At 43.8% G+C, this 72,089-nt stretch overlaps 2 protein-coding genes across 3 annotated transcripts in view; both read right to left on the reverse strand.

Moving 5' to 3' along the window:
- Nucleotides 1-26,701: 26,701 nt before the first annotated feature.
- Nucleotides 26,702-57,979, reverse strand: LOC102564137 (retinoic acid-induced protein 3). Of its 2 annotated transcripts, none has more exons than XM_059726276.1 (4): nt 55,987-57,979; nt 32,808-33,770; nt 30,504-30,556; nt 26,702-29,877 (listed from the first exon to the last, which is right to left on the reverse strand). In XM_059726276.1, exons 2-4 carry the CDS (start codon nt 33,721-33,723, stop codon nt 29,785-29,787), a joined length of 1,062 nt encoding a protein of 353 aa, XP_059582259.1. In that variant the 5' UTR covers nt 33,724-33,770; nt 55,987-57,979; the 3' UTR covers nt 26,702-29,784. The 2 variants fall into 2 exon arrangements, with proteins under 2 accessions (XP_059582259.1, XP_006269722.1); XM_006269660.4 differs by lacking the exon at nt 55,987-57,979 and adding an exon at nt 37,874-38,003.
- Nucleotides 57,980-66,281: 8,302 nt separating this feature from the next.
- The window catches only part of DDX47 (DEAD-box helicase 47), a 16,268-nt gene continuing 10,460 nt past the window's right edge, over nt 66,282-72,089 (reverse strand). Inside the window, exons 9-12 of the mRNA XM_014610918.3 lie at nt 71,886-72,023; nt 68,599-68,669; nt 68,262-68,391; nt 66,282-68,159 (exon numbers count right to left, since the gene is read on the reverse strand). Coding sequence (XP_014466404.2) covers nt 68,028-68,159; nt 68,262-68,391; nt 68,599-68,669; nt 71,886-72,023 — 471 coding nt within the window. The 3' untranslated portion in view covers nt 66,282-68,027. The remainder of the gene's footprint in view (nt 68,160-68,261; nt 68,392-68,598; nt 68,670-71,885; nt 72,024-72,089) is intronic.

Raw genomic sequence — 72,089 nt, forward strand, 5'->3', positions numbered from 1 at the left:
ACTACTACTACTGTTAGTTTCTCAAGATAAATGAATCTGGCAAACATTCTAGCCAAGTGATTCAAGTTCTGAGCTGTTGATAAGCCAGATGGCTAAACAGATTGATTGTCATCTCACTGGCTAACAGCTGTCAGTGTCATAGCCAAAAAGATGAAAGGCCAAATTAAAAAATGTTATATAGATAGGAAACACTTCCCAGTCCTGTCACGTTGGCTTGGCTATGCTGGATTGAGCCTACAGCTGGATCACTAGTCTAGTCTTGCAGATGTATGTTAGTAACCTAACTGACAAGAGTATTCCTGCTGGCTGCTATACTAAGGAAGCAATTTCTTTTGAAAGCATGACTAAATCTATCCAATAGTGGGTTAATAAGAGAACGGCTGGAGTGGATAAGCCTTACATAAGTCTGGATAGCCTTACATAATTCTATTTGCTTTGAGGTGATAGGTGATTTTTATTTGAACAGGCAAGCAGCATGCCATTACTTGTTTCTTTTTTTACCTTATCAATCATTGTAGTAAAGGGCAAGCAAGCAGACATGCTTAGAGTAGCACATTTTCATGGCAGCTTTGTAAGGCTGTCCCAAGGCTAGGGAGGGGGAAAAAGTGAGTTCTACCATGTAACCTTGCTGCAGTTATAGTTACAGTAATTCTTCTTTTGTAATAATAGGATTATTATCTGTAACATCTTGCTCTTCAATAAGAGTATGTTTCAAGTACATTTATCTAAAAGCACATTACTTAACTGGACTGAAAGTAGCCGTAGGTGTATAACACCACTATAAAACTGTTCATCAACCTGATTTATTGTAGTGGGATCATTGGTAATAGCACCACCCTTGACAGTAATAGATGAAACGCTGCAAGCATTGCTACTCTGTCTCTGCCGAAAACCCAAAGCAGCAGCTTACTATTTTGGTCAGCCCATTCATAATCTTTCTGCTTAGCTCTAAATAAAATAAATTGCATAGAATCAGGCTACATTTTTGTCTTTTGTGCCCTAAGAGATCAGTCTGTGCAAATAATTATTTGAGGGGGGGGTTTCTGCCTAGGAGGTAGAATTTTAGGGAGAGATGTTTGAGAATGGTACAATCGACTGTGCCTTTGCACATTTCTCCTTTGTTCTGTATTTTCCCTATTTGAATCTGATTGCTATAAGAAGTAAATCCCACATATACTTTAAATAAACTTGCTGTTTTATTCCAGGATTGGTAATGCCACTATTATTAATTTTAAACTCATTCCTGATTTGACTATGAACAAATCATTGAAACATCATTTGACAACAGAATAAAGATTGTTTTTTTCCAGTTTTTTTATTGAAATGCCAAGTCAGCAAAACTAATTTAGTTAGTAAAAGCAGAGAAAAGACTTGAAATAAAATGTATCTAAAACTCTAAAATAAATTACAAAGCCACAAAAACATCAGTACTTTACTTAAGACAGTGGGTTGGAAGGTCATATGCTCCTTCAGAAATGTAGCCCAAACTACGTACTGAGCTGGGTCCTGTGTCCATCATATTGCCCCCCTGAGGTCCACCTTGCCAGGACTCCCCTGCCCTCTAGAGTGATAAATTTTGTAAGTCCTTAGCGGAGCTTAATGTTTCTAGTCCGCCCTTTCTCCAAGTTGCTGCCCAGTCCCTCACACCAGCAGCCTCCTCATACTCACCTCTAACCTTTTGGGTGTGGCATGTCCTTTAACCTTGTATTTTCTCATTTAAGAGTTTTAAACTGACTAGAAACCAATGGCGAAGCTAGAGTGGGGCAAACAGGGCAAGCGCCCAAGACACCGACTTGAGCGGGAGGGTGAAAACAAGTAGTGGCTGCTGTCAGCCATGTGATTGCAACTGCACAGCAACCAGAAGTCACTGCTATCTGTGCGCCTCAGGCTCCCGGTTGCGTCCCTACATGGCTACTAGAAACCCTTTTACTTTGTCCTTCTTTATGTTGCAACCTGGTGCAAGCATTTAGAACCTGCCATTCTAACAAGCTGAACTCTTCCTTTAAGAATGTTTGCAATGAGGCTTTTGCAGAGAGGCTGTGGATCCCACATTCTTACTGAGATTAATATTGAGTGACTAAGGCAGCAGGGGACACATTTTGTGGCAGGAGTGCCAGGAGGTTTTCTTTCCACTTTTTCTGGGTACCACTCCAATCCCCTTCCCCTCCCTGATCCACTGCTGTGCTATATCTGTCAATGTGTTTTCTCCTCTCTCCCTGATCTGCCACGTGCCACACACAGATACTACCCACGCCATTTGTGGCAGGTGTACCATTGGCTGGCTCCTTCTGGACTAAGGAATGCTCAGACTTGAGGGATGGCTTGAGCCTTAAGTATATTTAAAAAAATGAAAGCTGGCTTTCTGAAATGCTGTCCCTTGGAAAACTATTGTTCAGTTTGAGCTTTATCCCAGCGCAGCAAAACAAATTTCAGGATGCTCAATTAAGCATGTGCTTTTCAGAGAGCTTTGAAAAGTTGTCCTTTAAGTAGTGTCCCTCAACCTCTATAATAGCAGAGTGGGTGCTCTGCTACCATTATCTTCATTTTACAGATGGGGAATCAACTCACAGAAACGCACATGATTTTGCCCAATGCTACACAGAAAGTCCATGGCAGCTCCTGGTATTAAATCCAAATCTCTTGCATCTCAGTCTAACACCTCAACCACTCAACAGTATTTCTCCAATCATTCAACTGAAGACAGTTTTTTGCAAAGGTGAATTAACAATAAGAGGCAGTGAATTATCTGTTCACACTAAGCTAGCACTATCTTGGCAACAGAAATGGAAAGAGAGATCTAAGCTCTTTTTGTGTGTATGTATATACATACGTGTATATATTTTTACACTTGTACAAATATATATATATATTGGTGTGTGAAAGCCTGGAATTTGCAGAATTCAGCAAAAACTGCAAAATGCCCCCCCCCAAATCATGCAATTTGCTACGCCCAGGTTTCCCGCCCAGATTTTCTCCAGTTCCCATACAGTTGGCAAGGGGTTGCTTTGTGTATCTCAAGCATGTCCATGCTTACTGTTAGGGGTGAAGTTTGGTTACCCTCAAGCCTAAACGTACTGATCATCCATATTATAAATGCTTTTCCTCAGTCCCCACTGATGCTTCCACCCAGCTCTGACAGCTTTGCTGAACTTCAGTGCCTAAATTCAGGTCCACCACCATTTTCCACTAAATGTGGAAAACACCCATGTACCACATGCTTTGAGCACAGGAAGTCCACCAATCTTACAATTCCTTGCTCTCATTTTTTGGCCCTTCCACCTCATCCTTCTGCCGTCTACTTCCTGGAAGCAAGATTGTGCCAGTTAAGCCGCAATTTGCTGGCCAACCCCTCATTTTGTAGAAGACTTGACCCTCCACTGTTTATGAAGGGGAAAGTCTTAAGAACAAAAATTCACATGACGAATGCTGACTGTCTCTGGGGATATCCGTGTTCAGAAAAACTTTATTTAAAAACAGCAAAGTATACTAGAGAGATGGATGCATTTCTTCCCATGTCTTTATAAAGAAAAATGCTTCTAACCTATCTAGGTATTTATAGTGCACTCTCAAGTAGGGTTATTATTATGATTCCACATCCTTCAATAATTACTGTAGAGATTACAAGGGTGTTTCTCTGAGTATTCTGAAGCCAAAATAACAAAAAAATTACCCTGGTCCTCTTACTCGTGCTCTTCATTCTCATATGCAAGATCAAAGATGGCAACAAAAAGAAACTTGTCCCCATCCATTTCCTTTTCCTGCTGGGTGTCCTGGGAGTCTTTAGCCTCACTCTTCCTCATCCAGCTCAACAAGAGCACTGGCCCCACCCACTTCTTCCTCTTTGGGTCCTGTTTGCTTTCTACATCTCCCATCTTCTGACCCACGTGCATGACATCTTCAAGCTAGAGAGAGGAAAGACCCCAATTTCAGACCCAGGAATGCTGCTTTGTACTGTTGGTCTCATGTTGGTATAGGTTATCATAGCTATTAATTATATGGTCATCATTGTATATAGAGATGGCATTGACTTTGCTAAAATTTCTGAAATGGGCTCCCAAGGGAGGTGGTGCTCTCCCCTACCGTGGGGGTCTTCAAGAGGAGGTTAGATAGGCATCTAGCTGGGGTCATCTAAACCCAGCACTCTTTCCTGCCTATGCAGGGGGTCGGACTGGATGATCTATTGAGGTCCCTTCCGACCCTAACATCTATGAATCTATGACTCTATGAAAATGGAAGCAGTACAACGTAATAAGGACTTTGCCATGCTTTTGATCTATGTTCTTTTCCAAATGGCCTTTGCCTTCATGATCTCAGTGTTCACCTTCTTTGGTCCATACCGAGGCTGGAAAAGGCACAGGATATACATCTGTATCACTGTCCTCTTTTCCATAGTCATCTGGGCTATGTGGCTCAGACGCCTCATGAGAGATAACTTGAACTGGGGTAATCATCGGTGCTGCTTTGGTAGCCAATGGGTGGGTCTTCCTGATAATGTATTTGCTTCCTGAGATAAACCTTCTCACAATCCCGTGCAACAGTGAGGACTACCCTACACAAAAGAATCTATATCAGCTCAAAATTAAGAAGCAGAAGAACGGGATGGGAGAGAGCACACAAGGTATGAGTCATATGACACTACACTGAAGTAAGACATTACCTAGGTTTAGCGTTTGCAGAGGTTTGGAATAAATTTCACAGGTAGATGACTGTACACAGCATCATGAGTAGAGTGAACAGAATAGGTTTAAAGCAAGATTCAGTGGCTCCGAAGGAAGAAGTGAAACAGACTTCTAGAGGGAAGCACAAGTCCGGAGAGTGATGCCCTAAGTCTCACAGGAAAAAAAGTGATTCAGAATGGCAAGGGATAGCATCCTGCTGTGCCCACTGAGAGTATGCAACACAGTGCTACCTGGCAACATGGGAATGATATTCTACTGATTCCAGTTCTGGAGGTTTACACAGACAACTTCCTGAACTGGCAATAGTACTGCCTCGTTCATATGGTGCTGTGTCCAGGCTAATTAGCTCTGCCTCTTAGCACTGTGTGACATGGCTGTATGAATTAGCTGAATAGGGCGGCAGTGTAATTAGCCTACATACAATAATACACTATGCCAGTTAAAATAAGCAGAATTGAAAGTAGTGTGAGCTACCTCTGGTTCCAGAGATCTGTGGGATGTATGGGACTGTTTCCTGGATTTTCTTCCCTGAAAGTTTGCTTGTGGTCCTGCTCTGTGCTTGGTGTGTTAACTGCAGCTTCCAAGAAAAACGGGAAGTCTGTTATCTATAGAACTATGATGAAAAGCCATTTCTGATGAGTGGGCTGACAAGGAAGTTATCTCGTGATCTCCCTGGAGATGGAATGAGCATATCTGTTTTCATAGTAGGCTCTGCTGGTCCATTGTATCATAACGGGGATACAGTATCTGTGTAATCAGCTCTATGCAGGAAAGGAACTTTGTGTTTATGAATTAATCCACTAGCACACATCAGAAATTGATTTTCTATCCTATAAAAAACTGTCAAGATTTCAAACATTTCGTTTCAGGTGGCATTTTGTGAAAGATTGTTCTATTTTTTTTTTCAGTCCCAAAATGTTTCAAGTCAACAGACTTGTTTAACTAGGTTTTCATTTTTTTCCAGCAGAATGTCTTCAAAAGTGAGTCACTGTATTTACTTGAACCCAAGACAACCCTGAGTGTAAGATGACCCCCCCCATAATTAGATTCTATACATGGAAAATTGATAAATGTGTTATCATTTTCCATGTATAGAATCTAATTATTGGAGAGTTGTCTTTAAATCATCTCCACCCACAGATGCAGGAGGACAGGCATTGGGGGAGTGGGGGGGCAGGCAGGTGGGGAGGTCAAGTAGCTTTCCCCCTGCTTATGCCTGCTTCCTCTCACCTGCCTGCCCCCTCGCCCCCCAGCCTTAGGCCACTCTCTGCCTCTGCTCCCCCTCCTGCTTCCCAGCCTCTGCTTTCTCCTTTCCTCCTCCTCCTTCAGTCTCTGCTCCCCACTTTCCTACCCCTCCAGCCTCTCCACTCCCCTTATCCTTGCTCCTCACTGGCAGGCTCCATCCCCATTCTAGCCTGAAGCATTGAGAATGGCCCCCATCCCAGTCCCCATAGCAAACCTGCAAGCTGCAGGCTGCACACTGCTGCTATGGGCTAAGTTGGGGCTATGCTCAGTACCCCAGGCTGCAGCATGGATGGAGCCTGCCAGCATGGAGCAAGGGTAAAGGGTCAGGGAGAGAAGCAGGCAGGAAAGCAGAGGCTGCCTGGGTGTGGGGGGGGAAGGGGGCAGTTTTGGGAAGAGACTACAGGGAGGAGATGGCAGGGTGCAGAGGCGATGGGGGGAGAGGGGGTGTGCAGGCAGCAGCTGAGGCTATGGCCCCAACCCTGGTAGGGGCTTCAGCTAGAGCCAGAGCCGGAGCCACAACAGCCACCTGCCCCCACCACTGCTCTTGTATGTGAGTCTAAGACCAAGGGCTTTCCCCCCTATGTTAGACAGGAAAAATCCTCATCTTGGAATCAAGTGAATATAGTATAGATTTTTTCTAAAAAAATAATCTCCTCAGTTTTGTTGAAATGTTGTCACATAACAGAAAATGTCTAGTGTCCACATACACATTCACTGAGGGGCAGGAACTACGCCAGACAAACTGGGAGACTAAAAAGAATGCCAGGGCTATGGTTTTTCAGCTTTGTGCCATTCGGGGCAATAGGCAGTATCACTGATTTAGTTGCAGACACATGACACATTAACATCAGTGCAACTTACATAATTTTTCTATACCAGTGTAATCAACTGGTATCCCAAGTGAACAAAGGACCAGCTCTCCAGATCTGTTACAGCACCTCCTCTTCAGGTGGAGGAGAAGCTGCTGATAGCTTATTTGCATTGCGAAAAGGTTTAACCTGGGATGAAACTGATGAGAGCTGCAGACCTATGGCCCCTATCCCTATGTAATTTATGCCAGTGGATACAGTTACTACTGACTTTCTGAAGAGTAACTTTACCCTGGAGTCCAGTGACTTAAAGACTTACATCAGTGTATATTGTGAGCATGTTTTACATTTATATTGCTGTAGATTACACCAGTGTAAATATGCCATGGGCCCACATCTTCTGTCAGGTAAAAAGTGGGTAAAATTGTTATGGAGCTCATTCCCTCCTGGATAAACAGACAGTGATTTCTCATGGTGCACTTGGTCCCCTGGAAAGCTTGACATGGTATTTTCATGGCAAATGGAAATAACACTCCATACAATGCTTACTAACTCTGATGTCCCTTTTTGCCCTTTATTTTAATCCCAGACAGTGATGGAACAGAGGAAGATATTTTGTTCCCACCCTTTAATAGCCACTTTTGGCAGAAGGCAAATTTACCCTTTCCTTCATTTCATGATGAAGTAGACAGGTGTGACGTGTTTACACTATTAAGAAGAATTCATTAGCAATCATTTGTAAAGAACTGTGATAGGAAGCTCACAGCTAAAATTGTAGTGGATTCTCAAGTACCCTATTACTCTATACAGCTCTGCTTGATACAGACTAATCTGTTTATCCATCCTGGCTTCACTGTATGTTTCCTTTCCTTTGATGCAGTTATATCCTTAACCCCGATTTGCTCAGCAAGCTGCTCATATACTTATCCAGTCCCTGTCCTCCTTCCCTACCCCTTGGGGTTTTAATGCTTTCAGTGTCTGCAAAATGTTTCAGATCAACAAGGATGTATTGCACTGAATTATCTTACATCCTTCTCCGGAGGACATCTCTGAGAAGATTTAGGGGCTTTCATGAGGACACAGGGTTCCGGGCATTACCTATCACCCTGGGGTCTGAATGGACCAAAGTCCTCCACTGCTTGGAACCAAGACAGGGAAAGAAGAGTGGGGGTGATGTGGGGTGGGGGGGTGTTATAAAGAGGGGAATGATCAAAAACTGAGGCAAAATCTGTTCAGCATCCATGAAACCATAAAAAATGTGATGAGATTTATCCTGTTTTCCAGGCAGTGGTAGAACGTTTTTCCTGCTCATCTGTTCCTGTTGCTGCTTCTCTCTTCCAGGGTTTGACTGCACTTTCACCTCCTTTTCAACATCTTGCATTTAAGCAGGGCCTATCCACCCCACAGCCAGCATTCTAGCATGTAGCCAAGTAGGAAGTTACCGTGCGCTGGGAAGCAAAGAGACTTGCAAGAGCATGTGTAGAGAAGTGCTTCAGCAATCCATCTGCAAGGAGAGGGAGGTTGCTATGGCTGACCTATGCGGAGCCACCCTGCCTCCCCACATGTAGCATACTGGCCTTCCTTACAAGATACTGTGATGGACTAGCTGGTAGTGATTTAGCCCAAGGGTTTTGAAAGGGTAAAAGTTGATTGAAGGGCTTGGGATTCCCTTTCCTCACCAATCAAGCCCCAGGGACTCACCCTCCATGTCCCCTGATTGGCCCCTTGGGTAATATGGAGGGGGATAAAAGGGGCAGCGTGGCTGACTCAGGAGAGACCAGTGAGGGACCACAAAGAAGGAGTTTTAAAGAGCTAGGCCAGCAGGGTGGGAGCAGTTGCCCCAGAAGCACCTGAAGGAGCGGGACCCTCAGCAGGATGACATATGGCTGGCAGGAGGGGTTCTAGGATCCCCTTTGAGAGGCTGTGGCCAGCAGGAGAGGTTCCCCAGCTCCAGTAAGGATCTGAGCAGCAACCTGATCCCAGCTCTGCTTCCAGCTCCTCCAGTCAGAGGCCAGGAAGCTTGCTGTGAGGCTGGTGCTCCTGGAAGGTCAAGACCCCTAGCAGCTTGGAGCAGCCCTACCACTGGTGGCTGTGTGGTAGAGTGTGTGGTAGCTGCCTTCCACATTGGAGAGTTGTGTTCAAGTCCCAGCTGGGAGGAATTGGGGTAAGTGAAATGACAGGGAGAAATTCTTGTTGCAATGGAAAAAGGTCATTGTGTTTTCCTTCTTTCCCCCATCTCCTTCCAGGCACCTAGGCCCTATATTCCTTGTTATTTAATGTTTTGTATTTTGTGCCTCTTATATTTTGCCAACTGGTACTGTTTGCTCTGCTGTTTGTGTTTTTTATATTTTGTTAACCCTGCCTTTTTGTCAACTGGATGAATATGTCTATGATTGTAAGTGTCTAAACTTTATTGAATTCTGCCCCCTCAGGGTGTTGTAGTGTTCCCTATACCCCATGGTCTATGCTGGTTATGTTCCCAGTACTGTTCTCTCATTAAAAGGTATATGATTAAGTCCCCATTAGTGATCTGGCTCTGCTCTATAGGGGGAGGAGGGTCCCTACACCTCCCACAGCGCTTGTGCACCTGCTCTGATCCCTTCAATTGGAGATAGAGTACACCTTGGAGTACCACCTGGGTTACAATACTTCAATAAACGTCATTCAAAACTGATTTGTTACCCTCCCCAGCCTTGTTTGCTAAATTCCTTTTGGTCACATCCAGGAAATCTGCAGAAACTACTCCACTCATTGTACCTTGCAGACAGGCCTGAAAGCCAGGACAATACTTAACTGAAAATTCATGTAATTTGACAGTGCCCATTCTGAAAGACATCCTAATTTAGGAGTACATCTTAAGTCTTATTGACTTAAGTCATGTTTAATGTTAAGCACTCTTTCTAACTGAGGATACCTTCTGGAATTGGGTCAATAACAGCCTTTTGGTTTGTGAAGCTAGATCTTTTTCACTGTGTGCTCTGTGACTAGACTATTCCCCAGAAGCATACCTCACAACAGATGAAAGCAGCTGGAGAGTTTTAAGGGCAGAGCCTCACCAGCTTCCATGCTTGGTGCCCACTGTGCAATTCAGTTCTTCTCATGCAGGTTGTTTAATAAAGATGTGAACGTAACAAAAACAGGCCTCTTCCATAAAGAACTGTGGAGAAGCAGACATTGTTTCCTCAGGGAGAGCAATCATAATTAGCTGGTTTGACATAAACTTCCCAGTTTAAGAAAAAATTCAGCACCATGACACCTCGAAGTAATGACTCTGCTCCAGCCCTTTGTTCAAGCCTAATTTGCATACTTGCAGAGCAGCTTCTCCACAACTGAACCTCCCTACCCAGGAAAACCATTCCATCAACCAATTCTTCTGTACAATATAAAATAACAAGAAAAAAGAAAAATTCAACATCCTGCTTGCCATCAGAAACCTTTGAGGTAAATAGATTGCCAACTTTTATTCAAGCCTAATTTCTATAAAATGAACTTTCCCACCCAAGAGAATGTATGCTACCCTTCAGTTCTGTGCAATATGAAGCTTTGTTTCCACCTAGGAGACATTTGACAGTCTTCGCATTTTCCTTTGGCTGAGGAAGGGTGTGTGAGCCCAAAAGCTTGCAAATAAAAAGATTGTTTTGCAACGATCTACTTGGTCTAATAAAAGATATCGCCTCTACCACAAGAGTTCTGACTGAAGATGGTGTAAATCACGTTGGATTTTCTTCTTTGACTGCTTCAGAGAGACAGGACAATCCAGTATGATTACATTGCCCGGCCTGGGTCCAGGCCAGAGAGCTGAGTTCTTGCATGCTTTATATTTGTGCATAGGCTGAAACAGTTGCAGGCCCAAGATCTTGAACCATTTACTGTGCACAATAAATTTGGAATGCAATAGTTATCCCGTGGGGAATGAAGGAGAAGGAGCTAATTAATCAATACCTTGATTATTACCCCAGGGCAGACAACCCATTTGCAGGTCAAAACTAGCACATCTAACTCTGTTAGTTTCCACTGGAGTTACTGAATAAGAAATTAATAAACCACTGACTAGGCCACACAGTAAGTCTGCTTCCCTGTGAGTAAGTGTGTATTTGCAAAAGCCAGTGTGTCTTGGTTCCATGTTCACCTGGGGGCATAAGAGAACAGAAGGGTGACTTTTCATATAGTCTAAGGATTTTATCCATGCATTACTGACATCAGTGAAAGAGGGAGGATGATTCAGTGCTTAGCACACTGGCCTAGAAGCCAAGAAACATGGGTCTAATTCTCACAAACTGCCTTCAAAAGTCATAAAATTCATGAGATTTTAAGCGTCTAAGAGGACAGTAGAGGACTAAGAATATGGGCCTAACTCATAGGGAATCATGAGGATTATGAAGTGCTCGAACATTGGTACAAGAGGCCTTATCAGCACAGAAGACAGATTAAAATAGTGAAAGATCTAAAGTTTATAATGCCAGAATTAACTGTCCAGACAACTTCAATTCAATTCCCTTATGCATATGTAGTATGTTGCCTTTAGATACAGAATCATACTCAATACCATCCTCCTACCAACTACATCAGTCAGTCAACCAGTCAGTGGGTGTGCAATTGCTGAGCCATGCAATAGCATCCTCAGTGGCCATATGCACATGGAACTGCACATGGCCAACTACGTAAAAAATGGTCAAAGGTCTGCCCAAGCTTACCTGACTCATTGGATTAATTTGAATGAGGCACAGCAGTTTCTGTAGCCAATAGCACACAGAGAAAGTGATGTGGCTAACATGATAGCTGGCTAATTTTTCATTCCTTAGCCTGAATCACCAGCTACCTGTTTCCAGTTGGGCCAGTTGGTGGGTAGCCTTCGTCATTGATTTGAAGTAAGGCTTGAGTTTACACCTCTGGATCTATAGTGAGATGCCCAAAGTGGCCAAATATATGCTCAGCAGTAACTGTGCCATCAAGTTAGGCTAAGATGATGCGTCTCTAAGCATCTTTCACAAATCTTAACAAAAAGATTAACGCTTTTATTTCTATGGAATTTACTAAGAATGTCAAGTATCATTAAATATTTAGAAGTGTTTCAAAAGTTGAATAGAGACACATATAATGCAAGACATGAAACCAAGGGGAGTTTTGCCACTGCAAACCTCTTTGGCAAAAACCTGACTTTTATCCCACTTCCTAAACCTAAAAAACTTCATTCTGTTCCTACTAACTTAAATGTGAGAATCACATAGAGAGCTGAAGGCAATATTTAATTTTACTTTTTCAGGCACATTCTAAGTGTGTATTCTGAATGAGAAATTAGGAGAGAAATCATGGATTGTTGCAACTCTTTTAGATCTTTAAAGGAACACCCACCTGTTTTCAACAACTATTCTCTTCTTCAATACAGCAGCCATTTTCAGTATCAAGGACTAGCACCAAAAACAGTGATAACATATTAAACCTTAAAGACAGTCAAGACTCATAAGCAGCTTATGTTGTATTAGAGAAATAAAAGATTTTTAAAAAATTATTATTATATTTGGAAAAAATGACCTATATCCAGCAGAATACAATCAAGCTTTGTTTCTGGTTTCACCTTTTTTTTTAGGCAAAATAGCTTATTGTAGTTTAATGACTATAGACCTCCCTTTAGGAAAGGGTGCAGGGAGAGCAGGAGAAAAGGAAATACCTAACAAGGAGGCTTTATGGGTCCTGTGCTGCCCGGGGCTTGAACAGGGGCCAAGAGAAGCCCAATTTAGTAACACATTAGACCATACTAAGGGCACCTAAAATACAAAGGTCTTCATGTTAAAGCTCATTAACTTGCTCTAAGTGCACTCTGAACTCTCAAAGTTACACCACTTCATGTGAGAGTTAACTCTGGGGTAACTTCAGTCTGTGTTCCATAGAGATAAAATGAACAATTTGCAGTCCTCCAGCATGCCAGGCTGCACTACTTCCAGCCTCCTCTCCTTTTTCTGAGCAGGGATAAAACTCAGGTATCCTGGCTCTTAGCCACACCCCTGCTTGCCAGCCTTCACAAGTCACAGCTGTGCAGGCAATAAACTATTAACCTTTAATGTATGACTGCTTACAGCACATCCTAACTTTTAACGCCACTTAACATTGCACAGAGGTTAGTATGGTCTAAGTGTAATATGTAACTTCACCTTTATAGTAGCCCCTGACAGCCTCAACTAAGATGAATTCCATATAGAACCATTCCAGTCGTTGAAGAGCTTCTAATCTAAGGGTACATCTACCCTACTGTTATCACAGCATGTATAGACATACCTGCTGGTGGTACTGCTAGTGGTATTAGTTATGGCAACATGGAGCTTGAGGACTGCAAAAGTCATTACAAAAATCTGCAATGAGGCCTGTACTACTATAGCTACACTGTACTACAACTGACTACACCAGTTAGGACCTGAGGTAACTGATTTAATGTTTGTCTGGCTAGGCTGTAACTGCATTGCACCATAGACATGTCTTTAGGACACAAAACAAAGGAAGTATCAGCCCCATTTTAAAGGTCAGATATGAATACACAGAGTAGTTATGCAACTTGGCCAAAGTCAGACAGGGAGTTTGTAGCAGATCCAGAAACTGGACTCCAAACTTGCATATGTTAGTCTGCCAGAGGGCCAGACTTCTAAGTCTGAGCCTCTAGACTCTAGGTACTGCTTAAATGCAAATAGTCAGAGAGTTGAATTGGGAGAGACCTTGCAGATCATCTAGGCTAGTGACAGACATTACACATAAACCAGTTGAAGTGATCAGAATCCAAGCACCAAGCCCTGCAGGACCCCACTGCCCACACCCTTCCAGGTCGAAACCGACCCATCCACCACGACTCTCTGGGTGTGATCCTCTAGCCAATTTGCCACCCACCAGACTGTGTAGTCATCCAAGTCACAGCCTCTTAAATTGTTCACCAGTATGGGGTGGGATACCGTAACGAAGGCCTTCCTGAAGTCTAAGTATTCAACATCCACCCCTACTCCTGTGTCCAGTCATTTCATAACCCGGTCATAAAAAGAGACTAGATTAATCAGGCATGATCTGCCTGCTACGAACCCATGCTGGTTTCCCCTCAGCATAATTTTTCCTGCCGGGCTCTCCCAAATGTGAGCCTTGATCATTTTTTCAAATCCTTTGCCAAGGATGGAGGTGAGACTGACTGGCCTATAGTTGCCCAGGTCCTCCTTCCTCCCCTTCTTGAAAATGGGGACCACATTGGCCCTTTTCCAGTCCTCTGGGACTTGGCCCATGCGCCACGAGCGTTCAAATATTCCCGCCAGTGGCTGTGCAATGATGTCGGCCAGTGCCTTCAGCACCCTCAGATGGAGCTCATCCAGGCCTGCCGACTTAAAGGCATCCAGTTCCTCCAAGTGACTCTGCACCATCTCAGGGTCTACGCATGGTAGTCTGGCGCCTTGCTGCTGGCTCTCTACAACCCCAGTGAGAGACTTGTCATGTCCCTCACTTAGGAACACTGAGGCAAAGAACTTGTTGAGGAGTTCAGCCTTGGCCCCCCTGTCCGTCACCAATTGCTTCTGCCCATTTAGCAGGGGTCCTATTCCTCCCTGGGCCTTCCTTTTACTCCCTATATATCTAAAAAACAATTTCTTGTTGTCCTTTACTTGGGATGTCATCCTCAGCTCCATGGTAGCTTTGGCCCGTCTAACTGCCTCCCTACAAGCACGAGCAGAGGAGGTATACTCCTCTTTGGTGATCTCTCCCTGTTTCCACTTTTTATGTGCCCCCCCTTTTGGCCCGTAGGCTGCCTTGGATTTCTCTGGTCAGCCAAGGAAGCCTCTTGGCCCCTTTCCCTCTTTTTCCTCGCATCGGGATTGTCTCCCTCTGTGCCCGAAGGATCATTTCCTTAAGGCGCAGCCAACCTTCCTGGGCTCCCATCACTTCAAAACTCCTACTCTGCAGTGCATCCTTGACTAAACGCCTGAGTTCATTTAAATCAGCTTTCCTAAAGTCTAGCACTTTCACCCTACTAGTTACCTTACCCACTCGACGTCTTATGGTGAATTCTATTATTAGGTGATCACTGTTCCCCAGATGGCCACCGATCTGTAGGTCCCCTACCATATCATCCCCCGTTGCCAATACCAGATCCAGTATGGCATTCCCTCTAGTGGGACCATGTACCTCCTGTGTCAGGTGGAGGTCCTGTACACAGGATAGGAACCTGCGTGAACAGTGGGACTTTGCTGTCTGCGTCTCCCAGCAGATGTCCGGGTAGTTTAGGTCTCCCATGACTACCGCCTCCTTAGCTTTTATGGTCTCCGAGAGCTGCCTCAGGAGCCCTGAATCTAGTTCTTCCCCTTGGTGTGGGGGTCTGTAGCAGACCCCTGCCACCAAATCCCTTTCTCCTTGCCCCCCATGTAACCTAACCCACAATCCTTCTACTTCCTTATCCTTCGATTCCGTCTTGATGAGGGTCAATGTATATTGCTCATTGACATAGAGCGCAACCCCTCCCCCTTTCTTCCCCACCCTGTCGTTTCTGTACAGCCTATAACCCTCAATATGTACCGCCCAGTCGTGGGATGAATCCCACCAGGTTTCTGTTAGCCCTACTAAGTCATAGGTGTTTTCTGCAAGCAGGAGCGCTAGCAGCATAGTCTAGTCTCAGCATAGTCTTCCCAAGATCTGTGGCATTAGAACACTCTATTGCAGCCCATATTGTTACAGGTTCTGGGACAGAACAGAGATCACTTGATACCTATTACACTGATCTACCACATCAGTTAAGCTTGCAGAAGTAAAGGAAATGAAGGTGGGTAATCAGGGGGTGGCTAGCTCATGTATATGGTCACCTGTACAAACAAGAAAAAACAATATAATTATCAGGCATATGCCAACAGTTGAAGAGAGGAAGGAAGAATGTATTAGCAATGGGAATGCTGAAACAGGATTATGCTTATCCTCAGTAATTTGCACTGAAGAGCCAAAGATTATATTCATCCCTCCCAGAAACCCTCCAAGAACATTGCTGAAAGTACAGGTCCCACTCAGAGTCTGAGCTATCTTGATGGTCTGTCATCCACACTCTCCACTGCCTTGTTCTTTCACAGATCCATCCTACCTCTCAGTGGTGGTTCCCCTGCCTTTTTTTTTTTAGCATTTGCTCTTGACAGTCAGTCCTCCACTTTCGTAGCAGGTCAGAAAGTGGCAGCTGGGAGTTTCTGATAGCAAGCCGGACAGTCACGTTAAACCTAGACCAGGCTCACCTTCCAGTAACAAGCCTCACCCCTTGATACACTTCCAGATACCATGAGTTGGCCACCTACCATCTGGAACTCCCCAGTGTTTCATGGCTAATGTTTCCAGGAAACAAACTTCTCACTAAGTAAAAGCTGTCTTCATGCCAAACTCCTCCTCATCTAAAGTTAAAATAGGCTTCTGTTCATGACAAAGCAGTTCTGTGCCATCTCAAGGATGTGATGGCACAAGATTAGACAATGTAGTTAATAAGCTGGAGGCTTGGATGGAAATACATTTTTTCATAATCACCAGTGATGATACGTAAGAAGCTGAAGGGGGGCAAAGTAATTCAGAGTAAGTCTGAGAGTACTGGAGACTTTTTCTAAGTTATCTCATGTGGTGGCAATGAGTCTTTTCTAGTCATTCCAGTGTATTATGCCTTTGACTGATCTCTGCTATGGTGCTGTCAGCTCCCTGTTCCCAAGTTCAGAAAATTAGAGAGAGAAAATAGATTGGACTTTATTTATTTCCTGATTTTGAGCCTTTGGGGTTCATGTTTTCAGGCTTCTACATAAACATGAGGGCTATAAACTAAGAGCTTGACAACAGGTGAATGTTGTACTGATAGCATTTAAAGGTGTTTGTGTTAGACATAATAAGGTTAGCTCAATGCAAAAAAGCATTTGGGAAGTAATTTCTGTCAAAGAGGTAGTTATTTCAGTGGAGCTCCAACAGCTCAGAAGCAAGTTTAATTAAAATATGTCAGTCTTATCCCAGAATTGTTGTCTCCAATTGATCCTTTTGCATTGTCTTATAAACAGATTTAAAGCCAGACCGGTGCATCTTTATTTTGTAGACAAAACTGGAGCTATTAGGAAAAAATCCAGTTTTTGAATTGGTCAATGAAACAGCCATTTTACTTCAGGGCAACAAATTTGTTAAATCTGATTAGAAGCTATTGAGCCATGCTTTTATGTTCAATATAAACATCCAAAATGATTTAAAAATTGGTTTGGGAGAAGTTTAAACTATTTTGTTCCAATTTGAGAGAGAGAAAATTTTAAAAATATCAGAATTCCTCATGGAACAGAAATTCCAAGATGTCAATAGCTTTTGACAAAAGAAAAAAGAGAAGAAAAGAAAAGATACACTGTTAAGAAGTTGAGATCGCAGGTAGTTGCAAGACTCCAGGAACTGGAGCTTTAAGGAATACCCCATCTGAAAACAAAGACAATAACACAACCACCCAAATAATGTAAGAATCATAAAAGTGTGGTGATTGTGTTGCTGCCTCATTCTCAACATGGTAACTTCAGACTCATTGAGAATGAGAGAATTAATTCAGGACAGTAATTCTCAATCCTCGGATGCTGTGGGATCCTATGAAAGGTGCCACAAGGTCTGAGGACATAAGCAGGTTAAGTGCAGGCTCAGGCTTGCCCCTGCTTGGCTGACTCTCCTTGCTCTCCACTGCATGACACCTCTGTCAGATGGTAAGCACTGTAATATATAAATTCGTTTTTGAAATCGGGTGCCACTCAATTCACAAAAGTTATGCAAGGGTGCCTTGAGTTCACTGAGGGGTGCCTAGAGTCCAAAAAGGTTGAGAACTACTGGTTTAGGATTTAGTGGGACTGAAAGTATATTTTAAGGCAATGTGAAGGCCAGGCTTTCACATAGACCAGGGGTTTTTAACCTTTTAAAATAAGTGTACCCCTGGCAGCCCCCTTTTTAGTAAGTATACCCGCCTGGGGGGGGGGGTGGTAAGTGTCTGGACTCAGTGTTGGGGCATGGTATGCAGTGGCAGCGCAGCATCGGTGCAGCCCTGCTCTTGTCCTGACCCTGCTCTGCTCCTCTGAGGCAGTGGCATGGGGTGGCAGCGCTCCATCCCCGCCTGCCCCTGAGACCTTTCAAAGTACCCCCAGGGGTATGTGTACTCCCAGTTGACAACCCCTGACATAGACAATGAAGAAGAAGATATCAGCAACTGGGCTGTATGTGACTAATGAAGCAGATTTCCAACTCCCTGGTCTCCTGAAAGTTCTCTCCTCTCGGAATCAGTGTTTTAGAGACACCTTGTACACAGCTTCCTGGGGGGCGGAAAAAGAGCTGGGTTTCCTTGATACAAGAGTGCCGCCCAGAGGAAAATTACAAAATGACACAAAAGAACAATAAGCTTAAGGACACCTCCCATTAACATTCACACTGTCTACAGGCAGCTGAGATTTTATTCCAGTGTTACCTGTGCCATTAATAAAGTTGGCACTTGTGACAAGCCACCCATTTACAAATACATACACTGTTTTCACTTGAGTTATAAACAAAATTGGTGCTTTTAATACTTAATTACTGAGACAATGACTAATACCTACAGGCAACTATTAATTGGAAAAACTGAAAAAATCAGACCTATTTCGATAAACTAATGAATTTGCATTACTGTTTCTTTCTTTAAAATATTGAAATACATCCAAAAACTAAATCTCAGTATTCTTTGCCAGGGTATCAGTGGGATCTGATCCAGTGAGGTATTCAGCTCTTCCCCTGACACACCAACTACAGCGGTGGTAACAGATGAGTGCAAACATCTTAGCTGGATGAAGTCCTGTGTGTCTCAGATTTGACCTCTCTACCCAACCTGGCATACACATACAGTGACAGAGCAAAGAGAATCACTCACAGAAGGGATTGGATTTCTTCCAACATGGAGTAAGACTTATTAGAAAGAGGAAGGCCATACTGGGATGGTATAGCAGAATAAGGATGTTCTTGAAGCATCATGGATTCAAGTATTTTATATTCCCATGATGGGATTGAAAGGGAAAAGAATGTGTGAGAGGTATCTGGTAATCCCAAACTACAGGGCTTCTGGTGATCACCTGGAGGTTGGAAGGATTCTTCCCTCACTTATCTCTCAATAGTGCTTTCTTTGGTGTCTACAGATTTTTTCTCTTTATCTCTGAAACACTGGACATTAGCCACAGCAAGAGGTAGGAGTCTGGCTGGGTTGCACTGATCCCCAAACAGTACATAGAAACTTCTCAGGTATCTCGATTGAGAGTCTTGCTATATACCCAGAGCAAACTGATCACTTGATCTGGGATTTTTAATGAATTTCCCTCCAAGGTCAGACTGGTATGAACTGCTGGGGTATCTTGTCTTCCTGATACATATCCTAGCAGCATCTGCGCCTATCTTAATCCAACAAATTCCATAACACTGCAGTAGAAAAGCACTTAGTGGAGACTTGGTATTCCCTACCCTTTACGTGTGGCACGCTGGAGGTTTCTGTTTGGCACCTCCAGTCCCAGAGGCTGTGGTGTAGGAGAGCAATGAGAGTACAACATTTTGTGAAGCCTTTGGGAAACTGGTTGTCTGCAAATGCAGGGGACTGGATTTGATAACCCAGGACGCTCCTTTGAATCCTCTGTTCTTGTGTTGTACCCTGGTCTCTGTTTCATTCCCAGACCCGATGATAAGAATAGTTTCCAACATTCTGCTTGCTTAGATTTCTGCTACAGTTTTCAGAAATAGTGCCCATAGCCTCAGAGAATAGTGCCCATCCCTTGGAGACTCAGTTTAAAATACTGGACAGTGATAATTCGATATTAGAACACACAGTATTTTCACAGCAGCAGTCCATTACAGGATGTCACATTGTTAAATCACAGCTTCCATTCCCTCTCTAAAATATTCCCATTTAATCATGCCATGATAAGATTAAATCCCCTGCCAGGAAGCAGACAGTATCCTCAGATGCAGCCTCTGATATCAGCACATGTTCAACACCTCTCAGGATTCCTTCCCTCATGTTTCTGCCCCATCAAAGTGAGGGAAATTTGCTTTCATTCAGAAAAAGTTCATACATTATTAGCCAGTGAGGCACATTCAAATGCAAACAGGAGAATGCTACTCATGATACAGTTATATCCAGTCGTCATAATGAAGGAAAAGCAAACACCTGTTTCCTTAGAAACATCTAATCATGGCATAATGGTATGTTGACTTTAAGGGATGGGGTTTCAGACATAAGCACATCATAAAGAGGAAGAATGGTGGAGGAAGCTGGGGAAGCCAAAGGAGGGATGTGTCACAGGAAGGGGAAAAAGGAGTGGATTTTTGACAGATCTTTGGATTTAGACAGAAGAAAGGAAGGGGGTCCAGAGAACCTGGCCTGAAAGAGAAGGGAGAAAGGCAGGGAAGAGCATTGATATAAAGGCCAGAAGGGACTGGTAGACGGGTGGATCTAGGTGGGTACAGTGGTGCAGTTGCACCCCCCTGATTCCTACTTGACCAAAACTTTAAAACCAACTGCCTAGGAGGAAGAGAGGCAGTTCTATTCAGGCATTGCTGAGAAAGTCAAATGGCTTCAAAGCTCATTATCATCACCCTGATTCCTACTAATATCTCTTCACTCCACAGATGTTAATGACCCTCTCTTCTTTTTAATGGTCTTGATGTTTCACTATTCAGACCTTTCTTCTACAATGCTGCTGTCTGTTAGCCATTCCTGGTAATGTCTCTCCTTATTTCACAGCCGTACAGACTCTTTTTTAGCTCTAGCTAAAAACCTTAACTCAAGTATGGTAATACTAACTCAGGTGTAGAAATGACTGTTAGTGAAGTAGTAGAGGCACTGTCAAGATGCTCAAAAAGCTAGGTTTTGTTTTGTGCAGCTGAATAAGAGACATACATTTAACTATAATGACTATAGAACTACTGACACCATTTTTTACTATTTTTTGTCAAGCTGGTTGTGTTTTTTAAAAGTATATATAATCTAGCAAATTAATGCTCATTCTCAAAGTTATATTTGTTTTTGCTTTGATTTTAAACTGGATAATGTAGTGCTAGCTCCCTGGTATTTTAATAAAGCATCTAGTTTTTCTTTAACTGGAAAAAAATGTTATATGTGATGATATGCCACACCATCTGAACCCTCCTTCTCCAAATCCTATATCCACCCATGTTGTTAGATCACGTAGTCTGGCCTGAAGCGGTAACCCTGGGTCTCAAGAGTAGGTGACAGGCATTGGAGAGAACACAAAGGTCATGTCTATACTACTAAAGTGAAGTAAGGCAATGACGCAGTGCTCCATGTGTATCTCATTTTGAAACAGATTCAATACAGCTACCTTAGAGTCATGCCATGCATGTGCCACTAAGCTCATTTTCTTGGGCATGGTTACTGGCATGCACCTCATACTGCTCCAAGGCAGTTACATTGCTTCTGTCTTGTGTTTAGGACATCCAAGATGTCATGTTGTGCTTCCCTGTATGACTCTAACATGGCCTGGAGATGATACAGATATGCCATCAGGGTTGCTCAGGGTGTGGTAGCTCTATTTAAGTCACTCCCTGCTGCAATGAAGACTTACTTAGGTGGAAAGTCTGGACTCTCCCTCATTATCCTAGACAGGGCACAAGTCAATGAAACACAGGTTACCAAGACCTGACTAACTGCCACCTCACCTCCATCCCAAGCCCAACCCTACCGTGGGGGCACAGGAGAGAGTTCTCCTGTTGCCCTGCTGTTCAGTTTTCCTTCTAAGGGTACCCATGACTCCACCAGGCTCTCAAACTCTCTGAGAATGCAGATCAGCTGGGAGAGACAGCCTGTCCATCAGGTCTGCCAAGGCTACCTCTCCTATTTGTAGCCATATGGTATACCAGGATCAGAGCATAATTGATCCAGTAATTGATCCCAGGGAAAAGTACTATTAGAAATGCATTAAGAGTCACAGCAAAAGTGGCTGGGAATGAGGAGCATTATTAGCATATTGTGACCAGCCACCTCCATGTAGAAATTTAGGAACTAAAGAATGCTCTGTAAAGGGTCAAGTAACAAATATTACCAAATACAATCCAGGGTGTCTGCTGTTAGAGCTACATTTTGCCAGTAAGGCACAGCACAGTTGTATGATCCTATAGGAGCTGAGAAATGGATTTCATCTCAGGGAAAAACACTGGACACTGTTGGCAAGGATAAGCCTGGGGAGAGGGTGCCTCATAATTTAAGAGCACAACATTGCTCCCCTAAGTGCACAGGGGCTAGAGTACTGTTTCTACCCTGTCCCTCCCCACCCTAGGCACCCTTGAGTGCAGTCTGCAAATTGGTCTGCAGTTGATCCTGGCCTTTCCTCAGGGCATGGATATGTGGGATAGTGGTGGAGAGGAAGGTCTCTTTGTAGCATTTCTGTTGTTTGTATAAGGAGTTTCTTCTGGGTTTCACAGTGTTGAGGACGTTGTTTCATTGATGTTTTTGTTCTAGTGCCTTTTTTTTAATAAGTTCAGTTGAAAAAAGGTAGAGAAAGGTTTGTGTTTTAGAAGGAAAACCCTGGCTGTAAATTGATTCCTAAGTGGGGCTATGAAGGATAGATTTACTCTCAACTCATCCTGAGCTTTTCCCACAAGGTTTGCACAGGCAATTTGGACACCACCCAAGAATCTCTCTTCCTTTCTGACCATGGCATCGGGGAGAAGTTGTGCAACAATCCTCCTTTCCTTGAGGCTCACAAGGCAGCTCAGGTTCTTGCTTAATTACCTCCCATCACCCATGGGAACTGGTGCTCACGGTCTTGGTTGAAGGCAGCCAGCCACTGTGTGGGAACTCACCTTCTCTGGACCAAGCCCAAATCGTAGTTGAACTGTCTTAGTTAACCAAGTTTGAAAGGATACTTCTGGGACTCTCACTCCAGGTCTCCAGAGTCCAGAGTGACTTTGATGTCACCCCTGGGATTCTGCAGCTCAAGGGTGACTGACTGCAAACAGTTAGAAGAAGGGATGATGATGACTGGCTTGTTGCCTCCCAGTTCCTATAGGACCTTTCTCTGAGGAGTCCCCCATGGGAGAAAAGAGCAGGATTTTTTTCTGAAGAAGGCTGCTGCCTTTGTAGAGGAAGGAGTCCTGCTATGACAGAAATAAGAGTGGCTGGAAGTAGAAGGCAAATCAGTAATACTTGTGTACTTTAATTATCAGCAGTTACAGTATAATTACTGCTACTGCTACCCACAGCTGGCCCTTCCCAATGGGGCATGGGGTTGTATGCCCCCACCTCATGATGGTTTTCAGTATTACCTGATTACAGAACTCCTGTTACGCTGACATCTACACTGTTGCAAAAGGGTTGCTTACCTTTTTGGCATGATCAACTGGCCCAGCACACTGATTTCTTTCTTTCATGTCTCTCTCAAGGCCACCATCTTTCTTATAAGCTTCCTGCTCAGCTCAGCTTTTCTCCCCTGGATGCAGAACTTCCATGCTCCAAAGTTCTTCCTCAAGATCCATCCAACTGATACATTCACATCAATCCCCTCCAGGGGTGACCTTTCCCAGATGCTTGATACTTCACACATTTTGCCAATGCCTGTCATCCAGTCTTGAGACCGATGGCTACCTCTTCAGGCCCAGAGTCACAGTCAGAAAAAAATAGCTTGCTTTCAGACCACTAGCTTTCCCAACCGTCCTTGTTTTCATGGCCTCTTGCTACAATTGTCCCTGGACTACAAGTCCCAGAATTCTTTTGACCAAGAGGGAAACCGACACAGGGGAGTTGAGTCCTCCTTAGGGCCCAGCTTTGCCTGTGTTTCTGATACAGGCCTGCTGGCCAATCAGCAAACAAGCCAGGAGAGAATATTGTTTAAAAAGTGGTTGGAAAAAATGTATTTTGCAAAGTTAGATAAGTCAAATGTATATTTCAGGGGTATTTCTGCCTATCCCATATATGGTCCTTTGATACATGCAGCTTAGAGAGGCAGATGTTTGCCAGAGCTCTGACTGTCAAACCTAGAACAGAATGCTCTCATGGAGGGCTCCCTGGAGGCAGCCATGATTGCAGGATTTCTAACCTGTGAAGTCTGCTCTGAGCAAGCTGTTCAACTGAACATCCTGGGAGAAGTCTCCAAAGAGCTGCTCAGCAGTGAAATCGTGGCTGTCCCAGGAGAAACAAGATATGGAGGAACTAGAAGCTGAATACAGTGAGTACAGGCTGCCAGGCTTGTTGTTGTATTGAGGTGCTGAGTTGAATTTCTGGGAAGATGACTTAACTAACACTCATAGAGTATTGGGTTTCCTCGGGTGTGATTGGCTTCAGTTATGGATGGATGTCACATAAGAAGTGTACACAGTAACTTGCTTTCTACTTCTCTCCCCCACATTTGGTACCTTGTTCATTTCAGGATGGTTGCTAAAGAAGAAAAAGATGTAAATGTGCTAGCCACCTGAGCTCAAGGTTTCAGTGTTGCCTTACCTGTCCTAACCATGATTATATGGTCACATGCCTCTCAGGAGTTGTTACATAAGTTCAGCGATTGTTTTTCCAAATATGCTGTTCTGGTTTGTAGAGGTATGTTGTACAACTACCACTGTTTAAGAAAAGTCTTAGTAAGCCTGCTGTTGTGATTCACCCATAGCTATAAAGTCCCTTCAGTGAACAACACTAGTCAGTGTTCAGAGTCACCAGATGTCAGTCCTGTCCTTTCATGTCTTCTTCAAAGAATTCTGGCTTAAGGGAAGGGTCCCTAGTGTGTATTCAGTTTGTGTGGAGATAAATCACTGTCTCTCTCCATGGCAAACTGTTTCCATCCACCTTCTTGTGGCAAAGCAAGAGTGAGGAGAAGGAGCAGGGCTGATCTGCAGCTATCAGTTGAATGCTGCCAGCTTCAGCACTGTGGCATTGTTCCTCCAGATCTTCCTCCTCTCCTGGGAGATGATGCTTGCAATTTTGTTTTGTTTTGTTTTGTTTACTTGAGGCAGGAATTTTAATAGACCACTTAGATTAGCTGATAGAAAAAAAATTGCTGTTCTGCTCTTACAACTTACCAGACCCATTCCTTCACTTATATATCTTGTTTTTACCACACACTGAAAAAACTCCTTTGTAAAGATTAAACTATTCCCTTCATTAGCCTAGAATGCTACTTCTCTTTTCCAGTTCCATTCAGGGATCAACAAATATTTATGTTCTCATTGCAATGCTCCACCTGAAAAAAAGTCCTGGAATGTAGGCTGGTAACCCCTGGATAGTGCTATAGCAATGAAGTTTGGTGCCTGGGGCAAAGCCCACAGCAGTAGCGCGCCCTCACCCCACAAGCAGATCCGGGAGGCACATGCTCCCCCATGCTTGCCCAGGAATGCATGCAGCAGCAGAAGCCGCCCTTCTTCGGCAGCCCCAACCCCCAAATGAGGCGCTCACAGCTCCGTCCTGTACCCCATCCTGGCCTGTTGGCGTCCCTTTGTTTTGGTGGCCAGAGCAGTTGCCCTGCTCACCCCTGCTTGCTATGGCACTGCCCATGGACAGGCAATTGGATGTCCATTTAAATTAGTGAACATTTAAATAGATATATAAATGTGTGTGTGTGTATGTGTGCGCGCATGCATATGTATATACACACACACGCATTTATATGCCTATTTAAATGTTCATAAATTTAAATGGATATCCACTATGCATTATATATGTTGCATACATTATATATAATATATAGAAACGTTTTATATATATATAAATATATATAATACACACACACACATACATATGCGTATACTTCTCTTTCTCTCTGTCTCTCATCTATCGATCGATGAGAGACAGAGAAAGAGAAGGAAAGTGGAAAAAAGACCAACTTGTTATAATATGATCACTTGTTTTCTTGCTAAATTTTCACCTGAAAAACTAAACAAAAGAGAAAGGATGTGACATAAAACACAAGAAAAAGTAGCAAATTGGGGCCTGTCACAATTTTGGGGACAGGTCCATCTTCCATCTGGTGGGCAGTCATCCTCCCTCCCACTCTTCCCACCCCCAAAGCCTGAACACTAGGATGTTGCTGAAGAAGAAAAAAGAAAGTTTACAATGTAGGACAGCATCCTGCAGATACAACAGAGAGGTGCTGAATCCAAGATGTTATGGCTGTCACTCAAGGAATGGGAGCAAAGGGAATTTGAGAAATTAGTGGGAAGAGAGACTATAGAACAAGCACATGACTGGAAATTTGTAGGATATCTATTCTGAATGGTACTGAGTTGGTCTGAGCATCCACATGTCTCTATGCAAGCCTACAACTCTGTGCAGGCTTCTGAGCAGGCCCCTGAGCTATGTGCTGTTTGGGCCTATGAACCATCAACAGTCCCTGTAAATGGGGAGGTCCCTGTGCAGTGTCCTGTCCATGGCCCAGTACCAGTTATGAACCCAGTGCAATGTCCTGTCATGGCACCAGCCGCCATACAAGACTCTTACTATGCATGCCCCTCTTCAAGTGTTTAATGAAGCCCAAGGAACTCCTTCAGCCCCTACTTCTTCGCTTTGAGTTTCCACTGTGCCTCCATTGCCTGCAAACTGTTTAAGAGGTGTAATTTCCAACAGTCCCTAGGGATTCAAATACCTCTAGCAATGCCAGGGAGGAGGAGGTGTGCTTCGCTTGACACTGTGTACAGCACAAGACCATCCATTGTGAGAGAGGAAAGAAAGGTGGGAGAGGAAATAAAAGTAGGAGGAGGCAGCAGTAGGAGGCAGCAGATGTCGATGCTATTGAATCTGCATTTTTCAGTAAAGTTTAAGTTTGCACTTTGCTTTTTGAGAATTGATGATACTAAACAAACAAAAAAAACCAGCAACAGAAGAAACACTTCTACTTTTCATTAGTAGTCAGCTAGCCGATTACATTGTCCTGAAATCTCCTTCTTTTATGTATGCGTGATATAATGAAGCCCTATGTTTGTTTAAGTAGTCGCTGTCCACTCAGTTGTAAGGAAATAGAAAGCTGCAGCTATGGCAAAGGGCTTTATTGAAGTACAAAAAGCCAGAAACTATATATCTATACAAGTCAATAAAATGACAGCCCATGTGCCCAAATTAGCAAGCACAGAGAGTTACATTTAAATTGATATTTAACTTGGCAAATAAATAAACCCTTATCCAATTCAAGCCTTATAATTAATCAGGCACAAAATAACCCTGTACAGATTAGCAGTCCCTTCACTGCAGAAGTTTTTAAAAATAAGCACAGCAGCCACTTTAAATTCCTGGTACATATCAGTACGGCATGTTCCATGGTATTTCATTATTGACAAAGCAGTGCATGCATTAGTGTAATCAGTTACTCATAAAAAATCACCATGTGTGGCATAGATGTGAATGCATATGGCATCTTTAATTTCCATTGCTTCTCTTGACCTTGGGCTCATAGTGTTTATGAGGGCTCTTTCTGATTGTACAAATTGGTTGAGAACTTTATTGACATCCATGTTTCCTACCATATAAAACTGTTTGCCTCTCATTTTTGCAGATGTGCAGGAAGCAGCAAGCTATAGTCATGCATATGGCTTTTGGCACATTGGCATTCAAATGATTTTGTAGGTAGCACCATCTTGCCCTCAGTTTTCCAAATGTGAATTCCCCCACCATTCTGCAACTGGTAAGAAAGGGGTTGAGTTTCCTTTCTGGCTGTGCCTTCATGAGCCATGTCAGGAAGGCATGGACAAAGTCTTCCATAATTTCAGTGGGCATGAGCCCCCTGTTCATGGTCCTGTCCTTGGGAAGGATTAAGATCCTGGCATGTTCCGGCACATAAATGTCAAATTGCCTTGGAACCTGGTGGTATGCACCTTGTCAGTACTTTTCATGTCATTCATCAGTTTGCCCCTGTAGTGCCCTTTGTAGTTACTATATTCATGAACTCATTTAGGAGGGCAAACTGTGGGCACATGCACACCATCAGTGTCTCCAGGCCACTTTGAAAACCCCATTCACTGAAAGCCAGCTATTAGTTTAAGTAAAACCCTGAGGCCCATAGCCTACAGGTAAATCACCTTCATAACAGAAATGCAAATCTTCACCATCATCTTCACCACCATGAGGCCAACAGTTGACCAGACAACATCCAGATGGTTAGCTTTGGACCTGTAATGTTATGTGGTAACCAATGTCTAGAGAACAATAGCAACCCACTTCTGTTGATAGGGCTCTCTCAAATGTTTTGTATAGTGTGGATGGTTGGGTCAAGGTCCTTGCAGAGAGTCATAAAGGTTTGCTTCCTCATGTAGTAGTTCTGGAGTGAGTACTGGTCATCTTAGACTTGTAAAATGATGTGATCTCTCTACACTAGTGTAGATGTGGGGATAATTTGACAATTGCAACATTAATTGTGCTTTCCAAATCTGTCTTGTATGCTTCTACATTTGTCATGCCCAGCACTCTTGTCTCTTCTAATTCTGAAAGGCCTTCCAGTATTTTCACATCATAAGCAGTTTATCTGCAGCCAGGAAGAGCTAATCCAATGGATCCATGGTTCTGATTACTGCTACAAATGCACTGAACTAAGCAGCATGTTGGATTGACAAATCTGCATGTAATGGTGGGTAAACATAAATTTCCACCTTTAGCTGTATTAAGGGAAGACAGGTGGTCTCACATTGTGCTGAATATAACTTCCTAGAAGACCTCTTCTCTGTACAGTGCTTGGGAACATGGGATGCATGCCTGTTAATCTCAGCACTATACACAAGAGCCTGTAGTCACAGTGTGGATGCAGGTAATGACAGGCTGGTGCATTTGAGGCAAAACAATTTGGATGGGGGAAAAGTAGCTTGCAGCTCATGCACCAGAGCATGCAGATACCTAGCAATGCAGTACATGTATACTACAAGGCCTGTCTGTCCTTTGGAGTATGAGTAGGGTGGAGGTGAGAAGGTGCATGGGAGTGAATAGACAAATATATCTTGCAGGGGGGGTGGGATCCAGGAGGTGTCTGAAAATTGGAGTATCGTATCCCAATTGTGATCTGTAGGTTCCCTTTTTTAAAAAAAATAAAGATTGGACAAGTATCAAAGCAGTAGGCTGGTATGTTCTATAACTGGAATACATAGACATATGACATTAATAATATTAATAATTATTTAAGTGCCAACAACGTGCTCAATTTTGAGCAAGAGAGAGACAAATAAATACTGTATTAAGACACAAGCACACTCAGACACGCTCAAAGCTGAAATAATCACATCCTTCTACATATATGTTTTGTACGTCCCACTTCTAGAGTTCTTTTGTTGGGCAATGATAAATTTCAACCACCTTTTTCCTTTTTAGTGTGGAGAGGTTTCAATATTTCAGTGGAAAATAATGACCAGCATTTTTTTTCTCCATGAAAAGTTATCCCCATTGTCCAACCACCTTGATTGTTGATTAGAAATCGGTTAAAAACCTGTACGGGTGGAATGGAAAAAAGTGGACATTCTTGTAATTTTTTCTCCTAGCTCTGGCTGTGAGTCAGTTCTGTGAAACTGGAGCTGGGAGGGGCTGCAGTGCTTGACTGGATCAATGCCATACAAGTCAGGTACATTCTCTGGTAGAGGAAGTGGCCCCTAGATGGGTGGGCAGAAGGTTATTGCTGAAAGTTCCTCTCTCTTCCACCTGGCTGTAGGGCACAACACGACCAGTGTGCGCTGATCAGAAATTAGAAGCCTGGCTGAAGGGTTTTGGAGTCCAGCTGATGACCTGTCTGATTACCAGGACCAGCACCAAGGAGCTCTGGTGCACTGGAGGATATGATCTTCACACATGTAGTAGGTGTGTGATGGCTGTTGAGCTAAGCCATATGGTTGAGGGGAGAGAATTGAGGCGAAAGGCAGGATAGGTCTAAACATCCTCTTTTGGTCTAGGAGAGAATGGGAACTAAAAAACTACATGTGCAGACCAAAAGAGGGTGGGAGAAGAAGACAAGACCCTTCTTTTTCATCAGATGCAGCACCATCAGTCTGACTCGCTCTCTTTGCGGCATAAGAGAAGCACCATGTGGCCTGTCCCCATGGTCCCTTTCTGACTGTTCATTGTCTCTCTGTTCATTGATGAGCTACTACTTGGTGTCTTTCCCACCAGCATACTCTTGATATGGACTTGCCCGGGCTTTAGGCCGTGGAATGGAGAAATCCTTTTGGGGATCAAGGGTCTGAAAAGAAAATGATAAAAGTTCTTAGACTTCAGAGTTGAAGAAGAGAAATGCAATTAGACTAGCAGGGGAGAGATTAAACTAAAGAGCAAGAAATATCTCCTAAGAGTGTGATCTGTTAGACTATGGAAGAGTCTCCCAGGGGAAATGGCTGGAGCCATTTGCCTTGTTGAGCCATTTGAAACAGGAGAGGACAAAATACTGAAGTCAACAGCAGGGCATGATTCTGTCTTGGGTAGGGCATGTGCCGGTAAGGTAGTGTGGAAAAGACATGAACTGTGAAGGCAAGCCCAGTTCTCATAGACTCTGGGTTCTAGTTCTCGTGAATGTTCATTATGGCTTGTCTCTGGGTCCCTAGTAAAGGCTAAGGAGTTTTCATTGCAGCATGTTGCTTGCCCAGGTGAGATTTACCCTACAACTCCTGATAACCATGAATTGAGTTTCACCACGATCCCATGCAGATAGGGGCACCCTCTCCTCACACAAATGAATAACTTTCACTTCACTGACGCCTCCTCAGGGCCCACCCATCTCTGCCCTTCTCTTCTCATTCTGTTCATCCAATGTTCAAGTTGTGTGTGTCTCTATCTCCTTGGTGAGATAGGTGAAGGGAAATATGTACTTACCTTCAACTGAAAATGAGGAGAATATGAGCTATAAGCTAGGTCTCCATTGCCTTCTGAGAAAAAAAAAATGAACAAAAGACACTGGGTTAGTTTCACATAATTACCACGAAAATACCATCAGAAATTCCCCGGGGGCCCAGCGTTGTATGGGTAACTGCCTCTTCTTTCACGCTGGTCACCCTCTATGTCAGGGGTGGGCAAAATGCGGCCAGCCAGGCCATTCTATCCAGCCTGCGGGGCCCCTAAAAATGTAGAAAATTAATATTTATCTGCCCCTGGCTGCCTGTCATGCGGCCCTGGATGGCTTGCCAAAACTCAGTAAGCCGCCCTCCTCCCTAAACAATTGCCCACCTCTGCTCTATGTAAACAGCGAGCAGGAGCCATGTGCATTTCACAAGATACATAAAGTCATACAAACACCCATTTTCTTATCAAGTAAGCAAAGAATGATAAGATCTTTGTAAAAGACAGGAAATGGGTGGTTGGGGATGTTAACATCCCTCAGTGTCCCTAGACAGTTGTCCTGTCCTGGACCTACCAAATTAAGTTTCTTCTACATGCACACATAGCTTTTCACTCTCCCTAGCTCCTCATCACACACATTCTCATTAACATTTGATTTGGTCCTATGTTAGTAGGGATGAGATTTTCATAGAGAACAGGAGCCCTTCCTTCCTTGCTTGCTTGCTTGCTTGCTTGCTTCCTTCCTTCCCTTTTGATAGGATGATTTTATTTTTCTAAGAAGATAATAGAAGCGAGATCAGAACTGAAAGAAACAATGCACTAGGTGTGATCTGAATGTCTCTACATGTGCCCAATACTAATAAGGGCTAGTAAGTAGGGCTGTGAGAAGCTTCTGATGCTGATTTGATTTGGAGAAGATTCGGCCCGATTCAGTGGTTGAATCTCCCAATCCAAATCGAATCAGGGGACTAATAAAAAGGTCCGAATCTATTCGAAGCTCTCTGAATCTTCAGAAAAGATTCAGAGAGCTTCGTTGATTCAGGCAGTCCCCGCCCGCTGCAGCAGGGAGCTGGACTCAGACTCCAAACTGGTAAGTAGGGGTCTGGGGGAGGGCACCATGGGGGGACCTCTGCCAGGCCCCATCCCCTGCCCACTCCCCCAGCTCCCTCCAACTCCTGCCTGCTTCTCCAGCCCCCCCATGGCTGCCCCACGCCCAGCTCCCAGTGCTTTAAAAAAAAGCCCCACTTACCAGGTGCTGCGGGAGGGGCAATCTTGGCTGCTCCCCACTGCCCCATGTTGCGTGGGGGGCTCTGCATGAGCCCACAAATCCTCCCCCACTGTCCCAGCCCCCTTCCCCCCATGGCTGCCCTGCCCGCCCCAGCTCTGGCCCTTCAAGGAAAAAAACCCCGAAAAAACCCCCGAACTCACCAGCTCCTGCAGTGGCCTTGGGGCTTCAGGGGGCTTGTGGAAGAGCCCCCCCAGGTGGCATGGGGCTGCGTGGTGCAATGGGGATCACCCCCCCCCCCCCACTGGGCAGGAACTGGTGAGTCTGAGGTTTTGGGGAGGTTTTTTATTTTAAGGGCCAGAGCTGCGACAGGTGGAGCAGCCGTGGGGGGGAGGGCCTGGGACGGCAGTGGAGGGGTTGGGGGGCTAATGGCAGAGCCCCCCATACAGCGTGGGGCAGTGGGGGGTAGCGGGGATTCCCCGCCCCGCCTGGCAGCACCTGGTGAGTCGGAGCTTTTTTTTTTCAAAATGTCAGGAGCTGGGCTGGGTGGGGCAGCTATTGCTGAGGCTGGGAGAGTGGACAGGGGATGGGCCTGGGTGATTCGGAGATTTGGCAGCAGCCAAAGCTCTGAATCAGATTCAGCCGGATCGATTCGGGACAGTGATTTGAATCACCGAATTGAATCACTGTCCCCTGAATTGGCCGAATCTGAATCTGAAGCAAATACTAGTAGTTTTGCACAGGTCTACTAATAAGAGTCAAACAAATATGCCATAAATCCTAATATTTTTATTCTCTTGAATTTCCAGACTTGTCTGTCTGTACCAGTATCCACTTTAGTGCCAGTTTACTCACTCATTTCTTACACATCTTTAGCCTCTTCCTTATTCTTTATCTTTTCTCATCCTCAGTTTGAGATATTCTCTTTTTCCTAATTATTCTGGAGCTCTTTCTCTTCCTATCTGTAGGTCATTCATCTTAAAACATTCTATCCATATTGGCTCATGATTAGTACGCCTCTCTCTCTCTCTCTCTCTTTTTCTCTCTCATGATGCATTTTATAACACTGTATACATGGACACTGCTATGATATGAAAGAGCACACTTCATCATACCTTGCATGATCTCCTCCTGGCTATAGGCTCGGTTTTCCATTCCAGAACTCTGCTTTATGTGTTTAGGTTGACAGAAATTATTTTCCAGAGGGTAGTCCTCAGGCCTGCTTGGGCTGGTGAGGAAACAGAGTTCAGGTACTATGTACATGATTAGGAAGACCCAGCCATTAGACACCAGAGCGATGCTGAGGGTGGGGTCATCCCACATGTCTTGCATGGTTAAGACTCCCATGAGCATGGTGATCCATACCACCCAGATGGCTATGGAGAACAGGGCAGTGAAAAAGATGTGTGCTCCAGACCTCTTCCAGCCTTTGTGAGGACCACAGAAGGTGAACATTGAGAACAGGAAGGTGAGAGCCAGCAAGAAGAGGACATAGATCAGAAGCATGACAAAGTCACTATTGTGTTGGTCCCGAGACATCTGAGTAAAGTTTAAATGGTTCGTCTTAATGACTATATATTCTATAGCTATGATAACCTGAACCAGAGTAAAGCCAGTGGCAAGAATCAGCAGCACCCAACATGAAATAGGAGTCTTCCCCCTCACCAGCTTGATGAGATTTGAGGAATGAGTCAGGAGACAGGAGAAGCAGAGGGCAAAGAGAACCCCAAAGAGGAAAAAGCGTGTTGGGCCAGTCCTCTCATTGAAATTAATGATGAAGGCAAAGGTAAGGCCAAAGATACCTAAGGTACCTAAGAGGAAAAGGAAATAGACAGGAATCATGTTTCGCTTGCTGTTGTCTTGGACTTTGCAGATGAGGAAAAGGAGTGAGAACATGAGTATGACTGTGGTAACAACACCAGCAGCAGCCAGTGACTCCAGGACGATGCCCCAGGCTCGGTTAGTGTCACAGAGGAGATAATAGTCGGAGCCAATGTTGCCACAGCCTGGAGGAGGTGTTGTGCCAGCCATATTGACTGATGGAACAGGCCAAAGCAGAAGTGTCTTCTTCGAAATATCTGTAAAAGAAAGTAAGACAAATGATTAACAGCCATCTTGGTAGGTGTTGTAGGCAGAATGGTTCACTGTACCTCTTCTTCTTATAATGAGGCTCTCTCTAAGAACACAGGATCTACTGACCAATCTCAATCTCATTTCCTTCTATGACCAGGTGGCATATCACCTGGACAAGGGGGAAGAGATTGATGTCATATATCTGGACTTTAAAAAAGCCTTTGATCTGGTGTCCCATGATTGCCTCATGGAAAAGTTGGCCAACTGCAGCCTCAGCTACATCATAGTCCAATGGCTGAGGAATTGGCTCTGAGATTGGACCCAGAGAGTGGTATTTGACGTAAGTGAATCATCAAGGCGCTCTGTGACCAGTGGTGTCCCCCAAGGCCTGTACTCTTGAACCTGTACTCTTGAACATCTTTATTAACGATGTGGACGCTGGTGTCAGAAGTGCACTGGCCAATGACACCAAACTTTGGGGTAGAGCATCCACACCCAAAGATAGGCTGGTGATCCAGGCTGACCTTGATAGGCTTAGAAAGTGGGGAGATAAGAACCTGATGACATTCAATACAGAAAAATGCAAGGTACTCCACCTCAGGGAAATAAGTCTGCGTCACACTTATAGTCTTGGCAGTGCTACGCTCACTAGCACCATGACCAAAAGGGACTTGGGGGTCACGATTGACCACAAGATGAACATGAGCCACCAATGCGATGTTCCAGCTGGTAAAGTGAACAAAACTCTGGCTTGCATCCATAGGTGCTTCTCAAGCAAATCTCAGGATGTCATCCTTGCACTGTACTAGGCCTTGGTGAAGCCATAGCTGGAGTACTGCATCCAATTCTGGGCTCCACAATTCAAGAAGGATGTGAAGAAGCTTGAGAGAGTCCAGAGGAGAGCCATGTGCATGATCAGAGGGCAAGAGAACAGGACTTATGAAGATAGGCTGAGAGCCATGGGACTCTTCAGCCTGGAAAAGTGCAGGCCCAGGGGTGACCTGGTGGTTACCTATAAGTACATAAGAGGTGTGCATCAGGATCTGGGGGAATGTCTGTTCACCAGAGCACCCCAAGGGATGACAAGGTCCAACAGTTACAAAGTCCTCCGAGACCGTTTTAGGCTGGACATAAGGAACAACTTCTTTACTGTCCAAGCCACCAAGGCCTGTAATAGATTCCCTCCAGAAGTGGTGCAAGCACCTACTCTGGACTTTTTTATAATGTTTGGAAGCTTATCTTGCTGGGATCCTTTGACCCTAGCTGACTTCCTGCCCCTGGGGCAGGGGGCTGGATTCGATGATCTTCTGAGGTCCCTTTCATCTCTAATGTCTATGAAATCTAATGTAGCAAAATAGACCAATGGCCCATCTAGAACAGCTCTACATCTCAGGCAGTGAGAAATGCCAAACACCACAGAGGAAGGTAAATTACCCTCATATTGTCCCTAATTGTGCAATCCTGGGCATGTCTACATGTGTGCCTCACTACGTAGCTGGTATTATGGAGTCCTAGTGGTGCACAGGTCACCAAAGTGACAAGCTACAGTGATGTAGCTCATCGCTACAACAACGTAGAATCAGCGGGCACTAACCATGATGCCACTGCCGTAGCAACAAGTTATTGCATAGTAGCAATGAGCGTGTCAAGAAGTATTATGCACAAGGATGTGCTTAATCTAAGATTCAATGACCCCATGTTTAGATTTTCTAAAACAATTTGGTAAGAACTCAGTCCTGCTCCATTGAATTCAATGGAACTGTTCTCAGAACTGGTCCTAACAGGAGCTAGTGGTTCTAAAAAATATTATTTTATAGTATGCTTGTTGCTACTGCACAGTAGCAATGGCATAAGGGTTAGTGCCCGCCGATTCTATGTTGCTGTAGCTCATCTCTACAGAGACATAGCATGTCGTGTAGATGCACCCACTGTATCACAGTGCGTAGGAAGTTTCCTTCTAAACTCTAGCAGATACCCTGAAACATAGAGATTGATCATCATTGTGATTTTTATTGTAGATGGCATGCCTGCAAGTGGCAAGGATTATTTGGTGAAATATTTTATTGGACTAGCTGTATAATTGGGAAATATGCCTTTCATGCATTTCCTATAATCACAGCTACAACCTCCCACCAAATCTGCAGATGTGCTTAATCCTTTTTTGACATTTACTGGAGGTACAGACACACAATAAGTGCATATAGAGTAAGCGGACTTTGTTCTGCACAATAATACTAAAAAATAATATTTTTTAGAACCACTAGCTCCTGTTGGGACCAGTTCTGAGAACAGCTCCATTGAATTCAGTGGAGTGGGACTGAGTTCTTACCAAATTCTTTTAGAAAATCTAAAGGTGGGGTCACTGAGTCTCAGACTAAGCACATCCTTGTGCATATTTCATCTTGACAAGCTCTGTACATGGAGGTTCTCTAAGACCATAGATGCAACAAAATGTAAATGTAAATACACAGAGGATCTGGAAGGCAACCAGATGCTAGTGGAGAGAACAGAGTGAAGCCATTGGTACCAGGAAGAATAGCACTGTATTGATTTCTCTTCAACCCACATCACTAAAACCATATAGCAGAAATGAATTACCATGGGCATTATAAATTATTTTGATTATAGATTTAGCCCCTTTGGTGGTAAACTTCCCACAAACTAATCCTGATTTCTTTCTAATGTCTTTCATGAATTTGGATAAATAACTTCTGTTCCATACAATGTTTTCCAAAAAAAAGTGTTCCTCTTGGCTATTTACTGTTGTTGTTTCCAGGAATGTAAATCAACATGCATTGTTTCTGTTTCCATCTTAGAGGGTTGAAACATTTTAAAACAGGAAAACAACCACTCACCAAGGAGGGATAAATGCCTCCTGTTGTTTTTTTTTAGATTAATCATCATTCATGAAACTTTGGGAATTTACAGTCATTTGCACAAATACCTGACGGATGTTAAAATACTATGCGTAATGAATAATGTGACCCTCATGAATCTTAGAAAAGCAAATTCAGCACATGTATTCACAAAAATATTCACAAATCAGATTACTTGACTCTTTGACCAGCTCTAGCAGATGCACAGACAGGTGCACAATGCATAAGCTAACAGGGACCAAGGACAGGAAAAAAACAGTTGCAGAACTCACAGACAGCGAGATATTTTGCCCAGCATGTGCTGGTAGTGAAAGAAAGATTAGAAATCTACCAGCAAGCAACCAGCATTAGCCAAACTTCAGCCAGACAAAATGGAAAAGAGCATGAAAGTCTCAGAAATGCAGGTCTGAAATAATCTGTTAAGTTTCTTCTGACGTACTTTGTATTTATTAATTATTAATTGTGCAATACCGTCAGTACATTCAGCAGTCTACACACTTAATTACCGAAGTCCTGACATGCCTTTAAAAACTGAGAGTTTCCTTTTTCTCAGAGCATATGTGTAACAAAGTCTGCAGGGTCTGCCCCTATCTCGCTGCAACCCCTCCACCATATTTCAGCCTGTAGATTCATGGGCACTTCTGAACGGATGCAGTAAGGAGTGCTCTTCAGAGGCTAAACCTCTGAACACTTGAAAGTACCCAAAGTCTCTGGCAAGCTTATACACCCTGCTCTGGACAGTATGTCTTTGCACTGTTATCCATACCATAGCCAGATTAAAAAGTTACTCAATTTGTCCACCTGAGTTGCAATCATACCTCTGAAGCAGAGACCTAGACCTAGTCTTTTCTTTTAGGAGCTAGATCACACTGTGTTCATCTTAATACTGAAGGGTACAATAGTTGTAAGGAATTTTTTTTTGGGGGGGGGGGTTGGGGGGGGAGGGGGATCCATAAACTGCAGAACATATGCACAAAGAAAGTTAATGCCAACAATCCCATGTTACAGATCTGAAAGCTCAGCCACAGAGAGACTAAGGAGCTTATCCAAAGATCAGTGGCACAATCAGGAACAAAAGCAGGTCTCCTGACTTCACATCCAATGCTCTATCCACTCTGCTATACTACGCATATTTCCCATCACTGAGAGAGTCCAATCTCCCTGCACCCCCTTCACTGCAGCTAGAACTGTACTTCCTTAGCTGTAGCCTGGGCTATACAGCTATGAGTTACCTTTTCTGCCTCCTGTATGGAAGCTGAGGTCTCGGTGGTAGTGGCTGGAGGAGAATTCCTAGCGCATTCAGTAACAGAGTAACCTCAGTTCCTGTAATCCTGGGGAAGCAGCAGTTCTGCACTCCCACTCTTACAGGGCAGCTTTAAAAGCAAATGGGATGGAAAGGGTGGGGAACAGACACGCCTATTCCAGTTTCACTGCTCTTGGTGCTGTTATGAAAATAAAATCTTAGTGCCAGGAGATGAAGTAAAAAAATTCTGATGTCAGCAGGGCAGTCACTCCAGAAGCAGGGTGGAGATGGAACCTTTGCCTGTCCCAACCCCAGGACTGAATCCAATACCTGTCATCAAAGCAACTGATAAGCTTCACTTCTTTCTGAGACCTGGCACCAGCAGAGCGAGTGATTGTGGCAGACCTCAAGCGAGAAAAACAGCACATCATCATACCTGGCACATGTGCTTCCCCAAAATATAACTGATCACTGGCATAGCTTTGTGATGAGAATGGCCTTCTAAATAGCTTGTGCGCTGTAGTTCAGGAGAAAGAGGGACTTGGATCATCACCCCAAATTGTGACAATCCCCAAATCTTTTCTCCCTTGAAAAGTATGGAAATGTCATTCAACTAGGCCTATTCTTGAGAACTTTTCTCCTTTCCTTATTATACTTTTTTGTCCTGTAGATACCATCTGGGCTTGTGCAGAAATTCATTACCATGTCCTGAAAAAAATCTTTTTCCTGATTATTACCCAGCTCCAATGTTCCAGGGAAAGTAAGCTCTGATGATGTTTCTATGTGCACTGTCAAGCAGCTGAATCACTGTTACAATCATTTCCTGGATATAAAAAAATATTTCATATGCTGGACTCTGTGACAAATACCTTTTTCTTTCCAGTCTGGTTCTGACCAATCCCACACATCATAATGATGCATGTTTGAAAGTGAACAGGGCTATTTGAATGAGAGAATGATTTCATTAATTTGAAATGTTGCTGAGTGGAATTGCTCTCAGTACCTAAGCAGGATCAGGGCCCATTCATGCTGGACTCTATACACATAAGAGCCAACTCCTTACTCTGAGAATTTGGCATTCTAAATGCATTACACTCATTTCTTCAAAGTTTCAGAGAGTGACAATTGTACACCTGACCTCCGGCTAGCTTTTGAACACCAGCAATGATATAGCACAGGAGGAGGTGCCTGACTGGTCCATTTACACTGACCACTCATCATGTAATGTCTGTGTACGTTTATGAGGTTCCTTAAGAAGAAAAGGGTTTAAATCTTTAAATCTGTCCTTTCACACCTCTGGTTTTAGAGGTTAGGAAAGAAGCAGGCAGCTGTGAAAATCACAGGAGGGAAAAGGGGCTCTCAAGAGGATTTTGTCACTGAGTCTGCAGATGCAAGATTTGTTTCAAGTAAGTGCTCTCATTTTTGGATCTGTCTGAATCAGGCCTTGGGGCCTCCTGAAGTTCACTTGTCACTATTTTTGCATCTAGGATTACAAGAACAAAGGATTGGAAGGGACATCTCAGGCCACCAAGCCCAGTCCCCTGCATTCACATACAACCATTTGTCTAAAAGGGTCCACAAAATTATACATTGCAGTCTTATTTGCCTACCAGAGCCACAAAACCCCTGATGAAGAAGAACTTACAATAAGTCACAGGAAAAGAAAGCAAGCAAGCAAGGGAATGAACCCAGGAAAAATAAGGGTATCACCAATATGTCTGCCATTACAATGGCTGGGGGGTGGGGTTATTAGATGCTCAGATGATCCAAGATAGTGGGTCACAGCCTCTGTCACAGAGGAAAATGAAGCACTCCTTGCCAGTCTGACCTGGGGAATTCCTTCCTGCCTTGAATCTTGTCACTGGTTTATCCTTGTGCACATGAACAGAACGTGACAGCCAGGTACTAAGACATATTCAGAGACCAAGTTTCCTATCACAGTCCCAGTGGGATTCCATATACCTGAAGCCACATAGTGAAAACAATGATTACTATGCCAAGACTATCCCTATCCTATCTGACTAAACCTTGCCATCAACAAAGAGATTAATATTGACATTCTTCAGAATGCTGGACAATTATTATGCTTAATGCACAGAACACACTGATCATTGGGCAGACATGTGACAACATTTTTTAAAGGCAGGCAAGGTTCTTTGAGTAGATGTGATCTCTTTTATTAGACCAACTGAGTAGTTGGAAAAAAGTTCTTGGCAAGCTTTCGGGCGCAGCCACCCTTCTTCAGGCAAAGGGAACCTCTGCTGTTCTGAGACTCCAAGACTGAGAAGAAGCTTGCCTGCCTATGTCCTTAGACCAACATGGCTACAACCAAAACTCCACCAACATTTTTCAAAAGCACCTACATCCCATCAGCTTGGGGCACTTTGGAAAAAAAGTTACCTACAGTCCCTACTCTGAAAGCATTTACATTCTAAAGGCAATCAGTGCTTATGTAGATGTAAAACTGCAGCTTGCAAAAGGGGTTAAACACATAAAACCTACTCATTGGATCTTACTGCCTTACAACTCTGTGGCAAAATTCTCTAAAATGAAGATCAAAAGAGTTGCATATTTTCTCTTTGGCCAGTTGGGGAGAAGCAGTGAAGTCCACAATAAAGTAAATATGTGAATAGGGAGAGATGATACTTAATGCTCTGGAATGCATCTGGATAACATGCTTTTATTTTTGGCCAACAATATTGGCTTGACATCAGATATTTCTGTTTCATTCCTTCTGCTTAGCTGCCTATAAAAGATTCCCCAGTGACATTACAGAAACACCTTTTCCCTTCTTTAAATAAAAAAATATATTACAGTCCTGCTTGGTTAATTTTACACTTGTGCACTGCCCAAGCCCTTTGACTTGCTTTGTTTTTTAATTAGTTCAGATATAAACTTTATGACCTCAGAGACTGCGGTGGAACAGGGGATTAGCACAGAGATACAGGACTTGGTTGGTGTATGTGGCCAGGTCAAATGCACCCTCTGCTGAGAAACAATCAAAAGCAACAGTTATGGCAGCAATGCACTGGAGGGGTAAGCCAGGAGCCCCCCTGTTAGAGCTCTGTTTATGTGAAAGGCTTATTATCCTGTCTCTGGATATTGCTGAATTCATCAATCTGTACCTGGACCTCATGCAGTTTCTCTTAAGAAGAGGTAGCTTTCTTTCTGTAGTGGGCCAGATGGCAAATAAATAGCAGGTGAGTTGTAAAATAAATTTGCAAAAGAAAATAATTCCAGAGTCCCTAAAAGGTCTTCACCTCATGCCTCCTTTCTTCAGATTATCCCAACTACACACTGTGCTACCTGCCATTATAGATTTCATGAACAACATAGAAACATCTATAATACGTGACAACCAATGTGTTTATTTGCTAAGTAGTTCTGACTGCTTCCTCAGCTATGAAACTGAGTTCTTGTTTAAATGAAAAGATTTTTCCAATCCCTTTCTCTTCCTGTATTCCCAGTACATGGACTTCTGGTACATGGGGTTTATCAGGCTTCAGGTGAAGAAGTTTTAATGTGGGCTGCATGTTAAAATATTCACAGCCAACCCTGTTTAATATTTTGTATGAACACAGAAATCCAAACACTGGAACTATCTTCTGAAACGACACAATGGAAAAATGTGAGGGGCAAGGATTTTTATGGGTAGTCTTTTTTACAGGACTGATTGTATGGTTGGGAGAGACAGAGCAATTGCAACAGGAGTTGGAGTGGGGGATTGAATCTGAGTCCCACCCCCACCTCACGGGCCCAGGCCGGAACCCCAAGAGACCCACCCCAGCAGGGGCCGTGGTGTGGGGGCTTGGATTCAACCCTCCACCCAGGCTCCCAGCAGCAGACAGTGACTGTTGCTGCTGCACTGAGAGCTAGGGTATGGGAGAGGAGTTATCTGAGCCCCACCCTGTGCCCCCCTCTGCAAGACCCCAGCAGGTGTAGCTGGGCTGAGCGCATGGGGCATGAGGGCTCAGATCCCACCCCTGCCCCATCTCCAGGCATGAATGAGTTAAGAGGGATACCTTCTCCCAACTCCTTCCTCCCTCTCCCCCTTCCTCCTCCACTGCACAGGGAAGAGACTCTCTGTCTCTTCCCCATGGCAGACCCAGGGATGGGGCTGAGCTGGTGCTTGCCCAGGTAAACACCAGCCCAACCCCACAAAGGTGCATGGGATGTGGGTGGAATCACCTGCTGTTAACCCTTGCAGGGAACCTGTAGAGAAGTTCCCTAATGCGCTTTGCCGGAGAGCACCTTAAGCTAACAGCTGATTTAACGAGGGTTAATTTTTTGTGCAATCAGCCATTTTAAGAGTGCTCTGCAGCTGTGAATGTTTGTTATAACTGTAGAGTGCTTTCAGGGGCCTTATTATGTGAAAAATGCAACATCTGTAAGTGCCCTGAGAGATCCAATCACAAGATGACCTTCTTCAGGTCTGCGCTGGAGTGTCAGCTAATAAAGTCAGGCCTCAAATTACATGGTATTTTTTTTGCACGTTTTCAGTTATGCACAGTCAATTAATTGCAACACTTTATTTTTGTACATGGTATTGATTCACTTTTACATGGTGCAGGTCAGTAGCCAAGATGTGCAGATGCATCTAGAATCAGCTGTTCACTTGCTGCCTCTCCTCCACCATGCTGCTCTCAGTATAGCTGGTAAGTGTGTTGTGTTGTGGTGGAAGGGGAGTGTGGAAGGAAGGAGCATGAGGGGGGCAGATCAATGTCCCCCGTGGTAAGGGAGGGATTGGGGCAGGAGCTGGGGCAGGGGCCGTCCCTTCGGGGTGGGGCGGGCACGGGACAGAGCCATGGCTTGTCTGTTGGCACGGGGGGAGGTGGCTCCCATCGTTGTGTGTACCCTGGGAGGGCATGTGCCCCCTGGACATGGATGGGGTGGGGCAGGATGCAGCTGTGGGCTGGAGCCAGGGCTGTGCGGGGCTCTGCTTGGCAGGGCTGAATTGGGCTGGGCTCAGGGTGGGTGGCAGTGGCACTGGAAGAGGGCTACGGGGGGGGGCTATGGCAGAATTTGGGGTGGCTGAAGCCCCTCCCCATAGGCCCCATCCCAGTGCCTCTGCCACCTGCCCCAAGCCCAGCCCCCACCAAGAAAACCCCAGCATAGCCACAGCTCCAACCTGCAGCTGCAGCCTGCCTGCCCCGCTCCGCAGGGATCTGGGAGTGTGTGGTGTTATCTTCCAGAAAGGGGTCGCCGGCTGGTCCTTCTGGCTGGACAGGTCTGGTCGAGTTGGAGATCAAGAGGGCGCCACTGAGGGTCACTTTTCACTGCCTTTTATCTGTCCCTGGCAGACTTTGGTGACTCCCCAGTTTTCTGGTTTGCCCAATCCAGGGGTCATTGACCCTCGTGGGACTTCCCCCCCCCTCGGTGGCTACTGGACAGCATCTGTCAGCCCCAGGGGTCGTCCGCATGTACGTGCAGGTTTGGGAGTCGGTTGATGAATTTAGAATAGGGCTCTGGGAGTGGTCGATCTGGAGATATTCAGCCCAAAAGTTGGTCTTTGGTGTTGATTAAGTCAGGCCAGGGCTTCTGGCCCTTGATCAGTGAGGTTTAGAGATTTCTCGGTTGTTACATTGTCTTCTATTGAGTTCAGCTTCCAGGTGATAATTGCTGCCTGCTTCCATGTTACACATTCAATCACTGATTCACTCACTCTTTCAGAGGCCAGCCTGATACAGGGAAGGGCAGTTTGATTCCTGCCCTTGTTAACAATGTTACAATGTATAACTTACTAAAACACATTTAGTTGCAAGTTGAAAGGTGAGGAGTATAAAATATAAGCTACAAATGCCATGGCACACAAATAGATAAAAATACCAAACTACAAGGGGAGATACAAAATGCACACATACAAATTTTAAAATACAATTCCTTATCTTAAAGTGAAAGAGAGAGGAAGGAAGAAAAGGTAGAAAAAGAGAAACATATCCAAAGAGGGGAGAGCAAATGCAGGCAAGAGGAAAAGGGGGCTTTCTGCTACATTAGAGGAAAAGGGGGCTTTCTGCTACAGTATCAATTTCTATTTGCGTGGGTTTTTTTTAAGAATGTAACCACTGTGTTAATCGAGGCCCAACTATACATAGAAAAGGGATGAAACTTCTAAAGAGAAACTGAGATCAGAAGTTGCTTTCCTCCCTCCCTGACAGGATAGATTTGTTCTTGTCTCTACAGCTGGGATAAGATTAATGGAAGATAAGACTGGACAAAATCTTTAGCAGGTATAAACTAGCATAACTTAATCAACAAAGGGGCACATTGCAAGATGGTATAGTTTGGTGGAAGAGCATATAGCTGCAGATCAGGAGGTCCCTGGTTTAAATCCAGGTGCACCTTTTGGTAATTCTGCTCCATTTCTTGGAAACTGAGCATGTTTTTTTGTTTGGTTGTTTTTTTGAGTTGATATAGCTGGAGATAGTTCTGCTTTGAGCATGGGGTGGGACTAGATAACCTCCTGAGGTCCCTTCCAACCTTAATTTTCTATAATTCTGTGATTTTACAATACCTGAGGCCTGGCCCATTATTCTGTGTCACACCTATGCCTCATTTTTAATTCACCCCAGAATGCCCTATGCAGCACATAACAATGTTTGCTAATAGGCAAGTAAAGGAATTTCTCCTCCCTGCCATAGGTGTTGTTTGCATCCCCTATAAAATCTCAAGGATTCCCATTTGCTTTGCATCACTGCTGCCACATGTCTGCCTGAAGAGGATTAGACAGTGCTTTCACTCAGAGCAGTTTAGGACATCTCTTACATTCATCACTAGATGACTCAAGGTAACTGATCTGCACTGGAATTTGAGACCGATTTGTCCTGAAAGCAGTGACTTAAACAGAGAGGTCTAGCAATGACTACTGCCGAGGAGGGGGTTGGGACTCTTCTGAATTTTTTAGCTGTCAGATGGATCAGCTAATTGGGGAAGTGTGTGTCAGTCAACTATGGCTTATTAGCATAATTAATCAAACACTGTGATACCCCAAAGGGGGAAAGAAAGAAATTTATGTTGGAGGAGAAGTAGTAGGTCACTGTGTCCATAGGACAGCTAATTCAGCCGTTGATCAAATGCCTTGTTAAGCTCCCTCACCCAACCAAATGAGGTCCTCTTCCCATTGGAATTTTATAATGTTTTATAATGTTTAAATAACTATATATAGTATTGAAGGGAGAAAAAAATCTGTTTCATGGATGATTTTGATATTTTGAAATCAAACATTTGCAACTTCTTTGTGAAAGGTAATGGAGCTTAAATCTGGATGCTCTTAGACTTTTGGTCTCTGGTGGCCTTGGGGCTTGCCAATTCAGAGGTAGTCCCACAAATGGGCTGTGGAGGAGCTGAAGAGGAGAGCCAGAAAGAACTCAGGTAGGATCCTGATGGAACTATGCCTGAGTGCCATGGAAATGTCACTGTGATTGAACCATTTCCGTGAAGCATATATTAGTTTTAACCCTTGACAGTTAGGCTTCTGATGAGTTGATGTTACTGCCCATCATACTAACCAATAGTGTTTCACTGGCTGCAGGTATTCCCCAATTAGTCTGTCTGAATACATCCACTGTCTCTTGGCTTATGGTTCTTTGGGGTAGAAACATCCTTTCTTCTGTATTTGTGCAGTGCCTAGCACAACCGTGTCCTGAAAAGGGCTCCTAGACATTATGGTATTATAAATTATGTATAACAATACTAGTTTTGCTCCAGCCTTATCTCAGTCTCTCTACCCAATGCACATCTCACATCTTTACATTGTCATTTAGCCAAATGAAATGTATTTATTTCTTTAAATCTTTTCAATGGTTAATTCTTTTAATATCTTAATAATTTTCCTGGAGATAACAAGGAAGTTGCAGCTGAGTGATGCTGCTTGTTGTTACATCTATTGCAATAAGCACCCAAAGCTGTAGTCAGGATTGGGCCTTCATTATGCCCTGTACTGTACTGACTGGGCACATCGACAGGAGACGCTTAAAGCGTGCAAGACTAATTCTGCACATTAGCATGGCTGGCAAAAACTGTGCTAATGTGCTAGATTTAGTCTACTGTGCATTAACATCACTTAAAAAGCGTTCATCTGTGCTACTGCACAGTGGCACTGATTACAGCACATTAAGTTAGTACCTTTTTTGTTACAGGTACTAAACTTAATGTGCTGTAATTCCAGCTCATTAGTGAACTTGTAGATGTGCCCACTGAAAGGGAGAAAGGGTCTCTGCCTTGTGAACCTTGCAATCTAGGAGCAAAATCAAGTCACTGTGAATGGCTACCAAGGACTTAACCCGGGTACAATGTTTCTTCTGGTGCTGCAGGAGTTCTTTCTTTCTCTGGCTAAATTATAGGGCTGTGCGAAGCTTTGGTCCCTGATTCAGTTCAGTGGAGATTCAGCCCGATTCGGTGGCTGAATCTCTGAATCTGAATCGAATCAGAGGACCTTTTAATGTCTCTGAAACGATTCGGAGAGATTCGGCGATTCGGACATAGACACAGTTTTAAATGTTTTTTCAATATACCTCTGTGTAGCAGGGGCTCTGAACACTGCAGTGCTGGGGCAGATGCCATGTCCCACAGAAGTGTGGGGGGGCTCCCCAGCACACTTGGCAGCAGACCCAGAAGTGGATCAAAAGCACTTCTGGTCCATTTCCTGGTCCACTAGGGAGCATGCAGGGGGGACCCCTGCACTCCCCCAGCTTGGTGACTAGTACTTCCTGGGTCTGGGGGAGACACCTAGGATCCCCCTGTGGCCAATCGCTGAGCCAGAGGATACAGGGGGAGGCCCCTGGCACACTCCCCAGCAGACCTGGAAGTGGACCGGAAGTACTTCCAGTCCACTTCTGGATTCACTGCTGAGCATGCTGGAGAGCCCCCTGCCCCCCCCCCCCCCACCTGCTGTGGGATGCTCCATCTGCCCCAGCACTGCAGCGATCATGAGCTGCGCTGGTACCTCAAGGTATGTAGAAAAAACTTCTAAAGCTGTACCTGTGTATGAATCACTGATTCGCTCAAATCAGCCTCAAATCTTCAGATTTGGCCGAATCGAGTGGGGGGCAGTGATCCGAATCAACAGATTAAATCACTGTCCCCAATTCGAGCCAAATCCGAATCAAATAGGGCCCATTTCGCACAGCCCTACTAATTTATTTTTCTCTGGAGTCTCTGTTACTGTGATAATAGAAATGCGGCAAGATATTGTTGTAAGAAGTCAAAACCACATTGTAGTGAAAAGCTCCACTTGTTTGGAAGCACTTACACATCCAGCCTCCCAGCAGCTTGTAGCATTTTAAGCATTGTGTCCTCTAAGTCTGCTTAGAGGGGGTCTAAATTGAACAGTGGCAGCAGCAACAACAATGAGAATTTTGGGGGAGTGTGCACAACTTGTTTAGGCAACACCTAAATTCTCTCTGCTAATTCAGACAGGGTGCAATTTACTGCCTGAGTCACAGGGAACTCAGTGCACATTACATAGCCAAAGAATGCCTCACCCAAACCTCACAGAAATCAACTCATATGCCCCAGGAACTGTGTGGTATCTAAGCTTTTCCTACCTGTGTACATGCATATCAGTTTTGTCTCCCTTACTTGCCTGGGTACATGTAATGCAATATAAAATGGCACTGCGTAACGGAGTGTTATGCCATTGTCTGCTTGCGGACAGGACTCCCTACAAGTTAGCCTCCCACTTTGACTTCAAGTGGGAGGATCTCAGTTACACTAGAGGTTCCCAAACCCTGGGCCGCAGACTGATGCCAGGTCATGAAGGGTTGGCTGGCAGTCCACAAGAGGGTTGGCTGCCAAACCAGAAGTCCAGAAGTGACTAGCATACTGCAGACTGGCAGCCAACCCTTTTTTATACTGAGTATAAAAAGGGTTGGCTGCCGGTCTACAGTATGCTGGTCTGCCATTTGCTGGTCCACGGTCACTTCTGGTCCATGGTCTAAAAATGTTGGGAACCAGTGGGCTACACGCCAACTTTATGAAAATGAGAGACTCCTCCCTAGCTTGCTACTGCAGCCATATGGCTGAAGGCAAACGAAACTCAGGGGCATCCAAACCCTAAGTCTCTGGGCTTGGGCCTGCATGTAGAATGCCTGCCAAAGTATTTGGAAGTATCTGAAGCCCTAAGCAGGGGTGGAGGATGCTTACTGGTAGCAGGGCCATGTATGGTTCTTGAATGATTCACACACATTTGGAATGGATTTGGCTGATTTGACTTGGGACGAGAAAAATTTTCCATAAACAAACAATCAAACTTGCCTTGGTATATGTGTTAAAGAATCAGCGATGGCCTAAAATAGATTTAGAGAACTGGGTGGAATATCTGTGTGCACGTGCATGTGCATGGTAACATTTTCACTTGCCCCTATTTTTTTTAATCAAAATTGAACTTTGATGAAAGTTTCCCAATCAGGTCAATGTACAGGCACTTTTAAAAGGCTTTTGAGAAAATACTTCACAAGAGACTGTTACAGAAATTTGATAAACTCAGTGAAGAGAAACTCATGGTTTAAGCCCCAGATATGATTTAGGAAGTAAATAGTAGGATCCGAATAAACAGATAATTCTTTGCTTGGAAGCAGGCTCAGAATGGGATGCACTAGAGCTAGTGATGTCCAGTGGATCAGATCTTTAGCTTAAACATTCACCTGCTTCACAATACCAGAAATCAACCTTAACAAAACAGCCCGGCTAGGGACAGAAATTACACATAAACTGGTATAAATGATCAGAAACTGGCTAAAATCTGTAACACAACAGAAGTTCAGTACACATAAACCAGTTTCAACATGGCTGAAAATGGTTTAAGATAAACATGGATGGATGTAGTATTAGACTTAACTGATTTAGGTTAAATCCATTTATTGAACTTCTATCCCAGATCCTCTCCAGATTCAAGTTAACTCACAGTCCCCCAGCATCCCAGGATAATTGCAACCCCTTGCAGGGTGGGCAGGCTAGCTTTGGCTCAAGATGTCTGCTCCAGCCTACTAGTGATGCATAATCCAGCACCCCTGGCTTCTGGCCTGAGCCATTGCAGGTATGTGACTGAATTCCAGAATCAAAAGTGAATGTCTGTTCACTTGCTTGTTGGTTCAGTCTACGCAGTTTAGACTAATCTGTGAAGATTGAATCAATTTAGCCTTGAGCTTTTTGATTATCTCTACTTAGCCCTGGAGATTTTGCAGGGGTAAGAGAATTCCCAGGTAGACCAGGCTGCCCTCAGCGATCTTCTAATGTATCTGGAGTATTGAGGGCCATTGGTTTATTGAGGGGATTGAATTGGAATTCCCTGTGCAGCAGGGATCCCTGGTCTAAACTCAGAAATACTAGGGCAGAAAGGTTGTTTACAATTTCCTTTTCCTTTTTCTTTGTGCTGAAGCAGAGCACAGGTTGGCTAGGAATCTGGTCCAATTTACTTAACTGGGACCCAGTTAATATGGAAGGTGAATTGGGAGCTGTCAAAACACCACAGTACGATTTAAGGGAGTCAAGAACAGAAATGCTAATGGAATTCTGGAAGAATTCAGAAAAAACAGATGACATATGAATGTCATAGACCAGGGGTTGTCAGCTGGGGGTATGCATACCCCTAGGGGTACTTAGAAAGCCTGTAGGGGGTACGTGCAGGCAGGCAGGGACAGAGAGCACCCACGGCATGGCAGCAGCGTCTCGCCATACTTTGCTTCTTACATGGGAGAGGTGCGTGCCGGGCACCGCCGGCCCCACGTGGTACACCGCAGCACCTCCCTGCCCCTCACTTCAGCACCCTCTGTGGGCCATATACGCGCTGCCTGGCCAGCTAGACAGGAGGGGGAGGGGGGCTTGCACCTGGCAGCTGCCGCCACCACTGTTGCCACCACCATCACCACCCCACTCTGCTTTCTCACAACCGGTTGCACATGTGGCTCTGAGAGCTGATGACAGGCGGTGCATGATTGGCCAGGCACAAGGCCCATCACCAGCCTGCAGAGCTGCATGTGCAACCGGCTGCGAGAAAATGATGCGGGGCGCGGCAGTGTGGGGTGGTGATGGTGGCAGCAGTGACTGCTGCATGCAAGCCCTCTCCATCTGGGCCATCTGGGTGGTGCGTGTGTAGCCTGCAGAGGGGCATCACCGCACTTGCCCAGCCAGCCCTGCTCCTAGGAGGCCCCACCCTGCCACTTCACAGGCACATGCAGATGCAGACACACATGCAAATGCAGAAACACACACACACACACATTTACCTGCTGCAGGGGGTGTCTGTGTGTTTTTGCATTTGCATGTGTGTCTGCATCTGCATGTGCCTGTGTCTTTGTGTCTGTGTCTTTGTGTGTGCCTGTCCTCTGCCCACCCAGCAGCAGCAGGCACATGGCGCCGTACAGCTCTTGGGGCAGCGGCAGTGGGGTACAGAGTCCAGCCTGCAGCAGCATCTGCCTCTGCCCCATGCACAGATCTAGGGGCAAGTGCCCCCAGGGCCTCCACCAGGGTGTGCGCAGTGACAGGAGCCGTCCCTCCCTTCCCCGCGCCCCCCAGATGAACCGCTCTCATGGCTCCATCCTGCACTCCACCCCGGCTGTGCAGTGCTCATCTCAGCCCCACTCCCTCCCTCACCATGGGGGCCTTGATCTGCCCCTCCTCCCCCTGCCCCTTAAAAACAAGATTAAAAAAAAAAAGGGGTACATGAAGTGAAACTTTGAGGCAGAAGAGGTATGCTTGTTAAAAAAGGTTGAAAACCCCTATCATAGACAGTCCAGGGTAAACAAGCACTAGATATAAAATACTCGAAGGGACTAATTAAAGTCACTCCCATACATAAATGGCTTTGAGAAAGTAGAATTGGATACGTCATGGTGAATAGTTCAGTGATAGCATGCGCCGAGTGCACAACTGCTGCCAAAGGAAACAAGTAAGAGCAAGTGTTAAGATTACAACACTGATCACAAGAATTGCACTGAGTTTATATGGGTGAGGTTGAAACTCTTTTGTGCTCAGGCCCGTTTTCAGGTAGGTGCAGCCTTTCCCGTCACAATGACACAAAGAAGTCATTTAGATGAAATTTCAAATGCAGCTGGCCTGTTCCATGGGAAGTTAATTTGGGGTGTTTGGTAAAATTCCATGTAGCTGGATTTGATGTACTTGAATGCGAATAAAAGGGTATTTTCCACGCAATGTCATCGTTCATAATAGAATGTCTGATTTATTACATACTTTCCTGCACTGTTTGTCGGTATCCTACACTCTGTTCTCTGAGCCCCTTTGGAAAATACCTATTGAAAAGCTGCTCAGATACCCGATTGATTTAGTAAGTACTTTACTGCACAGTTTTTCAATACAGTATATCCATAGTTTTCCAAAGTGCTATGGAAAATGCTTGCTGAAAAGCAATTCCAATAGCTGACTTTTTCAGAAAAGTGAAATGCTTAGAAGCTACCATTATCAAACTTCAGAGTAAAAATGCAGGGCTATATTATATAAAGCTTAACAAGAGAACAGTTTGTTTCACAATCCTAACATAAGGAGAGAAAAAAAAAGCTCCTCTTTGGATAATGAAGGGTTCAGATAATAGGGATGTGCTATATAAAAAGTAGAGGCCAACCTTTTTTGGCAGGCATGTCACAGATTATTCCTGCAACCTCCCCAAGTGCTGCTGTAATCCCCTTCCCTTCCCTTGCCTGATCTGTTGCTCTGCTTTCTGCTCCAAAACCTCTGCTCCCTGCCTGATCTGCTGCATTCCCTGTGCTCCTTACTGTATTTGCTGCTTTGCATTCTGCTTCCTGCTTTATCTGTCCTTGTGCTGCCTGTCCCCTCCTCAATTTACGGTATGCCACACACAGAGGCTGTTCATGCCACTTGTGGTACCCCTGCTGCACAACATTTTAAACCAGAGCCCGCAATGTTACGTGTTTGCAAGGAACTGGTCTGCTCCTGTGCTCGCTCAGCCTAGCGTGAATCAGGAGTGACTATAGTGATGCCAATGACATGAAGTCATATAAAGGAGCAGAAAACCAGCTTTCCTATGTTACATTTGCTGGCAAAAGCAGGACGTGAAAGTCACAAAGCAGCCCCTGCACTGGAAGGTACAGTGGAGACAGGGCTAAATGCTTAACTGCTGTGCTACATGACTACCTTTTTTGCTATGACGGCTATCAACAGTAAGGTATGTTTTCTACCATTGCTAATGCAGATGGAACAGATGAGACAAGTACCCAGACGTCTTCAAACATGCTTACAGTTAAAAAAAAACAAAGAAACAAAAACGGTTCATATGTACACAGGGATTTAGAGCTGAAGAGCTCTGCAATTACCTGTATAAATACACCCAGCAGCCTTCTCATTCAAATACTAAATAAACAGTTGAAAGACTGACTAAAGGATTCAACCATGGACCTTCTGAATGTTACCTATCTCTTGCACAGCTGCTGCTTATGTGCAAGCTCAAATCAGTGACTTGCAAAGGAAAATCATGTCCTAAAGCATGTCAGGGATATTACTGTATAAACACCATCATGATCGGATGACAGGTTTAATTTACAGCTGTTTATACCTTACAGTATTTTATTTTGTGTACAGTGAAGATTAGGTGCTATTTTAAAAGGGCAAGCAGCAGGTGTGTGAATAGCAGTCTGTCTGGTATCTTCTCATATCTCAAGGAATGGAGCCTCATCAGTTTTCAACCAGTGTGTGAATGATCTCAACCACGGTCTGGCCATCTTAAATTTTGAATGTTCTTAAAATCATGGTATAAAATCAGGATGCAAAGGCCTACAAAGCGCAATGCTTGATTCCTCTTCTACTGTTTCTTTAAAAGATTCAGAATTCAAGGCCAAAAGAAACTATTAGATCATTTAGTCTGCCCTTCTGCATATCACAGACCAGTACATTTCACCCAGCACGGAGGTCTCCCAGCATGGAGTCCAATAACTTGTGTTCCATTCTCATTTTCAAAATCCTTGCTAGAACACATCTTCCATTAAAGCTTTGCAATAGCAATCTGTTTATAAGCTATCACTGAGGATATTTTATGAGATCTGTCCTGCTTTGCATATGAATTGAAGCTGATGCATTATGACATGAGTACCCTCATTGTATTGTCTGAATCAGAATTTAATCTTAGGGGTGGAGAGCACCACACTGAGGACAATCTCCACAGAATGAGGAAATAACAATATAGGCATGTGATCTTATCCTCAGGCATTTAGATAGCCACACCATTTTCTGGTAAAAGGGAGCGTTACTTACTTGCGCAATAGCACTGTGAAAGGGGTGTGTAAGTGGTCTAATAGGCATCCTGATTTCAACTGATTGCCCCTACTTTTTTTATCTCTTCAGCCATCAGTTAATCTCTGCTTGAGCACATGTAAGCTATACTTCTTGTAGGCCATTCCTTTTCAAGGGGATTCTGGTCGCATGAGCTTTGCTTCAGGATTTTTACACCTTTCCTGGAGCACTCTCAAATGGGAAGTTTTCCTTTGTATTCTAGGAGAAGTCCTAGCAGAACTTTTACAATCTTTCAGTCTCCTATGCCTGATGAAGGATGCCTGTGCCTGAAAGCTTGTAAATAAAGACAGCTTTTTGCAAATATCTAGTTGGTCTAATGGCAAGGTTCTTTGAGTAGATGTGAATCTTTTATTAGACCAACTAAATAGTTGGAAAAAAGTTCTTAGTAAGCTTTTGGGCAGAGTCACCCTGTTCTTCAGGTATAGAAAGTCTCTGCTGTTAGTTGGTCTAATAAGAGATATCACCTCTGCCACAAGTTTTGATTCCTTTAAATTCTAGGACACTTGACAAACTAGATAAATGAAGGAGTTACATCAACATGCAGCCACATCGGCCAGGCAAGCCAGACACAGGACGTAGCAGGATGTGAAAGTGTGGGCCACCTACACCAAGGCAAATACTTCTCTGTGGGGAAAGTGCTTTGGGATCACAGGACTCCACACAGATTTGACTGCATCAATAGTTAAAGGCACACCTGAAGGATCTGCATACATTAAACAACACCAAATACAATTCCTCTGCTTTGGAAGGATGAGTCTGTGTTGCAAGGCTTTAAAGCTCCTACTCTAGACATGTCAGAGCTGATAATGTGTCGTTTTATTCTAATTTCATAGTAAAAGGGGAGTTCAAGTCAGAGACAGCAGTGATCCGGAAACTAGAGCTGAGAAATGGGTCCAGCCCCTGCCAGAAAGTTTATTTTTTTCATTGAAAATAAATATAAGGGGAAACAAAAACATTGACTGGTCATCTTAGAACTGAATCAAAGTTGAAACAAAATTTCTTACAATTCAGAAACCCTGCTTTCATTACTTCTGCTCCTTATTTTCACGCGTTTCTGTCCTGCTCTCCCTTGCCCCCCTTCCCAGTCCACCCTCCTTCTCCTCCTTCTGAACAATTATGGTTCTGAAACCTGGCTCTGCTCCAGGAATTTTATCAGAGAATGGGATCCCTGCCTGCTCTCTACAAAGAAGTCTGCACAGGAGCACATGCCTGGGGTTATTTTGTAAACAGAAGCAAAATGTTTGGGTCACAGTCCAGCCCCAAGGAAGGATTTAATGAATGTTTAAGTGGTAATTAACTGCTAATGAGATGTGAAAGGTAAACACATGTCTCCAGCTACTACAATCCACTTGGAGCAGAAGCAGTTATGAAATGTGAGCAGGTGCTCCTCTCATTACAGAAAAGGCAGCAGTAACACAGATTCACAGAAGATTAGGGTTGGTGGAAGGGACCTCATGAAATCACCAGGTCCAGCCCCTCCCCGCCCTGGGCAGGAAAGACTGTTGAGGTCAAATAACCCCAGCAGTGTGTGTGTCCAGTCACCTTCCCCTCTAACCAGTTTGGGTTCTCTTAAGGTTAGTGAAGGAGCATTTACTTGAATACTAAAATGTTTAGCAACCTCTGTCTTCATGCTGTTACTACAACATTAATTTAAAAGTGGAGGTTGCACAACATCCAAAGATTGTCAAATGCTGCTGAAATGCAGTCATTTCTGGGGTAGGTTGCAGGTGCTCCTAGATGACCTATAACACCATGCAGCAGTTTAGTGAGAAAACACTACTTAATCACAATGGCAGAGCATATTTTACTTAGGTAGAACATTCACAGTTTTTTAAGGCCAGACAGGACATTACAACCATCTATCCCTCCATTTGACTGTCTGTCATCAATGTTATATAAATTTCACAAAACAATTTTGCCATTCAACTCAAAGATTTGTGGATCAGCTAGAGCAGGGGTAGCCAGTCTGTGGGTTGTGGTAGCGGACTGTGTGTGGCAAGTGGTAGAGCAAGGAGGTGATAGGCAGCACAGTGCCAGATAGGGCAGATAGCAGAGCAGCAAAATGGGCAGGGAGTACAGAGCAGGGAGCAGAAAGCAGAGCTGCAGAATGGGGGAACTGGAGTGGCGTTTGGGGAGGATGGAGAGATAAGTTGTGGTTTGCCTGCCAAAAGGTTGGTCCCTAGTGATCTAGACTCTAGATCATATTTATAGAGAAAAAAAAAGCCCATGCCTAATCTTGCATTTAACAGATTTTGTACAGTAACACTTGTCGTCTTGCAAAAATTGCCATCACATGTTAAACTACAAGCTCCTGAACTGCGTCAAACTGGGTGGTGGGACAATAATTCTGTGCTGACTCAGGTTTTTACACAGTACTGTTAATGATTCAGTTGGAACTACGTGACAAAGCATTTCAGCTTTCATAGCAGTCAGTACCCTGATTGCACACGTTAGGTGTATAACTGCAACAGAGAAATGTTGAGGTTTCATTATAGTACTTGGTGTCTCCTAGTGGGTTATGGAATAGAGAAAATCCCACACAATTTACTGATTCGTTTTGATGCACTGGCTGGGGGAGTAGTTAGCTGATTGCACGATTTCACAATGATTACACACTTAATTCATACAACACAATTTTATTTTAAAACTCTTTGCTACGTATATAACACTGCTTAGCTTTAAGAAACACCACAAACATTAAGAACACAATAATTACATATATCAGAAACAATGCTCTGAATGCACTTCCTTCCCAAATACTATAAGAATTAGTGTTCCAAAAACAACTACAATTACAACTAAAAGTTAAATTTGAATCAATACTATTATTTTACATATTATACTTACAATCCTAGAATTCCGAGAAGCCAAATACCAAACTATGGTTTCATTCCTCAGTAGTACGATTTAATGGGTTGGCCTCAGTAGTACGGTTCAATGGAATGGCCTCAGCAATACAATTCAATAGGCTGGCCTCAGCAGTGATAGGACTAAGTCCCCTTCCTTCAGTCCCTTTCGGGCGCTCTGCAGCTTCAGCATGAACTAAGAGATTCGTGTTCACGGAGAGGGCGTTTCACGTGATCAGTCTGACCCGGGCTATACTTGCGATTTTTCCTTCGTTGTTCTGCAAGTATAGTCACCTCCAAATTGGGACAGTAAGTTACAGTTTTTATTGAGTGAGCTGCCGTCAGTGGGCTCCTCCTACTCAATCTGTCATTACCCCCAAATTTGGGCTCGGATCTTACTCAACAGATTCTTTTGCCTTTGTTGAGCATTTTAAATTACCTTTGGGAAACTTCCATATCACTGCAAATGCCCTTTTCTTACCAATCTGGTCAAAAGGCCTTAGGGTTTGATCTCTTGGAATTCAGGATATTTGCTCTCTTTGTAAAAGGTTTCTAAAGATGAAATTTAAATTAAGACTTTAAGCAAAGTCAGGACCTTTTGCACGTAGTCCCCAAAACAATGAACTAGATAAGGAGATAAATCTTATCTTCTTCCTGAAACTGGCTAATGGGCAACCTTTACAAACATTCAAACTATTTCATTCAATATGACACTTGGGTAAATGCATATTCTAGCTGCATTGCAGTAAGCACTGACCTCTTCTGAGATTCCAGTATCTACTCGTTCCATACTTCCTGTGAAGTTCTGTTGCAACTCTAAAATGATTTCTTTTATGAGATGGGCTGTTGAACCTTCCCTTTTACGTGGGTAACCTGGATGTTGACATGGTGTGAGTCCCTTTTGTCAGTTAAATTGTTCCTTCCCTAACCACACACTGATAACATTTGTTGAGTGATCTGAATATGCTAGAGAACCTGACACTTCAGGGAAGTGCAATATTTTCTTGGTTGCCCCAAGACCTTGGAGCTTACCCTTTACTCCACAAAAAGAATTAAGAATAACCAAAATCAATTAAACAAACGGGTGATCATGAACGCCTCATGCCTCCTGAGGTTGTTGGGGCACAGTGACTGCCCGCAGGCAGTGTCGGAGATGGCAAGCGGGGACTGGCCACAGACAGTGCACCCCCTATGCCATGTGCACCCCCTATGCATTGCCAATGTGCATGATGGATATCAGCAATCCTCTAGTGACAAGCAGACCTACTTCTATTCAACTGTGGAATGGTCACCCAAGGATTGTGATGGAAGATTCATTGTTTGAATCATTTTGGATATTGGTGAACAGAGCATCAATAAACAGAGAATAAGCCACTAGTGACTACAATTAATAGAATATGTCTAGGGAGTGAGGTAAACTCAGTGCAACCTAGCAGAGCTACAAATAGGTTTCTTTGACAAGGGGTTATAAGCAGCTGCAAGGAAGCCTTCTCCCAAAAACGACTCAAAGCTCAAGGTGAGAAGCATTCAGGAATGTGAAGGTGAACAAAAAGCAGTGGTTCCAATCTCTCCTCCTTCAGAAGAGCTGATATTATGCTCTCTTCTTTTGTTGTGTCAGGCAAGGCTGGCAAGAGCCCAACTACATTGTGCAGAAGGGCTGAAGGAATGCACTAGAGAGCAGAGCGGGGCTGGCAGGAAAGCAAAGCCACGCCTCAGCCTGTTTGTGTTCCTTATTACCACAGTTGACTGCCACACTCATCATGAAAATCCCCGGCACACTGTCTAACTGCTGAGACAATAGGAGCCCACCTATTGAGCAGGGCAGAGAACAGACATGAGTAAGAGAAGAGTTGGTTTGTGATGGACATATGGCAGGAGAATGAACGAAGGTTTTGAGTGCAAGGAATTAGAGAGGATGGTAGTAACAAGATGTGCCACAAGTGACTGAGACAAACAGCAGGGCATGAGATAAGCAGGGATCCTGGTCTTTTCTGATAAAAAAAAAAAATTCCCAAATATTCAGGTTAAAAAAAAAGTAACCCCAAATCCACATTTTTCCATTATTAAAATGAAACACTAGCAATACATACATAAATACATATTAGTGGTATTTCATTTTGATCACAGAAAAATGTGGATTTGGGGTTACTTTTTTTTTTTAAACCAAAAATTTGGGGATTTTTTGTTTGTTCGTTTTATCAGGAAAATCAGGATCCCTGGAGATGAGAGCTCCAAACTTCAAGTTCTTTGACCAAAACACCTCCTCCCCCACCTTTAAATTCTGCTTTTGTTTTTTTCCCTGAACCAACATCCCCAGTCTAGTCTGCTGGGCTGTTGACCATATCAGTTCATCTCCCCAAAACAGCTGAGAAGTGAAAGATTCCTACCCCCTGCTAATTGCTCACAATACCCCTGACCATTTTATTTTGCTAAATGCTGCCAGATAATTTTACAGTAGCTGCCCTCAGCACTGACATACTTAAGGCTTCTCAAGAGCCAGTGGGAGGAGCAATGCATGGTAGGAGAGTCCTAGACTAGGAACATTTTAGTTGAGCACTCATGGCCTACATCAGTGGTCTCCAACCTTAAGTAGGAGATCACCTTTGGCATTTAAAAGCAACCCAAGATCTACAGTGTGCTGTCATCCCCCACCGAGCAGGTAAGTCTATGGGGAGGGAAGACATGGGGGTGGGCAGATCTAGGCAGAAGGAGAAAAAACTATTTGGGGGAACACCTCCCCAGCAGGTGAGTCCTCCCCAGCTGGGGTCCCACTCAATTTACCCCTGCTCCTGCCTCTGCGGTACTGTCCCTCACCATGGGGGCCTCGATCTAGCCCCTGTTCCTTCCTTCCCCAACAGAATGACCTGCTGGGCAGGGGCATGCACCTGCATGCATGTGGGCACTCAGCCCTTCACCCCAGCCTCGGATCGACTCCAGGAGGCTCCAAAATCTACCAGTGGATCGAGATCCACTGGTTGGTGAACACTGGCCTACATCAACTGCATTCAGCATAGCAGTAGTTCCCATTAACCAGAGAGCACTGATGGTAAACTTGAAAGCAATCCTTTTATAAGAAGCCCTCAGGGGAGGGATGTAAAGAAGAGTAGATCATTGGCAATCCCTCCCAGTCAAGGTGATTATCTTCCATGATTGTCTTATCTGTGGGTCTGAAGATGGCTGACCAGGCTGATCCAGGATTGACAGACACTATTGCAGCTTGGGCATGTTTCCATGCAAGGTGAGTGGCTCTGGGTTTTTGATTCAGTCCACAGCATGTTGTTTCTGCCGCTCCCGCTCTTTCATCTCCTGTTGTCACCATAAGGTTTCAAAGTCCTGAGATCCTTGCAGCAGACTTTTCCTCCATTTGGGACAATCCTGGATAATAGTCACCCATCAGTTGATGTTGATGTTGCATGTTTTCAAGTTGGCCTTGAGGATGTTCTTGAAGTGCTTTCTTTCCACTCCTCTTGAGTGTATGCGTTGACTGAGCTGGGAGAATAAAACATGCTGTGGGAATTTGGAGTCAGACATCTGGATAATGTGGCTGGCTCAGTGAAGTTGAAGTTGGATGATTGCCTCAGTGCTCATGGTGTTTGCTTGCAAGGGGATGCTAACAGTACATCTGTCTTCCCACTGGATTCCAAAGATCTGCAGGCAGCATTGATGGTACTTCTCCAGTGGTTTGAGATGTCTCCTGTGCACTGTCCATGTCTCAGCTCCGTACAGTAAGGTGCAGATCATGACTGCTTGATAAACCATACACTTGGTTTTGGATCTGGTGTTGCAATCTTGAAACACCTGTTTCCTCGCACTTGCACGTTTGAGGTGATGTTGGGTTTCTTCACTGATGTCAGCCTTTTGCAAGAGATGGCTTGAAAGCAATCCTTTGATAAGAAGCACTCAGGGGGGAGATGTGAAGGAGGGTAGATATTACCATTCACTCATTAGTGAGGTGGGAATAGTTATCTTCCAGACCTTTCCCACAGAGATTCAGTTTTTGTAAATGAAAGCAGAGGAATGTGTTATGTCCCATCATCAGCATTTCATTGTGGGCAGCTGTTCACTGAACACTTCCCGGAGGTGAAACTGTGGAGGACTCTGAGCAAGCACGAGGACCTTCCAGTATTTAGGAAGAGAAAATGCTACTTGAGTGTGTCTTGTATTACAGCCTATGAGCCTCACCCAATCCCCACTGAAATTAATGGAAGGGCCCCTATCAGTTTCACTGGGGGTTACATCAGGTCTGAACTCTAGCTAGGAGCAGAACCTCATACAAAAACTCTGTGGTGTGTACAGTGTTTGTTTGGAGGATCAACATGACTTCTGTTTCCATCACAACTCAAGAATTACATGGAATTTCAACAAAATAGATGCTTGCTTACTTGCCAGTCACAGTGAGAACAGAAAGACTAGCAAAGGAGACAAATTCTCTTTTCTCCAGGTCATCCGATTCCAGTTTGGCCTCAGGTCACTAGTGGCTAAAAGTCTTTCCTTACCAGGGAATGACTGCTCAGTAAAGCATACTGGCAAGCTTGGTAGGGAGGAATCTATCCTCCAGACATTGCTATTTTTCTCAGTACCTTCTAAGCATCAATGACCATCACATACCCCTTTTCAGAACAACTGTCCCATTTTTTGCCTCTCAAATTGCAGGCTCCTTGGGGCAGAAAACTGGTTTTGTTTTTTGTTTTCATTGTTTGGGGTTTGTTTGTTTTTGGTCAAACACTATAGTTTTTTCAGTCACTTAGGAACAATTGTCAGTTTTGCTAATGTTTGTGCTTTTCAGAGACACAAAGTAATGGTCTAAACCAGACTGAAAAGACTGAACTCCTTTTCCATCTTGGAACTTGACCCATCCAAGTACATGGCAGTAGACCTATCTACGCATGGAGGAAGCTTTCATGGTTCTCAACAGCCATTGTTGCACTGCAATTATTATGGGGATAAACTGGGTCTCAGGATGATCAGTTTCACTTTTCTCTTCCAAAAGGGGATAAGATGGTAGGCTTTGGTGAAATTGCAAATGGGCAGTTATATTTTAAAAGAGAGCATATAGAAGATAAGGAGATAACAAAGTTCATGATAGGTTTAAATGAAACTGTTAAACCCTCTATCAAGGCACTTCCTTTCGTAAATTCCCTTCCTCTCCAGGACAGGCTGATCAATAATGTGAGATTCATGCAGTATTGCAAAAACACATTCTTCCTCTTGAGCTGCGACTGGACTGCTAAGGAGTTAGCTCAGGGTGGAATCGTCATAGAGCATTTCAGGTGGCTTGCACCACCTGAATTTAAGGCATGCAAACTGGCAAGGACCAGAAAAGGACAGACTAACCTAGCAATTAAGGCACTGGGAACCAACTCATTTGGCAGGTGTGCTACCAATTAGTCCTGTATCCTCCCCAAGTGCTGCTCCCATCCTCTTCTCCTGCCCAATCTGCTGTCTGTTCCTTGCCCTGTGCTCTGTATTCAAACAACTGCTCTGTATTTTTGCTTCCTGCTCTGTGCTTCTTGCCTAATCTGTTGCTTGGCTTTCTGCCTTCTGCCCTGTCTGCTGCCGTGCTACCTGCCCCTTCCCTGATCTGCTATGTACCACACAGAGGCTGCCCCTACTACATTTGGTACCCATGTCTAAATTGACCAGCCCTAGATTAAGGCAGAAAACCAGTCACCTCCACAGTCAAAGAGTTTAGTTAAGCCTGACAGGTGGCAGCTTCTCACCTAAGCCAAGGGTTAGTTGCAACTGATGGTGGCTCCCAGTGGCAGTAGTTATGCTATCATCATATTACCATCCTATGAATGTATTATTTGCTGGTGTAGCTAAATTGGCTGGAGGTATGAATGATCAGTCCCCTTTCCCTGGCGATGGTAGTTCTACCATGAAAGCCCCTTGTCTGATTGCAGCTCGATTTACAGAGGAGGGCTTCTCCCAGCAGAACTTGTCACTTGGGAGCACATGTACCAAAACTCAGAAAAAAAACAACTCCAAGCAGACATCAGGCCATCACTAGGGGCTCTGGCACCATAGAGCTGGCAGCAGAGCTCTGACAAGAAACATCAAGGTTCACCAGAGCCTAGTGGCCCATTAACTTAGTTTGACTGAGGCACACCAGTGTCTGTAATCAATGGTACACAGAAGACTGATGTGGCTAGTATCACATCTGACCCCTTCTGACTGAAGCCTCAACAATTAATGGGGATGGCCTTTGGCATGAACATAAAGCAAAATCAAACAATCACCTCTGGAAATATAGTAAGATGTCTTCACTGCTCTGACCCATGGCATGGCAGCAGCAGCAGCCCCATACTATAATCAAACCCTTAAGCCTTGCCCACCAGTTTTAAGAATTTCACATGGAAAACATTTCCTTTGACAGGATATTTCAGTCTAACAGCCCTCTCTGTTGGAAAGAAACTCAATCCCATTAGTTTCACTTGTACTGCTCATATAACCCTCATTAAAATGGCTAAGTCATTCAAATGGATTTTAATACACAGAGCCCCTTCTTCTGTTTACAAAAACAAATTCTGCTTGGATTTAGAAAAGTTCATACCTTAGGTTCAAACATTAAAAGATGATTCAGCCTCTGGGTTGTGATGGAAACAATTATGTTGTTTGCTAGTCGTGTAGCATGTCTGACCAGAAAAGTTTAGTTATTAGTATTGCCACTTCCTTATCAATTAGCAAACTTTTTAAGCAGGATGCTTATCAGATTTCAAATGGACACTTCTGGCACCAGATTCTATACAAAACCTGTTTCACATGAGCCCTCACAAGAGTTCTGCTCTGTAGTGTTGGCAAGAATTAATCACTCATTTGAATGTTTGAGGAAGTTAGTGAAAACACCATCACATAAAAGCCAGAAATTTATTTGGAACAAATACTGGCATATGCATGTTTTTCTCTGGCAAGCCAGCCAGCTGAAACTTGGATCCCTTCCATTCCTTCCTAAGTGCTTACACCTTTTGAACACTTGTAGGTACTTACCCATTTTCTAGAGGTATTTGGCAAAACTATGAATGCTTAGTTATTTCAGTCTTCCCTCATAAATCAATCCCTTCAAGCTCCTAATCATTTGTTATTCTCAAGGTCCCCTCCAGTGTTGGATTTCTCTTCACTGTATATTATATAGAGCAGAAGTTGAATAATGTGGGAATGAGACTCTGTAGCTCTCACAAAGATAAAGACTTGCAAATAAGACAGCTGCAGCAAACAGCTACAGGGAGCCACCAGGTGCTTTAAGTGATTGCTGTGAATTTTCCTTCAAAGGGCACTGCTTCTCCAATTAGTTGTGTGGGATTGTTGATGAGTTCCAGCTGAGTAGAGAAGTAAGACCCTTTGGAGTAAAAAGCTGAAGCAAGTACATGCATAGCTCATCCTTTATTTTGCAACCTGCTTCTTTGGCAGAAGATTGCCTATCATCCAGATATGAATGATCCAGGTTGGACTACACCATAAAATACAGCGTAAGTTAGGGACCATTGATTAAAAAGAGGATTACCCATTTCACATTCCTTGCAGTGGGATGTGGTCCAAGATGGTCCCATATGTTCTTGAGGCCAGTGTGGTGGCTCAGGTTCTGGCTCTGATGACCAATGCTGTTTCACTTCACCACTCATAACTTTTCTTAAGTTGCCTCCATGTGTTACCTTTGTTATATGGAAACAAAGGCCCCTTTCCTGAGCCCCTGACTCCCTCCAAAAGTGGTGCAAGCACCTACTCTGGACTCTTCTAAAAAACGTTTGGACGCTTATCTTGCTGGGATCCTTTGACCCTAGCTGACTTCCTGCCCCTGGGGCAGGAGGCTGGATTCGATGATCTTCCAAGGCCCCTTGCAGCCCTAATGTCTATGAAATCACCTTCCCTTTACAAAACAAAGTAATTGTGAAATAAAACCAAATGCCCACAATACTTCAGAAGTTTAGTCCTTCCTCAGGTTACTCTTAAACCTCAAAGCTTGAAAAAGTTCAAATTACTTGGGACCAAAGTTTAGATGTGAGAAGCAGACTCAATGGTTGCAATGATCAAACTTTAACCTATGCATCATGATGTGCTAAAGTCTGATGCCTGTCTTAAATGTGATGCTTAGTAGCCACGTTGCCAGCAATGTCTGCCAAGAATAAAGCAATATTTACTCTTCACCCAGAAAAGCCAATCTTGTCTCATACGTTTCCTAGTTATCTTATCAGGTCAGATATAGATGTCGTCAAAAATTTGCGTGGGATTAGAACTCTACTCTCTGGAACAAAATATAGAGAGCCATTGTACTTCCCCACTCCCTCTTCTACCTCAGTTACAATCGTCCACTTGGCATGATCATACCAAGAAACTTTCTACCACTCAAGCTTGTGGAGGTATTTTTAGCTGAAAATAACACACATACCTGTGACAGGCGAGGCAAGACGCACATAAGAATGTGGGTGGGGGAAGACCTTTGGTTTTCTAATTCTAGGATTACTATAGTTTATCATTCCAGCCAAGGGGAGGGGCTAATTGCTCCTCTCTCTTCAAAAACACTGGGTACTTTTTTACTAGGAGTGGTTTCTCCTTTGAAATGTGAAGCTTCCTTCTTTCTTGCAATTCCTTCTGAAACTTACATGAAGCAGATTTTAAATCCCTCAGAGTTCAAATATGACAATTCTCCCTTTGCCATTGCAAATGTTTGCTACGGACAGGAATGTGATGAACTGAAAAGTCCATCCCCTGTCAGAAGAAAGAACCCATTTCATCCCCATCTTCTCCAAGCTACATTTAAATTCTCATCCAAAAGAAGCCCCAGATCTCTTTCGGTATGATAATACCCCTTAATGCTGTGCTATACTACCATTACACACTAATTCAGGCAAAAATTTACCATCGAGTCAGATCACCACCACTTCCAACTATAACAGGGTTTTCCTTGGAGGGATTCCAATAATGTACTGACCAACAGGCATAACTCTACTCAGTTTGTAAAACTTGATGAGATCACATCCCAAGATGAACCTCACATTATTTCATTTTTGTTTGCGAAACATGTTGGCATAGCAATTGTCAGGCAATAAGAAGCTCCTTACTCCTCCAAGTATCGTGTCCCAGCATAGATGCCAAGTTTTTCTACCATTTTATTTTCACTTAATCCCATTATAATTTATGCTTATCTCTGGTGTTTGCTTCTTTTACTCAAAGCAGGAACATAATTTGTTAATAGTGTAGGACTGAATTGCTCACTACTGAGTTTATGCTTGTGGCAAGCTGTTAGGGAGCCACTAAAGGAAGGGGACAACGTGGATGTTAAGGATGGTGTTCACAACTGGAGGGGCAGAATGGATGCAGGGTCATTCAGCTTCTATCTACCAGCACTACTGCTTTTCTGCCCCACCTCTTTACACCCATCTGGAAACTCCACAGTTGGGAAGAACTGCTTTAAGTGGCTGAAAACAGGTAGCTCCAGTACAAATGGTAATCGTACATCCTACATGAGATTACAATCCTACCTTATGTCTTGGAAAAACCTTTTGTTGTACTATAAATAGCCACAGGATGCAGGCGTTCCCATAAACTTATTTCACTGCTGTCAATATTTGGATAGACATATCTTACACACATCTTCCCTAACAAGTCCAACACTTTGCACATGTTGTGTCCTGGATTTAAAGACATGTTTCTGACGTGGTTTTGTGTTTTTCATATATACCCCATCTATAAAGTGAGGCTTAGTTACTGTGAGTCTAACTGTATCGGTCTCAGGGAAAAATAAGCAGTTTAAAGATTCAAAAAGGCAAAAAAAGTTTATCTCAGTGGTGAGATCACATCTGAGAGCTTGGAGACCTGGGTTCAAGTGCTCTGCCAGACTGCCTGTGACTTTGGCAAGTCATACCCATCACAGTGATGAGAAATATGTTACCGTAGCAGTTCACTGTCCATCTAATATTAGTATCCATCTAACATACTCAAGATGAGTAAAATCTTAAGAGCACCTGGAGGTCTCTAAGAAAAAATATAAACCTCTTTCCAGTTGCATAAACTTCCTTTCTACTGCAGCATTTCTCAAGATCTGAAACTTACACTAGCCTCAAAGGCAATAATATTTCTGTGGGGAAAAGAGAATCTGGTAGAGCAGAGCCATTTGAAGCTGCTTGGAGATCTAGTTTCAACAAGTGGTACAGGATACTAATTAGCAGGCAAATTGTTGCAGAGACAGTCAAAGATTAGTGATAAGTATTATGGAAGAGAGCAGGCACCTTATATTATAGACAGAAATGCCATCTAGTTATGGACACTGGATCTGGTTTAAAAAAAAAAGAACATAAAATGTTTCCTGTATTAGAAAACACAGTTTTACTCCAAACACTTTGTGGAATAATGTGCCAACTGATAAAATATTCAACAAGTTAAAAAATTCTGATAATACATAGTAACATTTTAAGTGTTTTATATTATGCTTTGACATGATTGGAAAACATTTTGCTGGCCTTGGCTCAGAAGGCATCTAGAATTTTCATTCCCTAGGAAATGTTATTTTTATTCCAGTTTGGAATTACTGTCTTTTGAAAGTCAGAATTGCCTATAAAACTCAAGCTCCAGGGTCTTACCATTTTTAATTACACAGGTTTATTATTTAATTGCTCACAAAGTAGCCCCCCCTCACCCCTCCCCTTTTTTTTTTTAAAGACAGTTAATGACTACAGTTCTTATTTGCTCATATTAGCACAAATCTCCTGGTCTGTTCTTCCACTTTTAGAGAAATTCTCTTGTGCTCCCTTAAATTTAATACTAAAATGTTAAGAGGAAAAATAGCATCAGAGGGCTTTTTACAGCTACTTCAGGACACAGGGCATTGCTACTTAATTATGTAAACTGTGCCCCCTTGTGTTGGCTTTCAGATATTACTATACAAAGGAGAAAGGCTTACGATGACTTAAAACAAAGCTTGAGTTGACAACATAGGATCTGCAGAGCCACTGGACTCAGTCTACAGAGCTTTGTCTGTGCCTGTGCCCACACTGGGGCTGAGCATCAAAGAACTGTGCTGGGGACCAATCAGCTGGAATCTGTGCCAGGGGCTGGGAAACTGGAAACTGTGTCCACGCTGCTGCCACTTCTCTCCACCCTTCCTCCCCCTCCCCAAGTCTGTGTTATTATGTGCAGCTTCCAACCAAAGTGGAGCTGTGTTAGGGCTGGGCAGCGGAATAATGGCAGCAATGTAGAAGCAACTTCCAGCTTCCCAGACCCAGTGCAGCTCCTCTGTGGCTGGAAGCTGTGTTTACACTGAAGCTGGGGAATGGGGGGTTGGGAACAGTGCACTAGGGTGCCTAAAACATCACTGCCACAGAAGGCACTGTGATGGCTCAAATTAAATATGTACATGTGTAGGTGCACTGTAGGAAATTTGACATAAAAGGAAGGAAGCTTTATAGAACAGATGGCTTTGGAAGCTAGCAGAAATAGCAAAACAAGATATAAGACAAACCCAAAGATATTTTTTTTTTTTTTTTTTTTTTTTTTTTTTTACAACCAAACTATATTTGCAATTTTCTCTAGAGCAAGAACCTTTCTGTCAAAGGTCAGCATCCTGTATCGCAATGCCTTATCCATGCCTAGGAGACTAAGGAGTCTTCCCCCCACATTGTTTCTATAAAAAGTTCTGAGAGAAGAGGTGTTCCCAAGAATCTGGATGGCAAGTGAACAAGAGACTTTCCCCACCTTGCTAGTCTTTTCTTACAGGCCTGTATTTCTTATTCAGCCCTGTGTAAAGACACAGCTACTTCCAGAACCATATGGACAGCTCAGCTGCAGGACTAGACAGGGAATCAACATCACCAAAATGTTTACCCTTTGAAGGGAAGCTGATTCCAGAGTACTACCAAGATATGGGTTCAGCCTGCAACTGATGAAGGTGCTGGTGAAGTAAGTGATACAGACATCTTTCCAGATGAACTACCAATCAAAGATGGGCAATTCCAGAGCTTTTTAGTTTGCTAGGGATACAGCTTACTACACTGACTCCCCACAACCCAGGCAGCCTGAGAGAAGGTGGTAAAAAAACATTTAAGTGTGAAGCTAATGCAATTTCCTTTTCTTCTTTTTCCCACCAGCCACCTTGTTCCTGACCCCTGTGGCTGCTTCCGTGTCGTCGTTGTCATTGACCTCATCTCGGGATCGTTTCTTTTTCTCTCCTTGCTCCCTCAGTTCCTGCACAAAAACCAAGGAAAAGAAACTGCTAAGAACAATTCTTATTCAGAGAGAAAAATGTCAGAGCACTGGAGACTGTTAGGGAATAAAAATGCCATGTACCATGCGAGCAAATCTCTGGGCTTCAGCCACACGTTCTGTCAGCATCATGACCTCCTCCTCTTGTGTGGGGAATGCTGGCAGCTTCTTGCCAATCAGGTGCTCAATGCGCTGGAACAGCTCAACATCATACCTGGAAAAATGAAAGCCAACCCAGATCAGTCTTGCTGCAAATGCTTTGGTTCTTTCCTTCTCCAAAACCGAGAGAGACCCCAGCACACCATACCAAACTCCACTTCTCTTCAGTGTGGGAAGGGCACTTGATACTCAGGTAGGATGGAGACAGGCGTGGCCTGCTCTGGAATACAATGAAAGAAGGAGACAGGCACAGGTTACTTACTGTGTGACGAAGGTGATGGATTTGCCAGATCGCCCAGCTCGAGCTGTCCTCCCCACACGGTGAATGTAATCCTGAGAACAAATACCTCAGTCAGCAATAAGATGTGTTCTGACACTTTCAGGATAGAAAACAATCTCTCTGGGACATTAAAGAAACCATAAATGATGGGACAAACATAGCCAGGATTTATATACCCCATGGAGAAATATAAGTAGTGGCCCTACAAACAGAGGATACTGGCTGATGGAAGGAATCTTTGGCTTTAACCTCTCTATGGGTGCAGCCACATTGCCCTTTTGGAAGTACTAAAGCACAGTGAAGTAAATGCCCATACTGCACTGTGAGCATAGTGCACTGTTAGTTTTTGCTGCTACTTTGCCATAGCAGGGTGCTAAAGTGGAGGAGCATGCCATTACAGTGAAGTAGCTGCCGGTCACATACAGACCTACATCGCCATAGCGACATGCTGCAGTGACAGCATGTTGCTTTGGCGACATAGGGTGATGTGCAGACATGCCTTGAGTGGTGGCATTATGGTAAGAACAGTCCATTCCTTCCTGACAGTCAAAAAAAATCAAATCATGATAAAATAAGGTTAGAGTTATAAGTAGACTTGGCAGAATTCAATGTTTATTGGTAAATGTCTATAAATGTTGATTTCACCTCGTGCTTACAGACCAACAACAACAACAAAATTTAAAAAAAATCCATCTTTAATAAATCGGAAAGAGACGGAAAGAACAGAAGGGAGTCGCAGGCCAGAACAGAGGCCATCTCCTTAAAGAGGAAAATGGCCTAATGACTCAGTTAAGTAATTAGCTGCCTGTTCATAGGTATGGAGAATGGGGCTGGAGGGTGAAAACAAACTACAAACCTCTACCCAAAGCCAGAGGAGGGGGAGAAGAGTATTCAAGCCCTGGAGGAAGGTGTAGGAAGCAGTACTGAGGAGTTCCTGATGCCCAAGCAGAACATCTCAGCTGCAGAAAACCAGGGAGAGAGTGTAAGACGTGGTGAAGTGGGCAACTGGTAAGACTGGTACGTAGATAGAAAGATTCCAACTAGAAAGAATACAAGTTTTGGTGTTTTCTTGGTCTTTTCGTTGTTTTTTTTATTTGCTATCCTGGGGCAACTGGGGATCTTTATATTATTAATTTAATTTTAAAAAATTGATAAAAATAAAAACAAATGCTTAAAAATAAACCTCAATATTATATGTCAAAAGTATTAAAAAATAAAAATAGAATTCTGCCAAGCCTAGTTATAAGATACCTGAATCCAGTTATGGGGATAATGGAATAGTCTAAGGGAACTGCAAGTTCGTTTAGAATTGTTCAATATCAAGAAGAACATGTGAGAACATACTGTGGGGAACAGCATCTAACTAGAGGGCAAGCTCTAGGGCAAAGAGGATGAACTGGTTCAGTAGCTTTTATATATACTGGATGCTTGTTGGTTATATAGTGCAAGATCATTTCCAGCTGCTAAGGCAGCTTAAATTTACTGACAACTTTCCCATGCAATTTCTGTAGTGCAGTAAGCTCTGACGAGAGGGAGAACTAGGCAACTGCAGTGCAGCACCTTGCGAGTACGGTTGTGCTGCTGTCTGTACAGGAGAACCCATACAGCTGCTCAAACTAGCTCTGCACGCACTTTTATTGAACTGGAAGTAGGACAACCATCTTAATGCAACATTGCTGCTATACTAATCAACTCTTCATTTTAGTATAATTCTGTGAGCAGTGCAATTACTGGAGCAGAATCTATGCTGCTTTTGGTTTGGAAGAACCTACATGGAGATGTACAGTGGGTCAGCATGATGTTTCCTGCTACTATGAGAACATTTGGGAGGGGAGGATGGAGTGGGGGTTAAAGTACCACTGGTTTATGACATATGGGATGCATCTACGTGTGCATTAATGTGCCTTTTCTAGTGTGCATGAAATTCAGTAACTCCAATGTGAGGTACTAAATTAAGGTGCATTAGGCTGTGCTAATGCACAATAGTGCACTTGTACACTTTTTTAGTGACACTTAATGCATAGTACACTATTTTACTGCACATTAAATTTATGTCACGGTTTTTTACATGATGCTTTACAGCACAGTAAAACAGCCTACTGCAAATTAAAGCACACATGTAGAAGCACCCACTCAATTGCAAAATGCTTATCTAGATGCTATTATGATGTGGTTCACATTCATAGGATTGTAGGAAAGGAAGCCTGGAAGGGACCTCATAAAGTCATCTAGTCTAGTCCCCTACTCCCCAACTAAACCATCCCGGCCAAGTGTTTGTCCAACCTGCTCTTGAAAATTTCTAAGCATGGAGAACCACTTCTCTAGGTAGCCTGTTCCAATGCCTGAGTGCCTCAGTCAGAAAATTCCTCCTAATCTCCAACCTAGATGTCCTCTGCTATAGCTTGAGGCCATTGCTTCTAGTCCCATCCCCTATGGTCACAGAGAAAAGGGTATCACCATCCTCTCTCTAATTGCTCTTCAGGTATTTGAAAACGATTTGTAAATCCCACTTCCACTTCTGTTCTCCAGAGCCCACATTCTGAAGGTCTAGTAAAAAAAAAACTTAAGACTAGATGGGGAAGCAGGTCTATTCTCCCAATTTACTTTTGGTCTTTTTCATAGCATGAGGACAATTTTAGAAAAAGAACTGTGCTCTATTTGTTTGCAATGTGCCTACTACACAAAGAACATGATGGGAAAGAATGTGGAATATTGCAGAATACTAGGTCCTGAACTTTGTGCTAGCTTTAAACAGGACATTACAATACAGAAATAATTTCCAACAATTTATCTTCAATAGTCAGTTTCTTTCTTGCTGATAAAATACTCTCCTTTTTTAATTTGGGAGATGCAGTGAGGCTTTCTGAGACTAATTTTTGGAAATAATTACATTCAAATTCCAAAGTTGATGTTCTTTTAACCTGATTCAAAATGACACTTGAATAGGTCTCCTTTGTCTTGCTTCCACATAGATGTATTAACATACAAAAAAAGATGGAGAACAGAATTCTTGCTTATTAGACACCTCCTCTCCAAGTTCAGACCAACATCCCCAAGCCCCCCCACAAAGGAAAAGACCAAGTAAAATGGCCAGTGACCATTACTATCATGTCAGAAAGGAAGCAGTACAGCTTGAAATCAGGACAAGTATGAACTAGAGCTCAAGTCACCAAAACAGGAGAGGGAAGAAAAGGAGAAAAAAAAAGTCTTCCATTCTTTGTAGCAAACTCCAAGGCTGTATCTTATGACACTCTTTATAGGATTCTCACCTTTGAGTGAGTGGGAATGTCAAAGTTTATCACCACGTCCACATGTGGGATATCCAAACCTCTGCTTGCAACATCTGTAGCTAGCAGAATGGAACGTGTCTTTGCCTTGAATTTGTTCAGGGACCCTAGTCGTTTATTCTGGAGGAGCAGAAAAAATGATGATTAAAGCAAACAAACCAATCCCAGAATAAACAAACAAAAGAG

This window comes from Alligator mississippiensis, chromosome 4, assembly GCF_030867095.1.
Source record: "Alligator mississippiensis isolate rAllMis1 chromosome 4, rAllMis1, whole genome shotgun sequence".
NCBI lineage: Eukaryota > Metazoa > Chordata > Crocodylia > Alligatoridae > Alligator > Alligator mississippiensis.

Coding starts and splice junctions, on each gene's coding strand:
- LOC102564137 (XM_059726276.1), bottom strand. CDS start 33,723: ATGGCTGGCACAACACCTCCTCCAGGCTGTGGCAACATTGGCTCCGAC. Junction 30,557..32,807: donor CCAGGAGGAGATCATGCAAG/GTATGATGAAGT, acceptor TTTTTTTCTCAG/AAGGCAATGGAGACCTAGCT. Junction 29,878..30,503: donor CTCCTCATTTTCAGTTGAAG/GTAAGTACATAT, acceptor TTTTCTTTTCAG/ACCCTTGATCCCCAAAAGGA.